Source organism: Coptis chinensis, chromosome 8 (genome assembly GCF_015680905.1).
Source record: "Coptis chinensis isolate HL-2020 chromosome 8, ASM1568090v1, whole genome shotgun sequence".
In the NCBI taxonomy this organism is placed as follows: Eukaryota; Viridiplantae; Streptophyta; class Magnoliopsida; order Ranunculales; family Ranunculaceae; genus Coptis; species Coptis chinensis.
The window spans coordinates 92,748,526-92,819,805 of NC_141463.1; the positions used below are offsets into that span (position 1 = coordinate 92,748,526).

The window sequence follows — 71,280 nt, forward strand, 5'->3', positions numbered from 1 at the left end:
TTCGAAATGAAATGAAAATGAAAACTTACCAAACATGATCAAATTCGTTGAACTTGTTCAATTATAGAAATCAGAAAATAGAAAACCCACCAAGTGAATTGGAAATGTATAATTGTATCGTTAATAAAAAGAAAAAGAAAATGAAAAACTCTGCAAGTACCAAATTGAATTTTGAAATTGGAATCAAGATTCACCCAATGAACAATGACTAAAAAAAGTTAGTTCCAAGAAATTGACGAAGACAGGAAGACGAAGACAATGATATTGGAAATTGCAATTGTGTTATACTTTATAGAACCCTTCTAGAGTTCTGGGGGATGGTTACATCAAGTGAGTTTGAGCAAGTTCGGAAACCACCGATCTTAGGAGAGAGAGAGAGAGAGTGGGGAGTTGGGGTTTTATATGTGAGTTGTGGTTCTATATATTGAATAATTGAATTGAATGGGAGAGGAAAACGAAGAAACAAAAGAGCTGAGGCTACTAGGGAGTAACGGCTATACTAATGACAGTCTTGAATAATCCAATTAATTTTCTGGTGAAGAAAAAGGAAACTTTGGATTTAGTAATGGGAGAGAGGAAGTCAAAGAGGGAGCTGAGTAACGACTGCCACTAATGGGAGTCTTGAAAAATCAAATAAATTTTCTAGTGAAGAAAAAGGAAACTTCAATGATTCCATTTGGAATACAAACCGCCACACATTTGCTAGGCTTTCTAAAGAATTGAGTGCATGGTCTTTTTAAAGTACTCTACCGTTTCAAATTTCATTATTGTAAAATTAGTGGATAGATGCTAAATAGTTTTTATATATATTTAGATTTTGGTAACTCCTCTTCACGTGATGTAATTTTAACTTTCAATATATTACCCTTTCATGCTAAATTGTATTTTTGTGTTACATATTTTTTTACCAACAACTTCAAGACACTCTTCTCATCAGCAACATAAGATCAAGTATTAAGAAAAGGGACCTTGAAGATGAGGTCATTGCGAGGCAACTTTTCAAGAAAAAAAACACAGACTCTCAACACAAACGATAAATATATAACCAAGCTAGTTGAATGTTCCTAGCCTTCTAATGGATCGTATCATTGTATCATGCTCTTGAAATTTAACAATTGTGTGGGGTATTAAAAGTCACAAAGTAATGCAATCAACATAAACGTTAAATTTTTTGTACGTTTTGGCCTGAAAATTTATATATATATATTAACTGATTATCCACGAACTTGATTACCTATATAACTATAATATCAAACGTTTTGGGTAGAACAAATTAGACACAATAGTAGGTGCGGGGAATTATTGTTAATAAACTAATAAGCAAATTAATTTCTGATAAAATATCAATAAGTTAACATAGGAATAACATAGAAAATCAAAATTTAAGAAATGGAGTTGAAAAAAATGCATAAATCTACTCAAGTACCCAACAATCTCACTTGATACAAAAGAAACTCAGCTCGCTACTGATATGGTCAAGAAATAATAATATTATTACCAATAGAGATTGCAGCAAGGTTTCGCGAAAAGAATGAATGAACGTCACAACGGTGCTCAATAGGAAAAGTCATATATTTTTAACAACGACAAAAACAAAATTTTCAAACTGAAATGAAAGCAAATTGAACTCAAAACCAGTATTGTACTCATTGCCTCATTGGAGAACATTAATCATTCTTCTTCCGTGGATAACATTGTGTTAGACTTATGGGCTATGGCTAGCTTCTACCATCATACAAACTACCTCGAGCTGTTTATCGGAAAAAAAAAATGACCGTACCTCGTCAAGCTATATTGTCCTGCACCTAGACACCTTCATCATCAACAAATTGAAACTACAAAATAAATCAATTCAAACAAGCTAAAAAGTTTAAAACCCAAATAAAGAAATCGTTGAAGTTTAATTGCTACTATTAATTTTAAAATTGCACGACAAAAAAGCATACACAAATATTTGTGGGCAGTCGCAAGAGAAATGAACAAATATAGTTTTACCATGCATGGTTAGCAACTTTGAGAACATCATGAAACCATAGTTTCGTGAATCTCGAAATAGATTAAAATTGACGAAGAAACATGTACGTATTGCTCTTAAAGAAACAACAACACGGATAATTAGTGTTATATATAATTCGTATCAAGACAAATATGTCTTAAACGCTGGTAATACCATATATGCAACATGGAGTGAACAGAGTAACAACGTACATAACAATGGAACTTACATCATATTGTTGAACCCCATTGTCTTCGTTTTTTAAAAACACATTAATAAACTTGCCAATAATATTCATTAGCTTCACAGGAATATGTAAAGGTACCAAAATCAAAGTTACACACCATATAAATTAAAAAATGGCTAACATGACTAAAACAAATTAGTTAGAATTAAACAGAAATAATCTAAAACTTAATCAGAAGCAATGAACGAAGAAAACACATAAAATGTTGATGAGAAAATAAAATTAAAAATGAAAAATAGAGAAGAAGAGCAATGGAAAAAACAAATAAAATTAAGAGTCTAAGAGAAATTGTCAGTTTTATTGACCGTTGAGTAGTGGTTAAATTTTAGAGGTGCATTTTAATGGTGCTAATTAATGTGAAAATACTAATTAACCTCATATCATAACTTGCTTACCGTTTTAGTTAAGAAGAACAACAATTGTGGAAAAATTAAGGTAATTCCAAAGACTAAAATGTAACGTAGGTACATTGATGGGTAAATTGATGATTCATAATTATGAGAATGTTACAAATTGATTATGAGTATAATATTGTGTAAATGGTCATTCCAAAAGATTACGGGCGTTTCAAAATTTCAAAAATGGTGTAGAAAATTTCTTGGATGGTGTATTAATCCTTACTATTAATACAACAGTTTATTTTGTAATTGATTAACTTTTTTAATACAATCCTTAAAAGCACTTAATAAGTTTAATATAGGTGAGGAATCGACTTAAATGTCATTGAGAATCAGCATCAAAGGGGTTTCAAAATGCTCTAGACCGTAAATCTACCCCCATCTAACTCAGATCCCAAGATGATCTCCACCACTCTTTGTCTATTCATTTTATTTTGTTATAATAGACTAGGTATTACCCGTGCCGTAGACACGGTTTGTTATGAGATGCTTATTATTATGTTGTTTGTGCAGTGACATTAATTTTGGTACACAATTATTTTCTTATGTGTGTCCTATGTGGTAATTTGTAGACATTTTATTTTAAATTGGAACTACACGTTTAATGACATACTTCCCAGCTTTGTGGATGCTAGTATGTGGTAACCAATGCAAAAACCCAATTTGAAGTCATGAATTGAACGCCAATTTTATCTACTGTACTATTGTTAATGTATAGCTGTTCACATTTAATCTTTTTTTACGAACAATATAAAGACAATAAGATTAATGACAATAATTATTGTGTAACATTAAGTCATAAATTGTCAACAACACATTTTATTAATGTTTTACTAATTTTCTGAATTTCAAAGACCACTTAATCGATGCTCTCTATGCATTGTGAATTGTTAGAAGACTCAAATTGGTTTGATTTGCCAAAGCCACACTGGCATTTTGGTTATGTTGAGAAATGTTCTTCGTTGTTTTTTCCAATCGTGACCGTCGACTTTAGGTAAGCTTTGTAAATGTGGTCGTATATTGTTAAGACTGCTTGTTGGCCTGAGGTGTCGATGGTGCATATGGGCTTATAAATCGAAAAATTTGTCTTCACTGAAAGTAAGAACTTTATTGCCTGCCTCATTGAGTGTTTTGGAAAGGCTATCCATTTTGCCTACCTTATCGGGTGCTTTGGAAAGATTACTCATTATGCAAATAAACATTTATATGCTGATTAGAGAAAATAACGCATTTAAATGATATAAACAAACTATCACCAAAAAAAAAAAAAAAAAAAGTGAATGTGAATGAATTTATAGATATAACGTTTTTGATAACCAACTACTGTATATAATAATTGAATTGAGGATGGATGATTGTATGATTTTTTATTATTATTATTTTTTTTGACATTGTAATTCATTAGAAGTATTATGTCTCATGCATTACAATGTAAGAAATGAAAGATATTAAAATATGAGTACTATGTACCTTTCTAATAGACTAACCAAGGCAATTCGGAGGAATGTTCTTAAGTTATGAATTCATTAAAACTGAAATTGAAATGATGAAAAGAACATATTGCTACAATATCTTAGAAAATAAATATTGCAACTAATATCTTAGTTGAGTAACTGATGCAAAAGAAAAGTTACAGAGTCTGCCAACTTGTATTTACGCATTCCATATGAGTCAGTTGACCAAGTCTTGCACAGGCATATACATGACTCTTTAGAGTTCTGTCACGAAGAAAAGCCAAACGTGCTTACATATAATGAATTACATACAACACATGAAGAAAGCTAAAAATTGATGTTGTTATAAGTTTAATTTCCGTCACCACACATTTTTTTTTTTTTTTTTTTTTGATAATTGCCTAATTGTATTCTTTCAAAGATAAAAACATTACATTCAGGACAACAAGCTGAAAGCAAGAAAAACAAGGATGTAATCAGTACAACTGTAACAAACAAGAGCACTAAAAATCCTGTCTTCTCAACATAAACTCCACCAAATACAAGCACCCAACAGCTGCAACAAAACCACATTGGAAACCCCATCTTCTTCCCCGGACCAGCTTCAAACTTGCTTGTACATCCACCGTGTTGGATCTCCCAGAGTAAAGACTCGAAAGTCTTCAAATCGCACAATATAAAACTCCACGACAAAGGCAGCAGATTGGCAATTCCAAAAAAGAATGCCCCACCATAAGCCCAATAAATGAACGGTGGCCTGAGCAAGGTACCCAATCCAGCAATCTTGAGAGGGGGTAGATTTAGAGAGAGAGCCATGGCTTTGGACAAACAAAATTTAAAGCCAAACCAGAATTTCAGACTCAAGGGGTTGAACCCATGACATTGACGCCGATAGAGAGATGCTAGACCTCGAAGAACCAGCTTGAACCAAACACCACCAACAGAACACCAACAAAAACCTAGATCTGGCTTATTCATGGTCTTCATACAAGATAAGATCTGCAAAATTCTGAAAACCTAGATCTCATGAAACTGAATAGTAGGACCAGTGCCGATCTTCCAAAGGGTTAGAGAAACCCCTACATACAAACAAAGAAGACGAAAAAAGAGAAGGTTTTTTTCTTTTTCTTCTTCATCACTTCCAGTTGAGAGATCTAAAATAATCTACGAGGTTTGGGTTGTGGAGGAGGTGAGATTTGAGTGTGAGAGGCTAGGGTTTGAGAAAGAGATCTGGGTTGGTACGCTTTATTTCTTCTCGCGCGGAACAAGGAGGAGAACCACTGCTTTCGCCCGCAGGAGAAGCTGTAGATATTGAATCTAAACTATGTTAAATATGTCACCACACTGAGGAAGTACCATTTATAACAACTTCATACTGCATCCATTATAGTATGAACTTTAGACATTGAAAACAGGCTTATGGGGGAATGCGATGCCTAAGCTTTTGGCATGTGCCACTTTCACCCAACCAGATCAACTTGTACCATAAAGTTTTCTTGCAACTTGTGGTGTGTTAGGTGAATAAAGGTGTTTAGTATGAAAAAAATGTTCCACAACTCTGGATTTGAAATTTGATCCCCGGTTTTCATTGCAAGTGCAAATTGGCGTCGTCAATTGAATCAAGTACCTCCCTAAATTCCTTATTCCACTACTACCAGCCTGCAATCCTCAACATTAACCGAAAAAGAAGAGGAAAAGTTAAAAATACTATAATAAAACAATCTACCAAGCAAATTAAGATAATTCCATAATGAGGAGAAAGTTCATAGACGATATAACACAACCATTCACCATGAACACACATACACAATATGTTTAGTCAATGCAATATATTTGGGATAATTAAGAGTGACGCCTTGGGTATCCTACCTCAAGATCGCCCATTCAACAAAGCATATCAATCCCGCAGTGCAATACTCTTAGACACATTTATAAGGAAGTTATATGTCATTAGATATATAGTTATTTACAATAGTAGTGTTCCCATTGTCAGGTAAAAATGGAAACTTAATAACAACACAAAAAAAGTAGATATATAAAAGGTATACAATTCCAAATTCTTGTAAAAACTTGAGTACAAAATATAATCAAATGCTTAGTATTCCGCAGCTTTTACAGACAATGGGTAGACTTCCGCTCCACGTAAAAATCAATTTAAACCATCAACGTCGTTGGCTTCTTAAAATTTCCTTGACTATAAAGTCATTAGGCCCATGTCGCTTTGAACCTAAAAATATCAGGTAACCACAACTTTAGTTTCCACCTTTTTAAGTGTATCATCAACATAAAGAAAAACAAAAATATAGAAAGACTGGGACCTGTTACATACAAAGGAACATTACATGGAGAGAGAACATTTTTTTGGGAATAAGATAAATATGATACGAAAGGAAACACATGGAAAGAAAAGAAAACAATATAGACAAAGAAAATGAGTAGACAAAGAAAATGAGAGGGAAGAGGATCCGCAGGAGGAACTCTCATGTTAAGTAATGGAAACCCTTAATCTGAGGTAAAGTCACAGTGGCGGAGCCAGGAACCACTGATAGGGCTGTCCACAGTTCGGTTCGGTCCGGTTTAAGGTAAAAACTGGGCCCAAATCAAAGTAGTCGGTTTTGTAAAATAGCAACCGAAACCGAACCATCGACTGTCTAAAACCGATTGAAAACGAAACCGAAATTTCGGTTCAGTTCGGTTTTAAATTTCGGTTCCTGACATTTTTGCCAACAGCTTGAAATAATTTATTAGTCTCACCAACAGGCCCATATAATAAAGCCCTCAAGTGCAACTATGAAAGCCCATGTCCCAGCTAATGTATTTATAACTTCCTTTTAGTATTACTTTTGGTCTTTTAAGCAATATGGGACTAAAACTAGTAGTTGCTCACTTACCATCAGTACTGTCTCTTCTTCACCAAATTGCAACTCTACCAATTTCTCAACACCCCCACCCCCACCCCCATTTCTATTATAGCTTCTATTGCTTCTTTTTTCCAATATCTAATTTCAAGCGCATTATCTATTCTTATCACTTTGGTTGATAATGTTATGAGTTTATCAAGTTTATCAAGTTTATGAGTTTGGGTATTGCTCCATTTGATTTAATTTTAAGAACATGAAATGACTTTAAGATTAATTGATCGATCCATGCTCTAATCTATGTTTCAATTAAACTAGTAATTATTGAGAATGTTTTCTCCTTCATTTTGGATTTCTAACAAAATTTTAATTTGGTTTATGAGTTGGAATCATCGTTTTGTGAAGCGGGGTTGTGAGATGGTTGTTAGAATTTGAGAAGCTTGTTTTAAATGTTTCTATGACTTCTAGAACTTGTTCATTTTTCTTCATTTTGTGCTTATTGTATGATGAATATATCTGAAAGCTTTTGAACTAATATAGATGAGAGATGCAAGAGGTAGTAAGGTGGAAAAAAGGGTGTGTGAGAGCTGAGAGTTTCTTGAAGGTGGAACGACCTCTTACCAGTTTTGCTATAGTCCCATATTCAAAAGATATGCCTAATGAAAGATGTGATGTCCATATATATATATATATTAGTAATTTAGTTGCTGTAAGTTGTGTTTTCAAGTTGCTGACTAAGGGACTTGGTCAAATATTTATGGACAGTCAAATATTTAAAATTGAGTAATGCAAAATATGAACAAGTTCGGTTCGGTTTATAATGGTTAACCGATGTATGAAACCGAAAACCGAATCAAAGTGGTCGGTTTTATGTTTTGAGAATTGAAAACCGAAAAAATTGGCCGGTTCGGTTCGGTTTCTCGGTTTTCGGTTATTTGTGAACAGCCCTAACCACTGACATGTAAGGAACTGAGGAAAAAATCAGATTGAAAGAACAAAGAAAATTATAGTAATTAGGAAAACCTTGCAATATATGGTTCATTCAATGCAAAGAGAATTATGAGAGTTTAATCTCAAAAGCAACAGTCTTGTATCGGTATCAATCTCAAAAGAAAATAGAACTTGACTAAAAGCTCCATGCCAGAAGTAATGCATTACAACATTTGCATTTTTTTCTTATGTGTCTCTAAAGTCCGATATAAAGTGAGATGTTCGTAAGGAGTAAGGACCGTAGTAGGGTTCCAGCTACGACTGATCCTTGACTTCAAGGGAATTTGCAAGTAAGAGGCGGAATCAAGTAGTCATAACCCCCTGAATGTTTCTCGAAGCTGAGGCCAGTCGAACGAATTCAAAACTGCTTGCAATTTCCTTATAAATCCACTCAATGAAAGCCCTACTTCACCCCTCGTATATAGTATCCACCTTCATCTGACAGAATGTATTTTATTGACACAATGTTTCTTCAGATATTTATTTTATATTCTGTATGTTGCTTACGAATAATCATTTGAAAGACCAATAATTGTGACATTCATAAATCAATTAGGTTAGCAAGTGGTAACCAAGCAGGGGAAAGGTATTCCATGCTAGCTATAGTTTGAGGCTAATGATGAAGCAAAATGTGACCAAGCAATTTATAACCAAGATGAAACCAAGACCATAGCAACTACACATCAAGTACACGACAATAGATCAAATCTTCAATTATGATTTCAAAAAACCCATTTGTGAAAATTCAAAGAATTGGCATTCAGTTATGAGTTAAGATTATGAAGACTCCACTGTCCAAAGTTAGAATTTTCCTCTTAAGTTTCAACCAATAGGCAGTTGTTTGTAAGCCCAAACTACATCTTTCTCTCACAACTGAAGAACAATGAATCTTGTTAGCTATGGATAAAAGTCTATTTCCTATACCACCCCCTATATTACATTACATGAGGTTGTTGCTTATAGCATGACCATCATATAATCATGTCTATCATTTATCTATACCGTCACTTGACATTATCATACATACATTTAAATGAAGTAAGGAAACAATCATCATAAACGAAAAGTAACTACACAAAATACCAGAAACCAATGCAGCAATGCAAATTTAAGCAAGAATGAGAAGGCATCTCTTTTCGTCCCCAAGATCTTATAGCGAGTGTGAGAGCTTCTTTCAGCAAAGCAGGTGTTAACAAAATTGTTAGGTACAGCAGTACAATCACACACATCCTTGGTTTTCATAAGCCTACGCCACTACTTTAAACCTAGGCGCTCTAAAAAAATTAATTAACTAAACCCCATATGTTTTTCAGAATGTTCACATTATGGGGGAAGCCCTATTAGTGCACATTCATGAACTATAACTTTTTTTTAATGTCGATGTTCACATATTTGAGTTTTACAAATATTGAAAAAGATTGAAATAGTTTACCAGCTTGGAGTTAAATGGGCAGTAATGGCAAATGGTAAACCTGAAATAACAAAAAACATAAGAGAAAGGGCAAAGGTGAATTATTAAGTTGAACAAATATATAATTGAAATTGATCGATGCATGCTTTGTAGACCTTTCACACATTACCCAATGGATACCATTGTTATAGAAACAAACTTGTACGAATTTTGTCTATAAAGATGCTGACAAATATGTAAGAAAGCATAGCATTAAACCAAACAACCTACCCAAGGTCGCTGTACTTTGACTTTCTTCTTCAATGGCCTTTCTGTTACAAAGTCAATCGTTTGGGAGAGGAAAAATGGTTGATTTAGATAGAAGCTTACAGTTTTTATGATAAATGTTGAAGAGATAAAAGGAGATCGAGGACAAAATCCGATGGATAAATATAAATCAAATAGTAAGAGAGAAATAGAAAGTAAGGGGTGGTTTTCCCCTTTGAAGTGCCAAACTTTCAAGCATATAGTTAGAGAGTGGCTTTGTACTAACGGGAAGTGTCAGCTTGTCAGAAACCGTCCACTTTCTTATCAAAATTACATGCACCACGGGAAAGAATATAATGCTGAAAATCTTCAAAAGTACCTACTCCAAGGTGACCCGGCGCAAAGTTCTACTTACAAACACTGAAATCGAAACGAAAAATTAAGAAAAAGAAACGAAAAGTTTAGAAAAACAATTGCTGTTAAATTGGCTAGCAAGGGCCAGTGATAATGTAATAATTCTTATAAATCAAATAGTAAGAGAGAAATAGAAAGTAAGGGGTGGTTTTCCCCTTTGAAGTGCCAAACTTTCAAGCATATGGTTAGAGAGTGGCTTTGTACTAATGGGAAGTGTCAACGTGTCAGAAACCGTCCACTTTCTTATCAAAATTACATGCACCACGGGAAAGAATATAATGTTGAAAATCTTCAGAAGTACCTGCTCCAAGGTGACCCAGCGCAAAGTTCTGCTTACAAACACTGAAATCGAAACGAAAAATTAAGAAAAAGAAACGAAAAGTTTAGGAAAACAATTGCTGATAAATTGGCTAGCAAAGGGCCAGTGATAATGTAATAATTCTTATAAATCAAATACTAAGAGAGAAATAGAAAGTAAGGTATAAATCAAATACTAAGAGAGAAATAGAAAGTAAGGGGGTTTTCTCCTTTGAAGTGCCAAACTTTCAAGCATATAGTTAGAGAGTGGCTTTGTACTAATGGGAAGTGTCAACGTGTCAGAAACCGTCCACTTTCTTATCAAAATTACATGCACCACAGGAAAGAATATAATGCTGAAAATCTTCAAAAGTACCTGCCCCAAGGTGACCCGACGCAAAGTTCTGCTTACAAACACTGAAATCAAAACGAAAAATTAAGAAAGAGAAACGAAAAATTAAGAAAAAGAAACGAAAAGTTTAGCAAACCAATTGCTGATAAATTGGCTAGCAAAGGGCCAGTGATAATGTAATAATTCTTTAGCTATGCCATATTAGTAGACACTGTGGTCTTGGAGCCATTATTATTTTTCTCTTAACATTTAGTAAAAAAGATTAATAAGGATGATTGGGATTTATACAAATTGAACCCAGGAAACAATTGAAATTGTAAAGGCACAATTTGGATTGCAAACCTCAACAAAAAATATTCAGTTAAGTGAAATGAACTGTCTTCAAATACAAACAATGAGTTGAGAGTACCTTCATAGAGACCAAATTAATAGAATCTATTAACAATATGATCATGCGCCATAGTAAGCTCAAATTATAGAATTCAACTACACTTTATGGCAGCAAAAAGTTCAAGCACGCCAACATCATGATGAAGAGGTGATAAAAAGTTAGAGATGAGAACCAATAGAGAAGGAAGTAAACAACAACTTACCTGAGAACTGCTAATCAGAACAACAACTTTTTTAGCATTAGAGAGAAATTGGTTGCATTTTCTTCTATTTGCATGTTTTAACGTCCCAATAAATAGCCTGTTATTCTTGACTTCTTTTGACTTTGAGAGAGGGAGGTAACGGGTGCGAGAATTATGGAGTGAGAAACTGAAGTGTTGTCTTTGCCCAAGCCTAAGCCCAAATACGTTTTTTTCTTATCAGAAATTATAATAGTTATAAATGACAATTAAGATTAGGCGGAAAAAATAAATATATATGACAATTATAAGTGAAACCCCTCAAGTCATTCAAGAAATTTAATTCATTCAAAATGATCTCACCGCACATCTGCCCCGCATCTAACTTAGATCCCCACAAAATCCCCACCACTCTTTGTCTATTCATTTTGTTTTATTATAATAAACCCTAGCTAATGCCTGTGCCGGGGCATAGTTCGGGATTTCGGAATTCTCGAAATTCCGACAAATTCAAAAACCGAAATTCATCAAATTTCGACCCCTATTATATTCGGAATTTCGACTGATTTCGGAATCATTAATATTTTGACTTTATATTTGGAATTTCGGTTTTTTGAAAAACCGAAATATTAGGCGGAATTCCGACGTTTCGTTCGGAATCACGAACACTGGCCGGGGGATATCCATGAGATTTTTTTTAATGAATTTTTTGTTTTGTTATAATAGACTAGCTAATGCCCGTGCCGGGGGATATCCATGAGATTTTTTTTAATGAGTTTTTAATCCTCAATGGCATTAGAAAAATTAAAGTTGGCAGCTAAAATTTTTGTGTCCCACGTGATATGGAGTTTAAGGTCATGGGTTGATAAAAAATACACATTAGCTAGTTCTTCTTATTAATGCAGGGATGTAATTGATTTTAAATTATTACATCAGTGGGTTCATATAGTTGGCTCATGGGTTGATGACAAATGCACATTAGCACGAAGGCTTTAAAGGTCTTTGAATTTTCTTTAATTGTATTGATGACTAATTTATAAATAAGCTAATTAATACATGCGCCACCACTTCCAGTTCCATACCACATATTTAATTAGAGTACGTTATTAAATACATGCACTGATTACTGTACTTGAAATATCTTTGTTTGAAAAAGAGAGAGGAAAAGATAGTATTAGAATGGTTTTGAAGTGTTAGGGCATCTCCAATGGGGGGTGTAAACCGTATAGAGTGGAAATTTTACACCCCAAATATCAAAAAACTCTCTCCAATGGGGGTGCTATACCGTAGGTAATAGTATATTAGCTAATAGAGAGGGTGGGGAATTCCCCCTCTCGCTATTAGTTAATAAAAAGCCCGGACGTCACTTAAAATAACGTCTGTTTAACTTAAAAACTCGGACGTCACTTCAACACACGTTTGAAGCTTTATTTTTCTGTTTGCGACGGTCTAAGTCCGTTGCTCAGTGATTTATACCTGTTAAAAACATGGACGTTGCTTTGAATGACGTTTGAAAGTGGACCACTATTTGTTTTAAGCTTTTGCGACGGTCCAAATCCGTTATTTTACATTATTTTGAATGGGCTGTGACAGTTTAAGTCTGTTGCTATCTATTTTTACACATTTGCCTCCACCTACCATTGGAATAGCCACAAATAGTAAATATACACTTTATGTATTTGGGATTTCTCTAGAGTATATAATCCTAATGGCGCCTATGTGGAGCCTATGTGGAGGTGGATTTTTCCACTCTCCATTGGAGATGCCCTTAGATAAGTCAATCTAGCAAATTATGATATAGAGTAAGAGAAATAAGCAAGGCAATCCTTAGTTGTTTTTGCTTTATGTATGGGTACAGCTCTACATAGTATGTTAACTTTATGGAGAGAACCAAAATGGTATGTTTCCCAAGTTTATTCTGTAAATAAAAAAGTCAGATGAGATATTCTAAGGAATTGGGCCAGAACCTAAGGATCGCAATTACACTTCAGATTTCAGTAGACAAATAACCTAATATCCTTTTGTTGATGGGTAAACTATTTAATATCAAATGGGCGTACAAAATTGTTAGGGAGGGTGGTAACAACAGTCGACTCCTCTCCCTAAATTCAGTCTTTACAGTGCAAGAAGTCATTTTGGAGACCTGTTGTTGCATTTGCCGATACATTGGATTATCTGCATATTGAAGTCACCTTAACTTTTGCATAGTTCTTGTTGCTTTAAGCCATCTTGATTCCTGCAAGGGGCAAGGCAGATGTCCCTTGCACTATTTTCGTCGCTAAAATTGCCTTCACACTAATCTAGCACCCCTCCATCTCTACTAATTTAAGTTGTCCTTCCTTGAAAGTCATTTACATTCTCTATCTAAAGTCAATTTCCAATGATAACAACAAAAATGTGGGAAAATCAGTTTAAAAAAAAACATCATAACCAACACTCCAATCAGTTCTCAATTTTGAACCCACGATTCTATTCCAAAATAACATGGAGCAGGTGCAAGAATAAACTAAGAAGTGAAATCTATAAACACTAATTAAAAAGAGGACGCTACAATTGCAAGGAAGAATAGGGATTGTGTGTGCAACAACTATCCTCTGTCTAGCACTTGATTTCACAGTTTATTCCCTCTCAAGAGACAAACGGAATTTTCTGGAATATTATGAGATGCCTTTAAAGGTTGTCTTCCATGTCTTGCTTTTCACCATTGAATAGCCATTTTCGTTTTGCCTCTAAACCTTCTTGCTTTCCTTTTAGTTCAAAGTGCATACACAGTGATAAAGTAAAATAAAATATCCTCCAATATAAGCAACACAATAAAGAGGAAGTGAAAGTGAGGGTACCACACTATTCAATTATTAAGATCAATTACCTAACCCAGAATAGAGTGGAAATATAAACGTAAACCAATTCATAAAGTATTGCCCAGTACCAATTCCTTACCCAATAAATTCATAAAACATATCCACCAAACTCAAACTCACCTAGAGTAGACTTGTCATAACCAATTATTCCAACAATGCTTCCTCTTCTCCACTCCCACTAAACATACTTGTTCTACAAAATCTACAAATATATAAGTACAATTAAAAGGATCAATTCAATGAAGGCTGCCTGCAAACACCGGTAGGAGTTACTACATGAAAATAGTTCCTATAGAATTGAATTTTTTAACACCCATAAAAGATACTACAAAGACTTCATCATTTAAACAACCAACAAAAATGTAAATTTAAGATGTATTGTGCAAAACACCTAATCATTTCAATTTTTTGTGGAAGATCTAAATGATTTGAATAAAACCCATAAACTACTACTACATAGAATTCATTTGGCAGAGTGAAAATATTGGACATTGCTGACTAGTTTGAATAGAGCTAACTACACCATTTGGAAAGCCAAGATGAAAGACTTGCTATATTACAAGGACTTGGCACAACCCATTGAAAATGGGGGAGAAAAACCGGAAGCGATTCCTTTGGCAGAGTGGAGCAAGTTTGACAGAAAAGCCATTGGGTACATTCGACAGTGGGTTGACGACAATGTCTTCCACCATGTATCCTAAGAGACTACAGCTTTTGGCTTGTGGTAGAAACTCGAGACCTCTCTGAGAGGAAGTCGGTCGGAAACAAAGTGTTGCTCATTAAGAAGTTTGCCAACACGAAGTACAAAGAAGATTCTTCAATGTCGATCTGAGCATCTTAATGAAGTACAGAATACCATCAATCAGTTGTATTTGATGAAGATTGATATGGGAGACGAAGTTGGCCTGGGGCTTTGTTCCTATTAAACTCTCTACTCGACAATTGGGAGACATTAGCAGTTTCTCAACGGAGCCGCAAAGGATGGAATTATTTCCATGGAGATGGCTACCGGGGCATTGTTGAATGAGGAGACAAGAAAGGGTTCAAGAAGCAGCTCTTCTCACTCAAAGATACTTGTCACAGAGAAGCGGGGGAGAGGTAAAAGCAGAAAACCATCTCATTCTAGAGGTGATGACAGAAGCAAATCTAGGGGTGAAGCTAGAACTCCTAAGACAGAGATGCAATGTTACTATTGTGCCACCAAGGGTCACTTCAGGTATGAGTGCAAAACACTGAAGAGGGATGAGAAGAATAACTGTGTACATGAAGACATGATACAGAAGAACGGAAACACAGACAGAGATACTACTGTACACTAGTCGACGATGATCTAGTGGGAATTGTGTCAGATTGTGGTGTGTGATATCTTAGTACCTCATGCCAGGATACATAGTGGGTGATAGATACAAGAGCATCCTATCACGTCACACCGCATAGGGGATTCTTCACTACCTACAACTGTGGTGAATTTGGTGAGGTAAAGATGAGTAACACTGGAGTCTCAAAGATTGTAGGCATTGGTGATGTTTATGTAGAAACCAATGTCGGCTAAACCTTGACACTCAAGGATGTAAGACATGTCCCTGATATTCGGCTAAGCCTAATTTCCGCTGGGAAGTTAGATGATGATGACTTTCTAAACTCGTTTGGTAACGGGGTATGGAAACTGAGCAGAAGTTCCATTGTAGCAGCCAAAGGAAAGAAAACTTGCTCTCTTTACAAGACACATGCTAGTCCGTAAAAGCGTAGTAAATCTGCGCGTAAAGAAGAAGCTTCCTCCGAACTATGGCACAAGAGACTGTGTCATATGGGCGAAAAAGACATGGAAGTTCTTGCCAAGCAAAAGGCCTTGTCAGACATAAAATGTACACATTTAAATAGATGTACTCATTGTTTGGTAGGAAAGCAACACAAGGTGTATTTCCAAAGATTCCCGTCTCACAGAAGGACAATGTCCTTGAGCTAGTATACACTGACTTATGTCGTCCTATGAAAATAAAGTCCCACGGGGGAGCTTTGTACTTCTTGACTCTCATTAATGATGCGTCAAGAAAGATATGGGCATATAGTCTGAAGACCAAGGATGAAGTACTTGGCGTGTTCAATACTTTCCATAGCATGATGGAAAGAGAGACAGGGAAGCTTTTGAAGTGTATTCGCTCAGATAATGGGGGTGAGTACATAGGGCCGTTTGAAGAGTATTGCAAGAGTCATGGGATTCGTCATGAGCAGACCGTTCCCAAGACACCGCAACAGAATGTAATAGCCGAGAGAATGAACCAGACCATTGTAGAGAGGATGAGATGCATGTTGTCTCACTCTAAATTACCTAGAAGTTACTGGGTAGAAGCAATGCATACAACCGTGCATGTGATCAACCTATCGCCGTCAAAGCCTCTGAATAGTGATTATCCAGAGAGAGTATGGTCAGGTAGAGATGTTGATTATGGATACTTGAGGGTATTTGGGTGCAGGGCATTTGTTCATATTCCCAAGGATGAGATATCCAAGCTTGATCACAAAGCAAAGCAGTGCATTTTTCTGGGTTATAGGGATGAGAAGTTTGGCTACAAACTCTATGATCCGATTAACAAGAAGCTAATCTGAAGTTGAGATGTTGTGTTCTTAGAAGACCAAACCATAGCAGATTTCGAGGAGGGTGAGAAGCTACAAGCTTTCACTAATGATCTTGTTGATTTAGAACCAAAAGTTCCTACTGTGGAACGTGCAGAAGGCATTGAGAAAGCAGAGAACCATGGGTTTGAAGCTCATGATGATGATCCTATTGCTCATGATGGGATAAAACCTATTGATATAGAAGATGCAGATGAAGTGCATGAACTACCACCTGAGCAAGCAGAAGTGCATCCTCCTGAGGCACCAGAAGATGGGGCAAGGACGTCAGAAAGAGAGAGACAAGCTTCAACCAGGTATCCACCACATATGTATGTTTTACTATCTGATGGTGGAGAACCTATGTACTATCAAGAGGCTCTTGAAGGTATAAGGAAAGAGAAATGGTTGAAGGCCATGCATGATGAGATGGATTCTTTGCATAAGAATCACACTTATGAGTTAGTTGAGAAACTGAAAGGAAGAAAAATTCACAAGAATAAGTGGATCTACAAAGTCAAGCATGAGGAGAACAATCCACACCCAAGGCACAAAGCTCACCTTATTATGAAGGGATTCACTCAAAGGAAAGGTATTGACTTTGATGAAATTTTCTCTCCTGTAGTGAAGATGACTTCTATCCGGGTGGTATTGGGTCTAACCGCAAGTATGAACCTAGAGGTTGAGTAGCTAGATGTTAAGACAACTTTTCTTCATGGAGACCTTGAAAAAGATGTCTACATGGACTAGCCAGAGGGGTTTGAGGTCAAAGGCAAGGAGCACCTAGTATGCAAGCTGATAAAGAGCTTGTATGGGTTGAAGCAGGCACCAAGACAGTGGGTACATAAAGTTTGATTCCTTTATGTCGAAGCAAAGATACAAGAAGTCTGCTTCCGATCATTGTGTGCTTGTTCAGAAATTTCCAGATGGAGATTTCATAGTGCTCTTGTTGTATGTCTCGAACATCAACAAGATATCTAAGATGAGGAAAGACTTGAGTAAGTCCTTTGAAATGAAAGATTTGGGTCAAGCAAAGCAGATACTTGGGATGCGGATCACTCGTGACAGAAAAAGTAGGAAGTTGTGGCTTTCTCAAGAAAGTTACATTAAGAAGGTGTTGAAGAGATTCAATATGGATCAAGCGAAGCCAGTCAGTTATCCGTTTGGTGGCCAATTCCGCATGACCAAAGAGATGTGTCCAAAGGGTGAGCATGAGCAGAGTCAGATGGAAAAGATTCCTTATGCATCCGCAATGGGCAGCTTGATGTTTGCAATGGTGTGTACAAGACCGGATATTGCTTTCGTCGTTGGTGTTGTAAGCCGATTTCTGTTAAATCCGGGTAAGGAGCATTGGGAAGGTTTTATGTGAATATTGAGATATCTCAAGGGCACTTCCAAATCGTGTTTGTGTTTTGATGGAAATAAGCCCTTACTTGAAGGCTACACTGATGCAGACATGGTAGGTGATGTTGACTCAATGAAGTTCACCTCCGGTTATCTGTTTACTTTTGCAGGGGGAGCAGTTTCTTGGCAATCTAAGTTGCAAAAGTGTGTTGCCCTCTCCACTATAAAAGCCGAGTATATTGTAGCCACTGAGTGATGCAAAGAGATACTATGGATGAAGAGGTTTTTCGATGAACTAGGGCTAAAGCAGAAACAGTTTGTAGTTCTATGTGACAGTCAGAGCGTTATCCATTTGAGCAAGAATCCGAGTTTTCATTCTAGATCCAAGCACATACATGTGCGTTTTTATTGGATTAGAGAAGTTCTCGAAGACAATCATTTGTGTATTAAGAAGATCCATACCGACAAGAACGGGTCGGATATGATGACCAAAGTCTTACCGAAAGGAAAGTTTGATGTTTGTTGTGCTACCACCGGAATGGTAGCAGACTCTTCCTGTTGATTTGGAAATTGCATGGAGGTAACCTCCCTCACTGTTCGGGAGGGGGAGATTGTTGGAGTTATCCTTCACATGAGGAAGAGGAGAGAAATCATAAATGTTCGCGTGAAGAGGTCTGAGCGCGTGCGCGGTTAGATTGGTCTAGCCCGAGGTGCGTCCGTGCCCAAGTTGCTGGTGTATCGAACGGGTTGTTGAGGGCGCGCACGCTCGACTTTGGCCTTGCCGAGAGCGCGCCCGCGCCTATTTTCAGTAGAATTCTAATTTTGCGAAACCGCGAGTTTGCAATATATGTTGGGATTTTTGGCAAAACCTAACACACAAACCAAGGCAACACAAGAGAGAGAAAACCCAATTTTGAGAGCAATTAAGATTGAGAGAAAACTTTTGCAGAGAGAAAAGCCTGTAAAGAGAGAGGAGTGATCTAGTAAGGTGAGAGACTGAAAGGAGTCATTGTAATCGTCCTTCCCACTTTATAAAAGGATTAGCTCTTATGGAAGTAGGCACCATTAGCCGAACCACGGTATATCTTTGTGTTGTGGTATGCTTGTTCTTCTTTTTACATTATTATTTGTTGTTGATAGTTGTTTAGAGAGTTGGGCATGTTAGGTTGGTTGTAGCGGATATTTAGAATTTTTCTGGAGTTGTAGTGTTTCATATTACAAGTTATCTGTGTAGTGGGGATCGATTGGTATCAGTATTCCCCAATAATTCTCTTTATGGGGGAAGACTTGAATCAGGTCAGACGTAGTTCCTCATCCTCTTTATATAGGTAAGGGGCTTGCGCCTCCTGCTCTCGCGCATCGGGTCAGATCCAGGTCTTCAGGTCACTCGCGAGACGTGATGGCGAGTTAAGAACATTCATTGTGACGCGTGCCTGAAGCTACGGTCTTGATGGTAGCAATAAAGACATACGTTACTAACCATTGAGGCGAGCGAGAGTATGAGAGATCATTGCTAAGAGAGGTCGTTCGTGTGTAGCGAGTCACTATATAGTGAGCTCGTGTGACGAAGACTGCAGGTCGATCGACAATTGTGTAGCCAGTCCGATTGCCATAGTTGAGTCGCTATGAACCGAGCTATGAGGACGAGCTGAGGATCGTAGGTCAGTTGGTATTTGTGTTTATGCTGGATACATGCTTGATATTCATTGGATGTGAATATTACTCTCTCACACAGCCCCATCTCAGTAGGTCGTTTTGTTCGTAAAAATGATCTACTGAGATAGAACGATAGCATGTGTTTAGCACGCGTGAGTAGAAATATCAACCACCTCGTTCAACTTCTTCTAGTTTATTACTACACCACATATATTACTAATGGAGATCTTAACAAGCAATGCTCCTATATATTACTACACCATTTGAACTGAAGCCAAATTAAACCATTTCACTTTCACAAATCTATTGGCTGCTTGTAGTCACTCGGGATTGATTGATGAGGGATGGAAGTATTTTGAGATGGTGAAATCAGAATATGCAATGGGACCTGCAATAGAACAGTATGCTTGGATGGTGGATCTACTGGCACGGGCTAGTCAATTTGATGAAAGCCTGGAATTCTTTAAGGAAATGCCCTTTGAACCGAATCTTTCGCCGTATGGGGTCTTTGTTAGGTGCTTGTAGGATCCATCGCAACCCCGAAGCTTGCGAGTATGCCGCAGGGATATCTTTTTTGAACCACATATTAAGGAACTACATACTCTTAGCAAACATTTATTCAAAGCAGCGCCAGGAAGATGGGGAGATGCAACAAGGATAAGAATATTGATGAAGGACGAGGGGTGACAAAGCCTCCGGGTTGTAGTTGGATAGAGGTGAAACGTAGTGTTCACAAACTTCATTGTTGGAGACACTTCACACTCATTGGTAGATGAGATATCTGCTAAGATGAACGGCTTGTATTCAGAAATAATGGAGATTGGTTATGTCCCGCATAACAAAGCACGTGTTGCAGAATTTGGAAGAAGACGAGAAGGAGGACCCTCTGTGGACACAACGAAAAAGTTGGCCATAGCTTTTGGTCTAATCAAGACACCAAATGGAACCCCTTTGAAAATCATCAAGAACCCGAGAGTGTGGGGACTGCCATGAGGCAACCAAGTTCATATCCAAACTTACAGATAGAGAAATCATAATGAGGGACTGTTATCGCTTTCACCACTTTGTTGAAGGAGTGTGCTCCTGTGGCGATTACTGGTAAATGGTTTGACTAATAAATATAGGCGTACAATTCATATAGTCATATAGTGCGTGCATTTGGTTTTCAACCTGAATTTACACAAAACTCCTTTGTGAGTGTGTTATAACTTAAGGGTATAAATGGAAATAAAAGTTGAAATGACGGAATAGTCCTTTTTAAAGGCATTGAATATATTTTTTTAATATCTAATCAAGGGTATTTACTGGTAGATAAAAGGTTGGTCTAATTTAAAAGGTCAGGTTAATTATAGTGTACTTTACTAATAGAGATTAGTCTACTTGGGAGAAATCATACCGATGGAATAGTTTTTTTGTCCATGGTGAAGGTGAAGATTGTTAAATGGTACCAAATTGAATTTGTATTTCGGGATATCAGTATAATGATCATCAAGAACCTTAAGTATGGTATCCCATTTAAAATATAACTTGAAACCATGATCAACAGGCTTGTAATTGCTTTTAGCGACACCGACGCTAAAATTTTGAAGTTCACATATGTTACCCTCCTGCAAGGCCTGCTTATGTTTTGATATATAATTTCCTGTGACCATTCCTTGTATTTGATCACCTTGTAGTATTCCAAGGAATAATAAGAAAGGATAGAATAAATCGATATATATAATTGGTACATCAAAGATTTCAATAAAAATACGTATGTTTAGTATATGACCTTAGCATCAATAAATATGATATCCATACTTGAATTCTTTTCATCTTCAAAGTTATACACCTTTGCAAACTCTCGACAATCGACAACCGGTTCCATGGTTTTCGAGTTCCATCAACTTCGGCGACGTAGTGATCATTTCTGGCTTCCATTTTTTGGCCAAAGAACCTGTTGTTTATATGTCAATTGATAATTAGTAATAGTATATGTACTAATAGCGAAAAAGAGAAAAAAAAAAATGGAATTTCGAATTCTTACTCATCAACTTGCATGTAAACGAGTATATGAGAAGTGAGAAACAACCCCAATTGCATGATATTCGATTGCAATAAATAAAAACCTTAATCTATACTTCCATCCCCTGGTGTGGGCAATGGAACTAATAACTAAAAACATAAAGAACTAACCTGATTGAAGAACACCATGAACCAAAAGAATCATTAAACCTTAAGCACCGGCTTCATCTCCTCCCTTGAAGGAGAAGATTAGCCTTCCATAAAGAAGGAAGAACACGAAGAACGAGAAGAAGAAGAGTTGAAGAACATAAGACTAGAAAGACTAATTTATTAAGACTCTCTGCCTCAAGTTCTGGAGACAAGAATATAAGTGAATTGGCTCAATACATGAGACACTTAGATCCTCTATTTATAGGGGTTACAATGAGCTCTAGAAGCATTCCAAACCGTCATTTGTTTCCTAATACAAATAGGTTTCTTTCAGAGTTCAACTTCGTCTCCAAAACCGGTAGGAATTGGCTACTGATTAATGATTCATGCGTCCCGGACTTAATCAATCGCCCGACGCCGATCTATCGTCCCAAACGCATGGGTCGCTGGCCCGACGACGACGACCAGCGGCCCCAAACGCTTAAAACCCTATTTTTCCACCTTTGGTCCATTTTTCTTTCCTCTTTATGGGCTTTGGTCCAAGCAAATAATCTTTTGCCTTGGGCTTTCCAAATAGGCTTTAAAATAAGTCCAAGTCGCATCTTTAAAAGCTTCAATTCCTCGCTTTCTCCATGATTGTCCACGGGCTTCCCATGTGATCCTTAATGTCCGAATCGCCTCTGCTTTTACCCATTTTTCTCTAATATTCCACAAAACTCACTTTTTCATCTGTAGAATCTTAAAACATAACTTACAAACACTATTAGTCTACTAAGATGGCTAAACAAGAGGCATAATCGAGGGTTGAATTGCACTTTTTAAGCACTTATCAGTACTATGGGTTTTGCATGGAAGTCCAAAACAATTATGACCTTTCACATCCAATTGAAATCATTCAACTCAATTCGGTTCGAGTTGTTTTTTTTTAGTGCTGTTCAAAGTTTATTACACTTCCATGAACATTGTTACAGAGTTACAGTAGTAGTAGAGCCGTTGATAGGCTTATTAGTCCTAACATTATTTCCTGTAAATTCCTTTTTTAATTACTTGTTAACAAAAGTACATGTTTCACGCATCGTATTGTCGTGATTATGATAGGTCTCTTGTCTGGATTAAATATTGTAAACAAAGTTTCCTGTAAAAATTGTTAGCGGAAGTACTGCCTGTTTGATATGATCCATAATGGGATGCCATATTTTAAACTCTTAACTTACGGGTTATTTGTACCATAACTGTAGAGTGGGCATGCAAAGAATCTACTAATAATGCAGAATAATTTGATAATCAGATACGGTGTTCATACAAATAATAGAAAGAAGTATATAACAAAGCTACATTCACAATAATCTATTGTACGTGGAAAAAAACTGTTGCGAATCACTTTCACAATAATACTACTTCTGGAACGTTTTTACTTTCAGTGAAGCTACATAGGTAATAACAAATGACAACATGTCTCTTGGATCAGTGTATAGTTAGAAAGATGCGTGCATGCGGCAACCCTCTACTTTGAAATTCAACTTCGTACATTGCTGTTAGGAAAGTAACAGAAATGAGCATATGTTAGTCGAACTAATATTACCAATTAAATTGTTTTTTTTTAAATAATAATAATTAAGGCATTCTTTATCAGTACCTGTAACTCTTCTATGATGTAGTGGTCGTTGGTACAAACTTTGCATGAATTGATTTAATTTAATTCTGAAAACCCGATGAACAATATCCAACCTATCATCTGCTTGTTGTCTCATGTTTTGGTTCAGAAAGAATTTGATCTCATACCAATTTGGGTTGAAGGCAAAAGTCAGAGAAAGAGTAAGGGGCTTTGACTACCACCTATAATAATTCAACCTTGCATCTTCAATATGTGTGTTGGCATCCATTACATATTGTTGATGCAGACGATCAGCTCTGATCAAATTGTACACTTCGTTTGGGACTAGTTGACTTGCATAGACTTCACTAAGTGTTCTTCTGTAATGTGGTGCCTGTCCATGCATTCCTCTAAAAAAACGATCAACCCATAAGTGATTTGCAATTCTTCTACATAGAATTAAATTGTGGTTGAAAATGATATCTGGATGCAATTCACGTGTATACTGTAAAGTTGTAACAACCCTCAGTACGTGATCATTCCGAGTACGCTCTACAAAGTGCAAAGTAGCTGGTTGAATACAAATGATAGTATAGTATAACATAACAAACGACGGTATATGAATTAAGATAGCATTCCTAATTTGCTAAATGTTTATACATTGAAAGTTCCTCTCTGACAAAATACAATAGTACGTTAAACTAAAACTATACTGCTATGATTTAAAATCAAATAATTAATGCACTAAATTCTGAAATAAATATGAAAATATTGCTAAGAATTAAAGGCAAAATAATAATTCAGCTACATTTATGGACCGATATAATATAAGTGTGTGACAATAAAAGAACAGTGTTGATATTGGTTGCAGTCATGGAGACATAAATCGTCAAATAAAGTTCATATTGTGGATTTTTTTTTTTTTTACTCTCTATCAAATTACTTTAGGGAAAAGCATGAAGTTTGGAAAAACATCTAAATTTAACTGTGTCAATGCAAGTTACCTCTTAGTCGTATCAACCTTGCAAGAAATGCAAACAACAGTAGTATGAAGGCGTCCATTGACCTGTTATGTAGGCATGGTATTTATTTATGTCAAATAATTTGAATAAAAAAAAAGAAACATGAAAATACCTGTGCTTAAGCAAAGAGGGCCAATTAATCTGGATAGTGGTCATTGAATTAGGTATTATATATAAACAATCACGGGTATGAGAGAATTATATCTTAAAGCGAATAATGGAAAAAAAGGAAAATGGATTCGACAATCAAACAGCGAATGTTTTAAATTGATAGCAGAATTCTCTTACAAAAACTTTGATAAAAGTCTGAAGGAAAAATTACCTATTCATTTTTTAGTTTATCCCGCATAAAATGCTGTTGTGTTCTTTTACGAAGAAATGGTGAAGGCGGAATAAAATTTTTATAGTGCCGTTGAAGTTTGGAACCGGCGCGAACACATGGAAATTACATTTTTAATCGACGCACCCCTTCGGAAGGTTGATTTGTTTAATTAGTAACAAGTATGCGAACCGTGCTACGGTGTTTTTTGAAGGCTTTAAACTCGTCGGTCTAATATTTCTCGGATAGTATGATTTTTGCCGCTCTAACTTATGTCTCCGATAGTATGATTGTTTGAATTTTAGTTTTAATCTAAAAAATAATATAAAAATATTATGAGGGATTGAATATAATTTCAGTAATGTGAAGGAGGGTTTTTTAATTATTTTAAATAATATGAAACTAATTCTAATTTTAGTAAAGTGGGGGAGTGTTTTACAAATTGTTTAAAAAGAAAAGAACTGATTATAAATTTAGAATAATTAAGGGAGGTGGTTCTAAAATCTTAAAATAAAGAAATTGGAAATACACTGTTCGGTTGAGAAGTGGGACTCCTAAAGATCCGGCTATCAAAAAATAATATAAAAATATTATGAGGGATTGAATATAATTTCAGTAATGTGAAGGAGGTTTTTTTAATTATTTTAAATAATATGAAACTAATTCTAATTTTAGTAAAGTGGGGGAGTGTTTTACAAATTGTTTAAAAAGAAAAGAACTGATTATAAATTTAGAATAATTAAGGGAGGTGGTTCTAAAATCTTAAAATAAAGAAATTGGAAATACACTGTTCGGTTGAGAAGTGGGACTCCTAAAGATCCGGCTATCAAAAAATAATATAAAAATATTATGAGGGATTGAATATAATTTCAGTAATGTGAAGGAGGTTTTTTTAATTATTTTAAATAATATGAAACTAATTCTAATTTTAGTAAAGTGGGAGAGTGTTTTACAAATTGTTTAAAAAGAAAAGAACTGATTATAAATTTAGAATAATTAAGGGAGGTGGTTCTAAAATCTTAAAATAAAGAAATTGGAAATACACTGTTCGGTTGAGAAGTGGGACTCCTAAAAATCCGGCTATCATATAGTGTAGAGAAGTATCGAGTCCACTATCCAAGGCTCACGTGCAGTTCGAATCAAAGACCATTAATCTTTGAGTAGTTGAGATCGCTCCCAAAGGACCCACGCCACTTTTTTCTCTCACAATCGACACATCGATTTTATCTAAAAAATGAATTCTACGCTCTTTTTTGGCAATTTCAATTGTTCGTAACTCAAAATACATAAAAATCCAAAATAGATAAGTAGATAAAAATCTCTTTTTTAAATCTTATCTCCTCTCTTCAAACTTCTCTCATTCTTCTTTTCTTCCAAAATTAAACTGAAAATGATAGAGTGATGTCAAAATTTAAAAACTTTTTCCTCTCTCCCCACTTTCACTCACTTCTCTTCTCATCAAGGTATCCTTCATTATTTTTTTTCTTTTCTTGATTTTATGTATTTGTTAATTAGGCTAATAATAATCAACTAAATCCGTGTTTTTTTTGTTTAATTTTTAATTTTAATTACACAGAATTCAGAATGAGTCTTCTAAGGTTATGAAAAAAGTTAGGTTTTGTGTGGAAGAAGAAAATGTTGTTGACACACCGGTTCGAATGACGAGGTCTAGAAAGGGTATTGACTTAGTTGTGTTTTCGCCGTTGCCGAATGCCAAGAAGAAAACAAAAAGAGGACGGAAAAAGGATGGGAATGATGATTCTACTGCTGTAGTTTTGTCAGAGAGTATTAGTGAGGCACCAGTTCGAATGACGAGGTCTAGAAGGGGTACTGACTTAGTTGATCTGTCGCCTTCTCCTGTTGCGAGGAAGAAAACAAAAGGAGGACGGAAATTGATTTCAAGAAGTTGAAGTTAAGAAAATGGGACTTGCTTGAATCACTTTTGAGAATAAGTGCCTTGCAATTGTTCTTCTGTGCCGGTGTTCCAAACAGTGATGCTATTGTTGCCTTAGTACCAGAGAGAGTGTTTGTGTTCGAACTGTCTTTCTTCAGTAGTTGTGAAAGTGTGTAGGAGCTGCTCTTTTTCGTCCTCACTGATGTCATTTTTGCACTGATACAAATTTTTTGTTCTTCATGTACAAGGATAGAAAGCTATGTGTAGTTATTTTGTTGCTGGCCTTGAGGTAGTTATTGTTTCATCCAACCAAACTTCCAAAAACAACCTTCTTCATCTGTTGAAATTCTGTATTGGGGCGTTGTAACAGATTAATACTCATCGGCATGATAGACATTTGATGTTTTGGAGATTCAGAAATTGTAGGAAAGTGATGCACGTTCGGAGACAAGTTTCCCCACTATCTAAAGCAGTTAAAACAAGAAAGATTCTTCCTATTTTTTCTCTCTTATCTCTTTTGAAGATAACCTCTGTTTCATTTATATTTTCTGTCTCACGTGAGGTTGTTTCTGGATATCTCTGCGATATAGTTTTGTCAGAGAGTGTTAGTGAGGGACCAGTTCGAATGACGAGGTCTAGAAGGGGGACTGACTTAGTTGATCTTTCACCTTCTCCTGTTCTGAAGAAACTTTGGTTGCTTCAGAGCAATTTGGATTAAATTTGAGTGACTGCAGAACTCTTCTTTTGATACATTCCTTTACACATCAATAAACAGAAAGACAAAAGTTAGTAAATCTGTAACAACTCCTTTTACAGAGTGAAATTCTTATTACACCTGTTCAAACTTGAACACAACTGATTGGTCAGACAAGCTCGCCTATGATGCGTTCGGCTAACGGTAATTCACTTCTTTTCATTTCAGCAAGATAAGTCTCACTTTTCTATTAAAACTGACTAGCAATGGATGACACAAATATAGTTTCAATGTTTGTGGTAAATGGTGGTTAATGCATTAGATTGTAATGGCTACTACTGGACTGGATACAACGTGGTTATGTTGATCCACCCACTTGAGGTTAGGAGTTTTTTTTAAAGTTGCTAACAGAATTTATTTTTTAGAGAAATCAATAGTTGACATGGATACTATATCGTGCATTCAAGCACCGCCTGTTAGAAAAGGGAAGAAAAAGCAAGCGAAGGATGAGGTAGATCATCTCAAACAAGCTGAGAAGAAGAAGAGACGCTTGGAGGAAGCACTTGCTACTTCTGTTGCTATTCGATCGGAGCTGGAAAAGAAAAAGCAGAAGAAGTAGCCATGCATTTCCTCTTTGGAGAAGACTCTTGACCGCAATAGGATGAAGGTTTCAATCCTTGGAACCGCGCCAGTAATATAGGCTTTTTTATGGGAGGGCGAAAAGCAGTCCCTGGTAATCAGGGCTATACAAGGTATTCACTTGAAGGACTCGGGCGGGTGTCAGATTTCTTTCTGCCACAGAGATACTATCTGCATCAATTATTAGAGATTGCATCCCTTCTGGCATATTCTTGGCAGTTGTATTTTATATTGTTGGCAAAGGGTAATAGGTGAAGTCTTACTACGGAGTGAAAATTAGCAAGTTGTTTTGAGATCTTTGGGTCTTTCAAGTCACAACAGCTCTGCTTTGGCGCCCGAAAACGGTTCTGTTCTTTGATACCGGTTAGACATGCTGACTGATGCTGAGGTCAATTAGATGGGGTTTAGGGAACATATGCTCCACATTCTTTAGTACAGCTATTAATGTAGTAAGCCCGGCGAATGCCGGGCAAATTATCTAGCCATATATTGGACTCAGATCTTTTTGGTTTATCTCTACACTCACGATGAACCCTTGCTTTTGGCCGTTGAACAGGGAAGAGATATCTCCACCACCTTCATCTTCAAGTCCAGAAACACTAGAAACATTAATTGAAGCTGATAAACAACGTTCCATCATCGTATCTCGAGGAAACGAAGAATTAGATCGAACGGTTTGCTCATCCTATTAAGGTACTTTCCTCAAAGTCCAGATCTCTATTGTAGATATTTTTGGATTTGTGTGCTTTACAATAACTAATGATTGCATACAAGAAGTAAGTATAGACTTTCCAACGGGTCTTTGAGAATTTTTTTGATACAATAATGACAAGGGGAAGAGCTGATGGAGTTCAAAAGAAGCGCTTAATCTCTGCTTTGTGTGTTGTGGCAATATTTCTTTTCTTCACTTCCCCTTTAGGATAAGCAGTAATCTGAATTTCAAACGATGTTAAGGTGACCATGATATGCCGATGGGAATGTTTCCAGAGTATTGCCAGTGAGAATTCTCAGCGAGTCGTCCTCTTCTTTGGGCCTTTCTTTTTGTGTCTTTTCTTCTGCAGCCTCGACACTGATCTGTGTTCTGTAATCGCATTCGGCAGGGCACTCCTCATGAATAGAGCTTCTTCTAGGCCAATATCTTCCTATATCTTGACCGTTCACTGATGTTTTTGTGTATTAAAACTATTAATTTAAAAATGGAATCAGAACTTAGAAGCAACTAAGTAAAGTTACAGGTAAAAGATGTCCAATTCACAACCTATAGCACAAACCCATTCTGGTAAGATTGCAGTGGAGCAGGAATGTTAACAAATAACATGTCCAAAACACATGTTCTGCTGCTCACAGGCACTAACACAAAGAGCTTTATACAGGAAGAGTACGAGACTAACCGTGTCCTGCTGCTCTAATAAGTTACTTTTACGTATAAATGACATGTTGTATAGTTATACAGACATACTGAGTTACAGCAAAAGGTTAAACATGTCTACAGGCTCCACTTTGCCAAATGACCAACAGGTCATAACCCCCCAACAACATTCAAACACCTAAATGAGCAGGTATGTGGAACCATTATCCTTTTCCTATCAGGCACACACACGAACTGCAATACTATGTAAAATGATATGACATTTTATAGTCGTGCAGACAAAGCAAATAGAAGTGTGCAAAGAGAAAGTACAAAAACTCACTTTCACAACACATATAACTACATGTGAATGGTCAAATATCGACCACAAGTTTACAAACTGGCTGATTGAAGATCACAATATCAAGATATTTATTTATTTAGTCATAATATAACTGGGAGTCAAGATGTCAAATCATTCAAGGCCATCTGATAAGGTGAGGGACACAGGTCTCCGGAGCCATGGAACAAGGTATCCAGCATATCACAGCTGACACTGCCGACCAGCACCTCACCACATAATGATCATTTGGGCACATGAGAAACAAGCAAAGCCACTTGGCTACACCCCCACATGCTGCTTGACCCAGTCAGTAACTGGAACAAAACAGGCTTATCCTACACACAGTTTGGTAAATTGAACAAAATTAGGCTTATCCTACACGTAGTTCAGTAAATGGTCTATGTTCTAAACTGCATTTATAGATATCTAATTTGGATAGACATTCTCGATAGATCCAACAAAGCAAGTGTGAGTAGGGACGTTTCCTGTTGGTGTTTAATATGACCTAACAGAACACTTCTGAAAATAGGAACATCGCATTGATTTCAAAGAGCCCAAAACTTAAATGCCGAGACACATGAGGTCATTGTTCATACTTACCAGTGTTTGTGTAGAGACACATGAGGTCATTGTAGCAGAGAGGAGTTGAAGCAAAACCATTTTCTTTCATTTTCTGCAGATGGGACACGGATTTATCAGTTAGGCCTGCTCTGACATAACAATTCAAGAGCGCCATAAAGTTTTATCAATTTTGTCTTCGTCGCTCAAACTATTGAAGTAGCTCTCAGCAGAATCCAAACCTCGGACTCTTCCAATCAGATCTAACTGCACAGCACGTTCCCCTGATGAAAATGTGCACTCAACTTTCTTTTCCATCCATTCAGAAACCTGAGGAACAATGTAACCATGCGAAAAGGTCATGTTAAAAGTAACTTAAAATATATCAAATGAATAATTAAACAAGAAAACAATAGTATAGCTACTAACATGAATACGCGTTCTAACTTATCTCACACTCTCATATGGATGACTCTCTTTTTCTGACCATAGACTAACAGTCTTGAGCACTTTTATCAATTTTGTTTGTCAGCACCTTACGTAGGACCACTTAAAACAATACTGTGAAAGACTCTGAGACTTCTGTTTTTACCCATTAACACACATATAACATTGCGCATCTGAAGACTTGGAATGTCTTTCCCTTACCCGACTTGCCTCATATTGATGCTAGACCTATTGGTAGTTGGAGAGGGTGTTTTGGCAATTGAATTTGACCAGAGCAGAAGAAGCATGTATGTGGCCATACTCTCCCTCCATGTTGCAGGACATGAATGAATACTTAAGCATAGACCTATGCTGAGTAAGTACTTTATTTTGATTATTACCAGGGGAGGAGATTTTTGTCATGCTTTCTAACAATGAGCTCCTTTTATTTTGCAGTGTCCTTTGTGAAGATGAAAAACAAGCGGTTGCTGTGAAGAGTCAATTGCAACTCATTTTGATTATTATGTACAAAGAACCCTTGTCCATGGTGCTCTTTTATTGTGTCAACCATCCTTAGTAGTCCGGACTTAAAGAGCCTGTGGCTGCAGTCAAGTCAAGGTAACCCCTAAGTTCTAAGCGGTTCACAATATTATCTTAAATTCTTAATTGTTAACTATAATATTTTTTTTCTCAAGTTAAGGAGGAGATTTTTGTCATGCTTTCTAACAATGAGCTCCTTTTATTTTTTTTGGTGTCCTTTGTGAAGATGAAAAACAAAATACGGTTCTTGTGAATAGTCAATTGCAAGAGCTTTTTTCTCACCTATGAACATAACCAGCCCTTTCCATGGTGCTCTTATTGTGTCAACCATCCTTAGTAGTCCGGACTTAAAGAGCCACGTGGGTGAAGGAAGTCAAGGTAACCCCTAAGTTCTAAGCGGGTTCACAATATTATCTTAAATTCTTAATTGTTAACTATGATATTTTTTTTCTCAAGTGCAGTGAACATAAGTCGCTCTATTCACCTTTTAAGGATTTAATTTGGAATTTGGTCTAACGTATCAAGGAAGTCAAGGTAACCCCTAAGTTCTAAAAGCGGTTCACAATATTATCTTAAATTCTTAATTGTTAACTATGATATTTTTTTTCTCAAGTGCAGTGAACATAAGTCGTTCTATTCACCTTTTAAGGATTTAATTTGGAATTTGGTCTAACGTGTCTCTTGACAATGAGCTCATAGATGTTTTTATATTTGGAAATATAAATTGCTTTTGTCATGTTATTACCTACTTGATATCAAATTGCAAGTGGGGTTAAGTTCTTAATTCGACATTCAAAATAAAACAACCTTTTCTCAAAGAAAAATGTGGCATTAAAGGATTTAAATCCACGTTTGAAATTCACTATAGTAACCCATCCACTGCATCAATTCTTGCTTTTGATCCTTTTCAAACTCTTTGGCTATTGGGACACTTGTAAGTTTTTTTTTTTTTTTTTTTTAAAAATTGTGTGTATGAAATGTTTTACTTATTAGGCTATTACTAACTATTATTAAGTTAAGTATGCATATCCATAAAATATATGACATATCCGTCATCTTCTTCTTATTGCATTGAGTCGGCTCTCTTGCATCCATGACCCCGCCGACCGTTCATTTTTATTACTGTTTAAATTTTAAACTTGGATATTACATGTTTATTCATTTGATGCTTTTGCTTCTTTACATTTCTTAGTTTCAATATGTTACAAGATTTCATGGCTTTATGTAATGATAGATGATGCAAAAGGATCGATATCATGTTGGAAGCTATTAGAAGCGGGAGGTAGCACAAAATGCGAAAACAGGTTTCTTCTTGAGTCTTCTTAATTAGTTCTTATTTTCCCCGCATATCTTTAAGCCTCTTCGTTGTTGAATTGGTCGTAGTCTCATTGAAAATGTGGATCCAAATCACCGTAATCGCAGTATAAGGATTTGTTCCCCGATCGATAAACATTGGATTTGTATTATAATTTATGTATTCTCCGAACACCGATTGCCATAATCGGGTAAACATTCTAAAGGTAGAATCATGGACCGTAAAGAAACCCGGTTCAATTATTTATGTTTGTCCACTTTAAACTATATTATTTTCAACTGTCTGGCCTGGACATAGACATGGCCGACTCATATTGTTTGCAAAATAAGGAACAAATTCTTTTGATACCTTAACCTTAGGTTCATCAAAGCTGTTGCTCCCTTAGAGAGGGTGTTTTACAAGGTTTTGTGTAGTGCTCTAACAAGAAAATTATCTATAAAAGAAAATTGAAAGTAAGGATGGTATATGTCATAGATTGTTCTAAGGCATTTGTTATCTCGCTTCATATTACGTGTACGACATCATTTTTTGCCTTTGATTTTAGGTGGACTGCTGCTTTGTATTTTTGACCCTCGCATACTTATGTCGCAGTGACTACGCTGCTGGAGGGTATGGATTCTTTTCAAATTAAACTAACTGCATGCAGTAGACAGATTTGGGATTTGATTCCCTTTTTAGTTAGGAAATGCTTTTGCGCACAGGATGGTGTGCATGTTTACACAGGATGGTGTGCATGTTTATTTGTTTGTGGGTCGTGGGTGGTTGCAGTTAATTTGTCTACCCTTTAAAAAAATTATATAGTTCCATGGCCACTTTACACTCCAACACAGGCAAACAAGAAACAACACCCCCAATTTCCCATTTCCATAGTCATAAACAAATTCAATAGAGGCAGGGTGTGTTCTTTATAAAATTTTAAATTTTATTTTTATATCAACAAAATTAAAAATAAAAAAAATGTTCTGCCAAAACAGAAGTAGGGTCTTTCCTACTCTATCAACCTTTTAAAGTCCACCCTTCAATTCAAAGCCCATAGACAACTTTTTGAAATACTTTTAGCCCAAATTACAAAGCCTAGATCAAGCCCATACTTTAATCATTTTACAATAATTCTACAAAAAAAATCTCCCCTCTTTCTCTTTGGAAGCTCTGATCAACCGTTATGCAGGTATTAAACCTCTTTCTCCTTTCAAGTCATCGTCTCTTTCTTGCATTTATATTTATATTTAAGGAAAAAAGTACAAATATTTGATAGTCGTAGTAATTGTTTGTTTATACCATGCATAGGTTGAAACCCCATTATAATACATCTATTGTTATACTCATGATTGACCATGAATACTGAGTAGTTGAGAATGCTCTCAGTGAAACACGTCAGCCCCCTTTTTATTCAAATCCATGCCATTTTCAATTGTTCGTAAAAAAACCAAAAAAACAGAAAGTACAAAAGAAAAATCTCTCTCTTCCTCTTATCTCCATTTTTAAACAAAAAGAAACCTGAAAAGTGAGAGCTCTCCAAAGTAGTAACTCAGGAACCCTAACTTACTGCAAGGATAGCAAGGTTTGAGAGCTTGCAATCTCTTTAAAAAAAATAGAAAAACATAAACTCTTCAAACAAAGTATGCAATTAATCATTAGCTATCAATATACATATATTATTTATTCAAGTGGACTTTAGGCTTTTGAGTCATTAGCTATTTATGTAGCAAGTCCGGCCATAGGCCGGGCCAAATGGCTAGTTAATATAGTAACAATCGAGTTAATATAGTTTTTTTTTTTTGTGAATTAGTCAGGTGCCCTAGTTAATATAGTTTTTTTTTGTGAATTAGTCAGGTGCTCACGTGCAGTCCTGTCAATGCATCTCTATTCTCGAAGGAGTGAAAATAATGTGTGGCCATAGTCCATATTTATATGTATTTCGGAGTAGTTAATAATGGTATTTGTACTGATTAATGTAAAGAATCATGAGTCTTTAGTTTAGTTAGTATGTACGTTGTTGCTTAGAAATGGGTATTGAATAGTTTTATTTATTTTGTTAATAGTTCGCATAAATGCCACTTGATTTTTTATCAAGTTCTGTTTGAACTTGAGGCTATCATCAGATAAAAAATCATCATGTAAGGTACTAAAGCTATTAATTAATATCAGTATTAACTAAAGAAAAGGCAATCGTTCTGTTTGAAATTAAGGCTATCATCAGATCAGCAACTATGGCTTGAAACAAAAGTGTTCAACATACTGTTTACTCTATAAAAAAATCATCATGTCAGGTACTAAAGCTATGAATTAATATCAGTATTAACTAAAGAAAAGGCGATCGTTTGCAGTTTGGACAGAAAATTGTATTGATATCCTCTTCGGCAACCTATAAAGAAGCGTGAACAAATGATAAACAAAAACATGTTAAACACACTTAAAAAAATATACCCAAACATTTACCTTTGCATACCAACATATAATTTCTTATTTTTTTTCATTGTTATTATGTTCTTGCCTATGCTTTGCACCATGGAGCATAGTAAGTTTCGATCGAGACCTGAAAATTTTAATATAGTTAGCATAACTCATAATAGTAATTATAATATTAATAATATTTTTATGAAATTGTCGTTAGGCATATGATTTATACCTGCTAAAAATTAGCAAAGGTTGTACCTCTGGAATGCCTAAATTTGAATAGATTTTTGAAGACCTTGTAGTGGATACATCGTAAACGCCTGCTTGTCCTAAGAAATGCATACAGATGAGGAACTTGAGACATACTGACATATATAGTGTCCTAAGAAAGTCATATATACTATCATCGAAGATTTTTTTTAAAAAAAAAAGAAAGAGAAAGAAAGGTTAAAAATAATGGAAATGACGAATGGAGCAGCTGAGTTAATGAGAGTCACAAAGTCTGGACTATATTCAAATATCCACGTTATGCATTCCAGAACACACATATTTAAAAAGGCATTGGTCTCCTAACAGTGTAAGTAACAACACTGCAATTGGTTGAATGAGGAATTTAGTCAAGTGGAGGCAAAAATGAATTTGAACATAATAAGACAATATTATTTATATGCACCTATAAGTCATTATAAGTAGATAATTCTACAGAAATGACAATTTTCCATTAAATTTTGTATATAACTAATCAATAACTCGACAACAATTTAATAGCTTTGAATTATAACCACTTGAGAAGTTGTGGTTTAAGGTTTACCTTTGAAAAAATTAACACTTGCAGATGTAACAATCAAGACAGGTGGTTGTGTTTTTAAAGAATTGGTCTTGTTGTCAATTTCAGATGCTATTTTCGTCCACAATGTAACTCTCAATTTATTTCCCCTGCATATAAATGAAAAAGTTCATAACAAAGTTGTTGGAATAGATTCAATTTGGTTTGTGTGTAATACGACAAAATTTTATACCTTTCATCTTGTAGAAAAATATTCCTTTTTTTGGCAATGACTCCTTGTTCCATTTCAGACACTGAGCACAATATGCCAACAACATCTGTTTACCATAAACAAATTTATACATATATAATTAAAACAAGGTATGAACATGTGCATTCATATGGAATATGCATATTTAATGAACTTGTAAATTTATTGACAACAGGGCATACCCACAGAATGTTCGATTTGTTTAGAATGTAGTCTGAGATCGGTGAAAGGAACGAAAGAGAAGTTATAGTTCGGAATGGTAGCGTGTTGTCCATCAAGAACCTTTAAAGTGGTATCCCATTTGAAAAAGATAACAAAATCATGATCCACAGGCTTGTAAGCGCTTTTGTAGGCAGCGACGTTGAAATTGTTAATTTCACACACTTTACCCTCTTGCAGAGCATGCTTATGTCTTGAAATATAATGTTCATAAGCAATTGCTTTTATTTGATCACCCTGGGAAAAAAATGCAAAAGCAAAGTAAGAAATGCACAGTAATACTGAAAAAATAAATGTAACAATGGTTTTTTTTTATTTTACTCACATGTTTATCAATCAAAATCATATCTATACTTTGGAGCTTTTCTTCTTCTATGGAGTCAAAAACTTTCCAAACTCTTGACAATCGGACGAGTAATTTCCATTGCTGTCGAGTAGCATCAATTTCAGATATGTTGTGGTGATCCCTGATGGCCATTCTTGTATTGAAGGCATGCTTACGATAAGGCCGTAGTAAGTGTTAATGTCAACCCTGGAAACAAAGGGAAACCATTGCATGTATATATTAGAAGTGGGTCTCTTATGGGGGTGTTTTTATCAAACTATTTGAATGCAATGGTTAGAAGGGTAAACTATTTAAACATCAAAACAGAGAGTGGATTTTAAGTTTATTGGGGAGGAAAAAAAAATGAAAATTTAAATATGATTGAGATCAATTATATTTACCAAGTAGCAACAATATGTTCATATGAAAAGTATGAAAGTACTCCAAAGACGCTTTGGTTCGTTTTAGAGTTGTAAGACATATTTGTAGTTGAGGAATACTCACAACGTTGAAACGTCGTGAAACGCTGTGAAACAGATTCGAACATTGTTTCTATTTTCTTCGTCGAATAGATTAGAACAGATGTCGGTTTTTGGTTTGTTAAGAAAAAACTGTATTCAGTAACTACTTTTTTTTTTTTTTTGTTTCTTTGTTTTTGGTAATCGGTAACTACTTTGTTGGCTTGCTGTAGCGGTGCCTCTGTAAAAGAGGTATGAAGAGATACCAGTTAAGAACGTAGATATAAGGCAATCGTGTGAAATAACAATGAGTGATCTGGGAAAAAGTTAAAAAGAGGCTCAACATTCACAAACGTTAAACTTGTTTCTAGCGGAATTCCACATATACATTGAAAAGAAATGTTCTCTAAGTTTTGTAAGTCTAAAACGAAAAAGATCAATTCAGGCGTGGGCTGGCGTATTAAGATTTTAGAAAATATCCATATAAACCATTCTTATAAACTTCTTGACCATTTAATCCATCATAACACTGGCCTGACTTCTCTTTGACAAGTTCAAGCAGCATTTCACAACCCTGGTTGCCCTGAGAAAACAACGATAGCCCTCGATTCTGTAAGCAGTCAACTCGGGAAAGCAATTCCTGGTCAAGTTGGAAGCATGATGACACTCCTACTTCTCCGCTGCATCTAAGCCGATCTAATAGAGTAATGTTCTCATGCCGAAGGGACTCAGTTTCAAGCCTAGAAGATTCAATTTCTCTTCCCAAGTTCTGCTCCACACCTGTCAATCTCACTTGCTCCATTTGCAGTTTACCTACATAACTATTAAATTTCCCAGAGGATACCTTCTTATCAACTTCGTCACTAAGTCCCTGGTGAAGCCCACTGATTGTCTTCTGTTGCTCACTGCAGGTCCTCTGTAATCTTGCGATTGCTCTATGCAATTTTTTGTTTTCCCTCTCCTTGTCTTTATAGCTTCTTTGTATGGATTCCTTATCTGATTGTGTGCTTGTGAACTGTTCTTGTAAATCCAACAGGTTCTGTTGAAGATCATTGTTCTGCTTTCTCACTTCTTCCAAATTTGTCTTCATGTCCTTCAAGTGCAGCTCCGAATTTGTTATCCTGTCTATGTTCTCCGTGGTTTAGTATCCGTAATTTTTAAGATTGTAATCGATATAAAATATTTTATAAATATAAAAGTAAATCTATAAAGTGCAAGAATGCATATAATTTATTGCTTTGTTATTGTTCATCAAAACCTTCAAGCGCAGCCCAAGGACTGATGTTAGGATCAAACTTAAAACGAATGTATGGGGGATGACAGAAGAATAATACTTATTTAAGTAATTGCAGCAAACCTGACAAACAAAACAGGAAAAAATCCATATATCGTAATTATTATCACTTGAGAACATGAGTTTGGAACAGTTGTTCAGAGGTCAGACCAATTCTTATTCACAGCAAGGATAGACCCGTCAGAAAATGCCCAACAGAGAGAGATTATCTCTTTATCCTCTTGTTCATGGTCAGAGATGTCATCTAGAATTTAACTACTTGATGCTTTTGAAGAACCATCTACTTTCCCATCCCGCAATTGGAGATCCTTATAGCCTCTGACACAAACAACCTAGGCTTCAGAAACATCCCACAGAATAATCAACCCTTTCTCATACGCAATGAGCACTCTGCAGAAGAAAAATATGTGAACCTTAATTTGAGGTTTTATTGAGCAATCATGCGTCTTTATGTCCAACCTATAACAAAATAGCTACATTCACTCGGAGAAACGAAAGTTTTGATTTGATGAAACCAAAAAAAATTCAGGACATAAAGTTACTGGAGCTAGTTTCTTTGATAACGGCATAGTTAGTTAGTAAATTTAACGCAAATGTTACATAAGAATAAACAAAAAATCATACATTAGAAGCACATGAGAGTAATATGTAGTGTAATACCTATGGTCGCTGTAAGGATGTGTCACACTGAGACAGGACCTCTTTGTAAACAACATTTCTGGTGTGTTCCAGGGAATCTTGGTAACCTTCCATTCTTCACCATAATTTTTGTACATTCTCTAGAAACACCTCTCGACAAAGCAACATACATCTGCCCATGACTGAAGACAGGTTCCGGGAGATAAATACCTACATGTTTGATTGTCTGGCCTTGTGCTTTGTTTATAGTCAAAGCAAAGCTCAGCCGTACTGGAAATTGCTTCCTTATCTTCTGAGGTTTTCAAAGGAATGCGAGGTATAAATTCCTTTCTGCCAGCAGCATGTCCGGTTACTATTTCTGCATGAATATGGTTTGTGTCGAATCCCAGACAGACTAACCTGGTCCCATTGCACATTCCATACCCAGGATTTATATTTCTAAGCAACATAATTGGTGCACCAATCTTAAGCCGCAACTCATGAGCTGGCAGACCTCCTGGAGAGATATTATTTAACAACTCTTGTTGGTACAAATTGCGAAAATCATCCTCGACCGAATCAAATGAATAGAATACGACTTCCTGGCCGGGTAAGAATTTGAGAACACGATCATTCAATCTATTAACATGGCTGTTCAAAGGTGTCAATATAGCTCTATCCACAATGTAATTCAAGTCTCTTGCATTGTCGCATAGATTTGGGAAGACAGCGTCAATCAATCTGTCAATGGAATCTTCATTTTCCCAAGGGATAACCATATCATCCGGAACTCTGATCATATCATTTTCTACGTAGGGTTCTTCAGCATTTCCAAGCTTCAGTAGATAAGCAGAATAAGAAGGATCAGATTTTGCACGCATGTTTTCTTTCAAGCGAAAGATCCTCACCTGTTTCCATAAGTCCGACTTAACAATACATGCATTAATTGTTTGTGTCCTTGTACCACGAGGTATTATTGGTAGTGTCTGCCTGAAATCTCCTCCAATAACCATAACTTTTCCGCCGAAAGGGAGTGTTTCATCGAAGAGGTCTCTAAAAGTTTTGTCTAAAGCCTCAAAAGTGTAGCGATGAGTCATCGTGATTTCATCCCAAATAATAACACTGGCTTTTTTGATGAGGTTAGCTAAATCTGTTTCTTTACTAACTAAACACATGGAGTTAGGTTTTGGAGAAAGCGGAAGTTTGAATCTAGAATGAGCTGTTCTTCCTCCGGGTACTATGGTGGCTGCGATTCCTGATGTTGCTGTGGCAAGAGCAATTCCCCCGTCTTTCCTAATAGAAGCCAGTATTGCACGATACAGGTATGTCTTTCCAGTACCCCAGGGCCATCCACAAAGAAAATTCAATTTTTTTTTTCTTCTACCACTTGTAAAATAGCTCTGTAAGCAATTAACTGTTCTTTATTCAAGCGATCAATAGACAATAAATCTTCATGCGGCACTACAACAGACAGCTCATTCTGTAGGAGTTCAGAAAAGGAAGACTCTAGAAGTAATTCCTTATTTACAGGAGGAAGATCATAATCAGATATTACCCAGTTTTGTAGTACTAAGAGTTTACTTATATCACTGAGAACCTGATTGTGCAATACTTCAACACGTGTAGTGTTAGAACTCGCATAATCCTCAGCCATCGCCATGACAAACTCATCCCATAATCTGCGCACACCTGTTGGTTGGCAGTAGACTAAAAGCATAACAAATAAACTTCTCAAAGCAGATGGCATTTTGACTCTAGGAGCTTCTACAAGGCATGCTCGATAACTATCATCATTTTCTAAGAGTTCAAGTCTTTCAGCAGCTTCTTTGAAAGTTTTGCATCTCTCACCATTAACATAAAGCATATCATGGAAAGATGTGGGACCCCTAACATGATTCAGCAGAACCCTGAGGAAAAATACATCACCTTCTGAAGGATGAATGGTATATATTCTTCCAATAACTTTCAATGTCGATAATCGACGAACCCAAGTCCTTTCTTTTGCAAGCCACCGGTAATATTCAGGTATTTCTCTGTATAATAATTGCCTTGCTTCATGATCATCTCTGTTTAACTTAAAAAATTCTGTTAGCATAGTTCTAGAATTTAGCTCATCTGCAAGTACATTGGAGACAGACTGATGACTATAGTACCGAACATGTTGCGTGTTCGGCAAGTGAATGTGTAGTCTTTCAACAGATGGATAAATCTTACTCAAGGCAAATTTATAAATTCTCCACAAAGCCTCAGGTGCACAAATCCATCTGCCATCAACGAAGTGTTGAATCTCATCAAAATCAGGTCCACGTCGCACTTCGAGAGATACACAGTCAGGTCCTTTGTAAACATACTTGTAGAGATACTTAACAGATGAAATGCTACTGCAGACTTCAACATTAATATGACAATTATATTTCCTCAGCAACCAAGGGTTATATGGAACGACCCAACTATTGTTGGCAAATTTTTTAGATCTCCCACCAAGAGGGACAGAACGGCCGTCATAACGCCTTTGATATATCGGGTAGGTATCATTCCCCTGAGTTGTAACAGGTGCAAAAGGCTTGGGATAGTTTCTTTTGCATTTTCCAGTTTTCATACATGGAGTGCGTCTGTATTCAACTCCACATGGACCATGTATCATATGTTCAAGAACAATACGATATAATTCTGGTTCTTCATCTTCATAAGGTATTTCTGCCCTAACTATCTTGTCATAGTCATCAGGCCCCTTCAGCTTGTCCTCTTCACTGAAAATAAGCAGCATGTGAACATGTGGCAACCCTCTTTTCTGGAACTCAATAACATGCTCATGAGCTACGACTTTACCCAGTACACCAACTTCATAGATATCCTTCTTTAATTCCTCTAACTTTTCACGAAATAAACGCGTGGTCAAATCTGGTCTATCCTGTGAAGTTTGGCCAGGTTTTAGTCTGGAAACAATCTCGTCCCATCCTGGGTTGCACGTCATAGTGAGAAATATGTCAGGCTTTCCGTATTTGTGGACCAACGCCATTGCGTCCTGGTATCGCTGATACATATCACGCGGACTACCATTGTAAGAAGAGGGCAAAACAGTTTTTCGACCAACATTGGCTGCAATTGTAAGAAGATGTAAATGTCATGATTGCAGATAAGTGAAGTATGTAAAAAAATGTTTATAACTTAATCAATATTACCTGCATTGTTTTCACCAGCAAGCAGCGCATCTTGAAGTCCTTGATAGATTTCAGCTCGAAGGGTGTCTTGGTTTTTTCTAATCCAATGCAATCTACTACTATCAATTTTTATGTAGTTGTCAACTATGTATTGCTGAAGCAAACGACCACCTCTAAGGAAAAGAGAGGTATCATGCTGCCTAATCTACAAATTATATAGATAAACGATTATAACCATATCAGATACAAAATGAAACTTTAAAGGCATCAACAAATTAAGGGCATGCATAAGTGGAGTAAAGCATGGAAAAAATAGCAACTCTACTATCGTATAACAAAGCATATTCTATGCAACCGTATACATTAAGATCAAGTATGCTTAAGCAATCTAAAAAAAAAATGGGTTAAAGTAAACAAATTGTGATTGTGAAAAATAAAATTAAGTATGGCAAAGTCAGCAAGAGTTAGTCCCTTAAAATACACCAAAGTGCATGTGATTTCGTATGGACAAAGTAAAAAAATTTAGGAGAGGAGGTCCACAGAAGGTTTGTAAAATGTGTACACTTTTTAAGAAGCTGTTAAAAAAGAGTTTCTGACCTGAAGCACATAAGAATAAAATGCACGGCATGTCACACTATTTCCATTATTGCTCCTGGTATTAAGATCCCACCCATAGCTCCCATAAGGTAAAAGTAAAGGGTATTGCAAAGGATCATAGTAGCCAGCTGTTTCTGGCACTGGGATCAATTGTCCATGCATGCCTTGAATAATGATCTCCCTCCCACTATTAATTTCTTCATCAGCTGCGCCAACTACTACCGCAGCAACTTGGGACGCACTTGGAAGAGAGTGCTGCCGTTGATGAGGGGATTGTTCCTTGATAATCAATCTACACTGTGTTATGTCATCGCGCTGTCCAATCTGTCTCAGCACTCCAACGAAACAGTTAGCATCCAATGCACTCTTGATTTTCTGAACAATTTCCAAATTTAGTCCATCGTTCTCGGACATACGATGCTGTAATTCGTGATCAGTATCGTATATATACATCTGCAAGAATCTAGGCTTGGTTCCTTCAGCAGGAGTAAGGCTTCCAATTCTATGGTACACACCACCTTGAGCACGAAATGTATAAACTCCTTGTTCTTCATTAGCCAAATCCCTATCGAATTGCACACCCATCGACGTGAACGAAAAGACATGATTGTAAGAGCGGATTTGACCTCGAAAATCACGACCGATAGGTGTTTGGTCCTCAAAAAGTGCTAAGATTTCTGGTGGGGATGCGATCTGAGTAAGCAAAATCTTTCCAGATTTACAACAAAAATCAGATGTCTCTCGACTGAACAAAGCGGCCATGCAAAATCTGCAGGTCCTTGTATCTGCCAGATGAAACGCAACAAACGCGTTTGAGTCTCTGAAATTCCTCGCACAGTTTCGATGTCTACGCATAAAAGTGGTGACTGGAGTCTGTTGAACCCCACTATAAGTATCTGAAATCTGAGAAGTAATGTTCTGATCCCTCGCAACTGCACCGACTGCATTTGTCTGTCTTTGTTCGTCTCTCAGAAGTCTTCTTCTTGCACGCCTTCTAACATTTTGTGTATTTATTCTCTCAGCATCCATAAGTAGCCTTCGAACTCTGTATCTTTCACGGGCTTGTTCTCTCATTTGTTCAATAGAGCAATCCATTCTGTCACATTCAATTCAATTTTAATCTAATTCATGCGTAAGTCCAAATAGGAAAAAATGTAATAATGAATTAATGTAAAATGTAAAAATGTAGAAAATGAATCGATGAATTAATGTAAATCAAAAATATAATCCTAACCATAACAATTTATCTATGCACTGATGAAGCGACTGAATTGACAGACGCACCAAATTTCTCTATGAGAAGCACTGATGAAGCGACTTAATAGCATGAGATGAAGCAGTTTTTTTTTTGGTAAGCGATTAATTTCGGGTGAGTTATAAACCGTTTTGTTTTAAGAGTTGAAGCAGATTATCGAAGTGAAAGGGTGCGACGTCGGTTCGGAGAAGAAGTGCGGTTTACCTTTTTTTTTTTTTTTTTTTTGGGTAATATAGATGAGATAAGCGAATTTGGGAGTAAATTTGGAAAATATAACGTGATAAGCGAATTTGGGAGTAAATTTGGAAAATATAACGCCTTAATTATTGTATGCCCCCCCATAACTAGAAGACCTTAAAGAGCTAAGAGTTAAGGAAGGTTGCTAGCTTCTCGTTTCTTTTTCCTATTCCCTTCATCCACTATTGAAGGTACCGTTCGTGCTCCTCACCCGGGAGCACTCACTCTCTTTCAGTTGTTTCTTCAAGCAATGATGCTTTAAGCAAGCGCGAAAGCCGTTGCTTGTTGGGTCAGATGCTGATGGAAAAGGGAATGGCTAGCGAGAGCACAGAGGCTTTGAAGCCTACGTTTTCAAGGCCGGGAGAAGTAGAGACGGGCGACCCGGGGATTGCTTCTTCTTTGAGCCTCAGTTAGCGTAGTTCCGTTACGAATGGGCCTATGCCTAGGTTTCTTCCACCCTTTGCATGGGCTAGTACGGCAGCATCTTCCGTTTTTCTTTCTTCATATAGATTGGCTTGGTCTTCCGGCGGTGGAGGTGGGCCAGGTGTTGAATGGAGTGTTCCTTCACCGTTCCTGGAAAGCTCTGGAAGAAAGCAGCAGGTAGTCTCTCAGGTGAACCAAAACCCCTTTCCGCACCTTGTCTGAGCCGGGTTCAATTGAAAAGGAAGGCTGGGACATAGGGACATCGTAAGCTCTAGCCAGCCGTCGACTAGGCGTACACTTCTAATTAGGGAAGCTACGAGGCATCAGCAGTTCCAACAGTTGCTTATTCGTAGTCGCCTGTATCAGCTCGAAGGCGTGCTCTGGCCGACTCGCTCTACCCTGATCCCAATTCCTTTTCAAAGTAAAGGCCTGGCCCAGGACAATCACGGAAGACTGACCAAATATCGATGTGTTACGCTTGACACACACGAACCCAATCTCTTTTCGACAAGCCAAGCTCACTAAGGCCCCGTCTCTCCATAAGCTGTTCCAACCGTAGGTGCCAGTTCAAGAGACCTATTCGCTCCTAGCTTCAGGCATCCTACTTGCCTCATTGTATGCCCCCATTACGGAAGGTCAGGGCTGACCACTAAAGGAGCCGAGTGAAGGCACCCTACAGGAAGCACCGCTCCTGCAAGCACCGAGAAGACTGAGTTCAAAGCAAGCCATTCAAGACCTGAAGGAAGAGAGGCTGAAGCAAGTGGTACTGACGGAACGGATGCCACTTTCGACAAGCCAGCAAACCGGGCTGGAGAAGGAGGGAAGGGAACGGTAAGAACAGAGGAGCTAACTCCGTAGCATGATTTGAGGTGTGAGTCAAGCAATCAAACGGATGCAAGCCAGGGACCAGGAAGCAAAGCTCCCTATCCATAAGCCCGCCATGAAGGAAGGAATGGAGAAAGACTTCAGCTCGAACTACCACTACGCTAACTACGGAGCAAGCGAGCTAACCGCCTGGACTGGAGAAGTAGGGCACGCACCTTCAATCAAGATTTTGAGAGGTCTTCGGTCATAGGCAAAATGGCCTATCAGCTCCTTAAGACAAGACGACTAAGCTGCGGCTGCCTTCCAGAGAGTGTTCTGCACGGTTCTTAGCCACCGGTTGTTACCCCTTAAAACGGGTATCCAATCCTGGGTCAACTAGGCTAAAGGAAAGGGAGGCGGAACCTATACTGGTCTTACCGCAACCAGAAGGCAAGAAGACTATCTTCACGATCTGACCATAAGACAGCGTCTGCGTCCGGTTCAGCTTCTATCGTTGCTAGATACCAAGGAGCTCAGTCAATGATTTGGCCCACCGACAAGAAGGGGTGCTCTCCGAGGGTGGTGTCCCATAAGGAAAGCCTACTACAAGTGGCTGACATACTAGAAGGCGAGGACGGGTCATCTCATCTGGTTTTTCGATCCTCAAATCGTGTCTCAGTTCCCTTGTGGCCATTCATCCTCTCAGACTGGCTACGCATCATCGTCTTGGTAGGGTAATATCCTACTAAGGCGATTGGGCATATGCTTTATAAGAGCTTCAAGTACGTACTAGTGTTGCTTGTGAAGTGCCATCAGCTTTCCCAAAAGCAGCTAGGACTGAGCAATCTAGGCAACAGGGGTCGAATGCGGGAATCGAACCCAGGGTATGGCATTATCTGTCTTGAGACCATCAAGTCAATTCCTCCTATCCGATCGATAGCCCACCGAAGAGCAGTAACTTCCAGTCGACTTCTCTCATCTTAAAGCTGGAAGGTGGGAGTTGTGATCTTGTGAGGCTGAGGGGTCTTGAGAAATGAGCTGCCATCAAAGCTGCTGATCGACGTCGAGTCTAATACGGGTGGTGGAACCGGGGATCTTTTAATGCTCCAGATCACTCTATCAATCCATTCCAGTCCCACCTTCATTCGTGTGCTGCAACTCATCAGCTATAGCCTGTGGCTAGGAGTTCTCCCTTCAAGCGGATATTCGAGAAATACAGCTGGCGCAGCACCTCTCGTAGTTGGAGAAGGAGATAGGTGTCCACCTATTCGATCATATGTTTTACCTTTTTTGGAGAGATCCCCTCCTTTCGTTGGACAGACATAATTTACTGGTAATTTGCCCTCCTTTGCAGATATATTGAATTATGGACACTCCCAATCATGCTCTATGAATTGAATACCTCCTTGGCAAGCAGCACCAGAACGAAGGTTATCTGCCTTGCCTCGAGGGGCGGCTCATCCACACAAATAAAAAATGACCTTCCCCGGATCGAGAACGAATGGAAGTGCCCGGTCCGATCCCAATCTAACGATGGAAGCGCCTGTCTCCAGATCCATTTGAAAGTTCTCCCTCTCACTGATGGAAGTAATGACTTCTCTCATATGGCTGGCTGCCACCCAAGCTTCAATAGGCGAAGCGAAGGAGGTGCTTGATTCTGTCACTGAACTGACGAAGGCCCCCTCTCCGCCATCATTTCTCTTAGCGGCGGAAGGACATGGGGAAGCAAGCATCTGAAAGTTCCTATCTATCTCTCTCGAGTCACTGGCCTTGGAGGAACGAATGGAATCAACTCAACCGATGTCTCTCCGTCTTCATCTCTCAAGGACCCACCTGGAGAAGCAGCAAAGGCGAGTAAGCCAGCCAATCCGAGTCCATTGCCATGCGCATTCTATTCGTCTCTTCCCTGGCGGGGACCAACTCACGAGATAAGGTGAGCCCCTAAGCCATCTCATTCATCTGAACCAAGGGCGAGCCACCTGCATTTTCATCTTCATCCAGTGCGGGACCGAACCAAGCTCTATTCTACCTCTATCGAACCAAGGCAATGCTCTGCATCTCTTTATCCTGTTCCACTTCCAGCAGAGCGGCTAAGAAGCAGCAAAGTCCGATCTGGAAGAAAACCCCCAGCTATATCTTCTTGTCTCTTTGTCCCCGAACTAATGATTTGATTCAATGCCCCGCTAATGAGCCAGCAACTTTCGATGGCTCGGGCGATAGCTATCCGATTCCTACTATCGAGGCGAGTAAGAACCGGATACAAAGCAATCTTTTCCAATGTCATATATTTATCCTGATCCCGATTCCACTGGCCTCTTCCCTCGGAACTACTCCAAGGCGTTCCATTCCTCTCCCAGCTAACGAGCACCAATCCGCATCTTTATCTCTTTCGCTATGAAGCAAAATAAAACCTCGTGGGCCCAGGTACTGCTATCTATGCAACTAATGGATGGATCCCTTCTGACTCCCCGTCTTCATTTCCATTTCTTTCGTCCGATCGAAGGCAGGCTTTTTCTCCAACTCAACCTCTAGTGCCTCTACTGGCCAAGCAACTAATCTCCATCTACAAGGGGCGAAGTGGGACCCTGCCTATTCAAGTCATCTCGTTCTCCCTAGCGAGCTAAGCCCGGACAAACAAGCAATGGAAGCGGGTACAAGCAATCCAATGAGTGAAATCCCCAGCCATCTCTCTCAACCGGATATGAAAGCCCATTCGCACCTGCCCCACTAGTGGTCCAAGTCCATATCTTCGAGCCTCCCTTCCTCCTGAGGCGGCCGATATGGGAATGGAAGGGATATTAATACGTTTATAAGGCAGGATCTCCTCTCCTTTTCTCATATCCTTTCCCTTTCCTTTTGTCTGTCCGTCTCAAGAGCATTGGAACGATTCGTCCCGGCGGAGATCCCCCACTCTAAGGGTGGTTTACGACTCGCGCTGTGGTACTCAAGGGGCCCGGAGACAGTTTATAGTATGCGTGCTTCCGGCGGGTTCGAACAAAAGGAAGGGAGAGGGGAAGAAATCAATCCATCCAACTCACTTTACCCAATCCTGTTTGTAGGTTGCGGGGAAAGGTAAGAAAACCCTTTCAACAGGGCCCTCCGAAGGTTAGGTAGGTATGAAGCCCTTCCAATCTTTTGTTTATTGGAATTGGGTTGGCTGGATCGTTTACATACCCCAGTGGATTTGTGTTTTTTAAAGAAGTAAGTAACAACATGATTATGAATGAATGGGAAAAGGCCTCGAGATATCTTTGGAAAGCCAGCCCAACAAAACAGCTTGACGCCTGAAGCCTACTATAGATAGATAGGGCTAACGCCGCTTTTTAGTTTTCTTTGCTGGGTAGAGTTCATCTTTAGCTGTTCTTTTAGGTGTAGTTCCGTCAAGGGAGTAAACTCCTCTCTAGCGAGTTCGGTTTGTCACCGGTGTGTTAGTATAGCTGTTACCGGTGCTGTTGCTGCTAGCGGTGAGTTAGTAGCCGTTAGCGGTGTGAGTAGCTGTTAGTCGCTGTATCAGTCTTATCGCGTAGGAAGTCTTTGTGCAAGAAGCTGCTGTAAAAGCTCTCTCCTTGCTAGCTAGTGGTTGAATTCCTGCCGGGTAGCTCTGCCTACGCCTAGTCGGTATTCCTCTATCCGGTTGTGTAGTTAGCTCCTAGGTGCGCCTTTGAGTTGTCAGAGAGTTGGCTGCTAAGCGTTGAATCTGATGGAGTGTAGCGAAGGAGCTCTCCCCAAAGAGAGGCCCGGAACGTAACGGCTTAAGTGATTGTGCATGGCTGCTTCGTTCTGAAGGAGTTGCTGCAAGTGTTTTCTTCTTGCCAGCTGCTAGCGATTGAGTTCCTCAACGGCTAGCTCCGCTATGCCTACTCTCAGCTGACGAAGACATTGGAGACTAATCAGACTTTAGATGATCTAGAGGCATGCTCTCAAAGTCTGTATACTCGTATTTAGGACTTTGAGGCCTCGAAAGATCGACTTTCTACAGTGATCCAGTCCCAGGAGGAGGAGGTGGCGAAGGCCGAACAACGACTATTCCAGCGAATTATGGTTTTTTAGCGGAGGCTAGCCAGAAGGTTTCCGAGGCCAGGGCTTCACTAGAAGCGAGCAGGGCTTCTCGTCAGACGGCGATTGATGATCTTCACGTCGCTAGAGCTGAACGGATGAGTCTGAATACGGGCCTTATGTTTCGCAAAACGAGTCCCTACTTGTACTCTATGTACTGACTGCCTGCTTGAAAGGGGCGTTAACTCAGTCCCTTTCTTTTTAGGCTTACTCCTTACTGCCCCCCGATCTCCTGAAATTTCCCCAGAGAACCACTGAGGGTCCGAGTCAATCCCACTGCTAATTTGATTGCTCGTCAGAAATCCCACTCCCGAAATAGGTGGGTTTGCTATGGGGAGGCAGGCCCGCTCAATCTTCTATAACCCATATTAGACATCCAATGCCTCTCACCGACCAGTGAAGATCCGCAGAGGAATGAAACTTATTGACCCAGGTATTGAGTATTAAGGGAGGAAGAGGAATCAAATGCTTGAGAAGGCAGGCTTTGAGCACCCATATTTCGACTTTCTACCCGATTCTAGGGATTCCAGACTTTAAAGGAGAGGATATCTAGCCACTTGAAAGGACATATCGGATTGGAGGGCAAGGTAGGAAGATAAATGCCAGATGAGGAATCTATGAAAGGGATTGAAATACCCGGTGAAGATTCCCCCGATTAACCCAGAGATGGGCGCCTAGAATCTACTTCTCTCATCTGCTTGAAGCCTCTCACTCGGTACCGACCTTAAGATGGAACTCTTGGGAGAGCTACTGCCTTCCATACTTTCATCGAATCCCAGATATCGATCGGTGCCTAGAGAGGACCCGGTTCAACTCCGCTGGATGCGAGGAGGGGTGAAAGGCATGGAAATATGGGAATTCAAGTCAATGATCAGCTGCTTTCCCCGAGGTTATCCCACCCAGGCGGTAGCATTGAACTACCATCCAAGGACCCCTCGAAATAAGGCTTAATCGAAGCATAACCCGCTCACGATTTGGCATAAGGCCAGCCCCGGATGAAAATAAGGCAGCTTGAAATGCCCGTCCGCCCCAGGTGATGGCAGATACCCATCTTCAGTCGAATCAAGGGACAGATAATATATTATGAGAGATAGGTCGCCAAGGGAGACACAAAATGAAATATCTATCCGGATGGATTATCGCTGAGGAAGGGAATGAAAGGAAGCGTGGAAATGCTGCCCGAGGATGAAAGCCCAGGAAGGGAGGTTCCGGTAGCTGTTCTAAGTGGTAATCGACTGATCCTGCTTTTGATCCGTTTGGTCGAAATGAGCATCTAAAGATTAGCAAAGCCCGATGTTTATTATCAATACAATAATTTATTGGCCGACCCCCTATCGTTTCCCCTGGCATTGATTTCCTCCAATGGATAACAGACAGATCTCCTATGGATAGGCTTTCCTTCTGTTTAGGCTCCCTCGCCATCCGTGATTGGAAGATGAGTTAGGAGAAGCCCTTTAATCACCTTTATAAATAAGTACGAACGAGTTGGCCTATTATTTCCTGCTGTTTAAGAACCTTTATTATATTAAAGGGCTCATGATCGGCCGGATACGAGACATCCAATGCCAGATAGCTTTCATCGGCGTTTATTTGACCATCAATTCCCTCTAGTTAACCCTATCTGCCTTTCCTCCTGATGCCATCCACCTCTGTCTGGGAGATCTTCACTGGTCGAGCTACTTATCCTAGTTTATAGGTGCATCTTGAAGCAAGATGAGCCGTAACTCATACCTCTCTTCTTCCCCCAATCTGCTATGCTTGAACTCGGCGGATAATTGGGAGGTGGTACCGGGGGCATCAGTAATGAACTTCCCTCCTTGAATCAAATATCTTCCTCTTCTCATTTCGACTGGAGGCAAGAATGTGGGTTGTTTATGGGCCCTATCTCCCGGGTGAGCTTGACTTCCTGTCCTTGTTTGATCCGAGAGGCAACAAGCAAGGGATGAGCGCCAACGCCAAAAAGCCGTTGCTTCTTTCTTGGGTTGCTTGCATTGGTTCTGGAACTGGACAACCTCATTCTCGCTCGATGCTTTGAATAGCGTAGCTTCGTACCCGAACAATAATAGGATCCGGGCCTAATACCTTGCTATTGTTCGCCTGAAACAACTGTATGTAGTAGAGATAGAGGTACTTTTTTTCGAAAGGCTATCAACGATACGTATATACATATAGTGAGTGTGCGTGCAGGGTGTAGGTGTACCACTTACGAGAAAGAACCCCAAGTCTTTCAAGTAGTTAACCAAACACAAGTAAGTAGTTCGTCAGTCCTTCCTCCGACGCCTCCCGTTCATTCTTCTGTATTTCATCATGTTTGTTGTGTTGTTCGGTTCATAGGTCCTAAGTCTTTCTCCTCCCTCTCCTTAAGTTAAGAAAAAGAAGAGCTGGATTGAACGAACATTGTAAGAACCACCAACCACGTCTATTTTTATCTTTTTTTGACAAAGAGGCAAACGCCTGAATAATCCTAATTTTTATTCTTTTTTTTTTTTTTCATAATCACTGGCAGGTTTCAAAAAGGAGGCCCGCCATCTGCTAGCATTGTGGTTTGGAATCGATTCTTTATCAATGGCCCACCCTTTCTTTGAACCTTGTCAATGATCGAACTTAAAGATATGAACTGAGTGCCATTTGATGAGTCACTGAGAACAAGGGAGAGGGATATGGAAAGGATGAAGTAATGAAAGAGGAAGTCATTGCTAGTAGTAACGACTTGTCACGATCCATTGGTTCATATAGAATCCATGTCCTAGGTGTATCAAAAAACATTCTTTTCGCTAAGCGTATATAATAAAATAGAGTGAAAGGGTCCACCCCGAAACCAAGGGGGTACTAACTAACAGCTGAGTCCTCTCCGAACCGCAGGAGATAGTTGCCCATCATACGGCTCACCAACTTCACTTGCCTCTATGGGGGGCTCGCTCCGGGCAGGTTCGGATCACTTACAATACACGGCTCTACGAAGGGTTAGGAGCATTTTCAATAGGATTCTTTTCCTCTTTGTCGAGACGAAAAAAGGAACCCTGACTACACTACATGAGAAGAAGCATACTTCAAGTTAGCAACCGTCAGGTTGTTCTTGCCCAGGGCGCAGGTTCTAAAAGATCTCGACCGTAAGGGGGCCTCGACCGACCCATCGAAGGGCGAAGCCCGGAGTAGAAGAATGTGTAGCGTTTAGAATCGTTTTCTACGCTGGGAAATGTGAGTCTGTTTTGTCCACTTTTTCCACCCCCCTCTATAAAAATGATAAAAAAGGAAGGCGAGCTTGCTTCTTATTCCCGTGTTCGATCTCTTCCATCTCTGCCCCGCTTCCATGTGGGCAGAGACCCCTGTAGAGAATGAAGAGGGGCCGAGTCCTCTCAACAGTGCTTCTCGAGGCTCCACTCTCCCCCCTGAATAAGTAAGGCCCCATTAGCCTGGGCGGAGATGGGGACAAGGAGTAAGGATTGAAGCCCCCCTTTGCTCTGCCAGGCACTGGACAGGGGTTAGCTCTGTAAATGTGTAGAGCCAAGTGTAGTGTGGTGTAGTAGTAGGCACTTCTAGGCCCCTTCCCGGCTACTGGATCACTCCAGTGCTTCGGGGGGGGGGGGGCTAAGCGCAGTTCTTTGATTTGAATTGAATCAAACGTTGAATGAAATCGATTTTTTTTTAGATATAAAAAAGAAAAATAGGATAGATGGATGGATCTATCTTTCTATTCATATAGATTACTAAAAAAGAAAAAGAATTTCTATATATGTAGCGTAGCAAGAAGCCCCCAATCCTTGAGTTGGCCAGGAAACACTGCACTGCTTTGGGCCCAGGAAGCGAAGGGAATGAGCTCGGCTGCTTCTCCTCCAAACTTCTTTTTTCTCCGTGCCCGTTCAAGATAGCCAAGCGCCATTGGCGCTTTGCTCTCCTCTTATTCTTCATTGGGCGTTCGGATGGACTTCGCCGTTCTTTCCCAACTAAAATAGAAAGGGCTGTATCACATCGAGATGTCGATTCGTTTTCCGCCCCCAATGAGATGGGGAATTTGTAACCTCTGTCCCTTCATCTTTCTGAATCGAGGCCCGCTCGCGCTCGTTCCAACAACCGGGCGGGGAGCACCTCAGTATAATGATTGCGCCAAAGTAACTGGGAGTCCTATTACACCTAAGGCCAACTTCAATTCACCAAACCAAGGTTCATCTCGTGTAGTGATTGTGGACTCGCATTACAAGGATATTGAGTAGACGGTTGATGTATCAGACTCGACCTTTTTTTCTTTCGTAGCATGCATTCCCATCCGTGTCGCAACTGATTCGGTAAGCTACGTGTCCGGTGCACGGAGAACTGCCTTCGGTCCCCAAACTAACTTACTCATGGCAACCTTCCGGCCCTAACGACCTATAACGCTAGTCACTACTCCCACTGGGGCTAGGAAGTAAGCCCCACAACTTAAAGCGGCGAAGAACAAATAGAATTTGCTACGAAAAGCCAGCTAACGGGGTATTCCTGCATATGAGAACATAGTAATGGAGAAGGTAATAGCGAAATATAGGATTCGTTTTGGCTAGAGCCCAAATCCGCAATATATTTGACACGGGTTTGCCGTAATGCTTGGAACTATGGCGAATGCATCTAGCGTCATTGATGCATAAATAAAGATACCAATTAGTAGTGATTGAATTCCTTCTATGGTTCCACATGAGAAACCAAGATGAATATAACCTACATGTCCAATCGAACTATGAGCTAGAGGTCTTTTTACTTTCGTTTGGGCCATGGCGGCCATGCTCTAAGATCATAGAAGCAATGCTGCAGAAAAGAAGATTTGTTGCAATGTAGCTCCATAGGAACCATAAATAGAAACACGTGACATATTTGCAGAAATAGATATTTTAGGCTAATAGAAAGGAATGTTGTAACGGGGTGGGTGAACCCTCATAGATATCAGGTGCCCACATATATAGAGTCAAAAGAGATATGGAGTCCGAAGGGGAGGGTTTTCTTCGGGCTCGAGATGGAATAGATAGGGCCCACAAGTTGTTAATTCACCGGGGAATTCACACGAAAGGGAACGAGGAATTCTCAACGAAAAAGTGCTCTCTCGAACCTAACGTGAAAGTTGTTTTCCATCGACGGCTGTTCCCGTAACTCCACTCTCGACTTGGATTATATATCCAAAAGGTCCGCTCGGCCATTCCACACGCTGCCCGGCAGAGGCGTGGTTATCCGGTGGTATGATTAATCTGAAATGGAGGAACGGAAAATGCAATGAATTTCTTCGATCTATAGAAAGAACCTTTATCTCCTTAGACTTTTCCAACGTTTGAGGACTCGGACGATATCTCCCGGTCTTCCAAAGCATTCTTATTCTCTTGGATCCGGCGATGGCCAACCAAACAAGCATTTGAATCCCATCGAGTAGGGGAAAGGGAGGATGCGCGCATCAGATTTCACTCTTTGCCACCATTTAGTCTAGTTCCGTTCCGCCGTCCCATCACGAGATTACGGTCTTTCCGGAGCAACTAGTCGACACCAAAGAAGGTTATTCGCTATCGATCAAACCATGGATCCGATTCCGTTGATGCCCACCCAACCCCTCGCCCCGGAACCAAAGGCGGGATTTAAGCCCATTCCCGGCCAAATATCTACCCATTCCAAACCCGATCTTTGTTCCCTCCGCTCCTCACTCTCTTTACTCCGGCCAAGTGGCTATGAACTCCCAACCACATCCTCTCTAGCGGGTCATGAAAGCCCAAGCAAGGGTTCGAATAAGCCATTTCGGTGCAAAGGGAAGCTAAGCGCCAGTCCTCCTTGGTCGACACCAATGAATGAATCTTTTCCAATCCCTCCCCAATCGAAGTCCGAATCTCCATCATTTGAGGGGTTGTTAATACTTACTTGAAGCAATGCTCTCTATCGGACCGGGAAATCGAGAGAAAGCGAAACTAGGTGTCCCTTCACTTCTCATAGGTTAGGTGAACCTCGATGGCAATGATCCAACGCCCGGTGCCGATCCATCTCACTCTTTTGCCATCCTCATATCCAATGCTTGGGACCCGTGGCATAAACAAAGATAAGAACTCCCGTAACCCAAGTCCTTGTTTCCGTCACCCGATGAGGGCTCGGGCGGAGAAAGTACGAGTTGGTGGGCGCTCTTCTCTTTTTTTCATCCGCTCGGGGGGCTTAATGAACACCGTCCGGTGGGGACGAACCATCAAAAGATTCCTCTCAGTGTTCCCGTTGGAGGGAAGATAAGAGAACCGAAAGCTCAAAAGCGGAAGAAACTCCCCATCTCCGGAACCTCTCGACCTCGGTAAAGCATCCGTCTATTCACCATCTCCGGACCCGGTCTTCGGTAAAGCGGGACCAAACTATCAATCCGTTGCTCCAAAGGTTCCCTCCCCTCCCCCGAGATAGGAAGGCGTAAGTCCTCTCTTGCCTCACTCGACCGTCTTTCAGTGAACAAGGGAGGAAGGGAGGCCTTCTCACAATCGATAGGTTGCGACATATATGGAAAAGTGGGGAAGGGGAGTGATGATAAACCGAGGGAAGAATGAACAAGAAAACCGATAGATCAATGAATCGAGTGGGCGGGAGAGGTCCTCAAGCTTCACTCCTTCGCTCCCCCGAGAGGCGGTTCGAGGGAGAGTGAGCCTCTCTTTCTTTATGGGGGTACTTTATTGGGTGTTTCTTTCTCGATTGCACTCTTATGTTAGGAGAGGAGAGGATGAATTAAGGAAGGAAAGGGGTTACTCTTCGGACTCTTATAGCATTTAATCCCCTAGGCGACGCCCATAGCAATGAGAGGCGTGCACACTTCTCATGAAAATTCCTCGTCACCATTCCCTATCGGACGGAAGTATCGGTGACCGAAGGAATTAGCAGCACCGGGCCTCCTTATGCTCCCGATAGGCAAGACTCTCTCTCTTCGACCGAAAGGGATAGGACCGATAAGATACTTGTTCTCCGTGGTCGCCCGACTTACGTCTATCGGACATAGCTATAATTTCTAGTCATTTTTATTTATCTTGTACATGTATTAACAACTTTAGATATTACCCATTACCGCTATTGAAATCGGATACCATCCTACCGCCACTAAAGAGTTTCCTACCGTGGTCCACTAGGCATTCACTTTTTATCTGCCTATACGAACGAGCCATATCATTTGCTGCTTCTCTAGTGGGTGCCTCTTCTTCCTCTCCCACTGCTACCCGATCAGATGCACCTCTTATGCTTTTACTGGAGATGGAACTGTTGGATCATTCACTAGCACTGGGTCGGGAATTGGACGAAGGGGGGAAGCTGCCTTACAACATAGGGAGGCATATTCTCTATTGTGATTTATGGTATTTCTATTCCTTTATTAGTAGGCCCTCCGCTGATGAAGCGAGTGCTCTTGGTTACGAGGCTTAGGCTGAGGCCCTTGATGCCAATGAAACAGGTATTTGAGCAGTCTTTCGGCCAACAAGTTAAATCATTTTTTACATCAAATTCAAACCGACAGGGGGCACTAAACCGAACTAGGCTAAGAAAATATTGATTGGACTGTCCCGTTCGTACGCCTACCTATTCGTCAAAGAATAGAAAGTGAAAGGGCAAGATAGCAATCCCCACCGCCCAACTCCTGTGGGCAGATGGAAACCACGTATTCTGAACTGACCGCCTTTAAGATTGCTACAATAGACTTAATCTCTCCCCCTTCGACCAGCCAAGGATCGAAAGCCTCACGTTCTGAGAACGGGAATTGTTATGTTCAGTTTGTCATTAATCATAGGTACATATAGGTACCCCATACAACAGTATGACCGCCGCTTCGACCAGGAGTGGTCTGATCCCTTATAAGAAATCTCTCTCCCAGCTTGAATCTCGTTCAACCCATAAACACGTGCAAGACCTTCCCCAACCGAGAGACCAAAACCCCTCTACTCCCCTATGGCCAATCGCCAACCAAAAAGGAGGATCAGCGCCCCGCTGCAAAAGAAGATCGTAGCTTTGGATGGCTCGCATAATGCGATATAGGGAATACTTTGGCGCGTGCCATGCTCTCTAATTTGAGTGAGATACAGGTGCTCACTCAAAAGAAGAAGACACATAAGCACACTCAAAGAAAGAGGAAAGGTTACTTAAAACTACTCCTATGCGTCCTAGCGCATTGAACCTTGATATTTGACTATGGTGGAGGCATTCTTTCTTTGATTCGCTAGCAAACAAAAGAATGAATTGCTTTCAGCATTCACTTGCTTATCTATTCAAACTTTAATGGAAGGGCGAAGACAGGACGCACTCTTGACGTAGATAGAAGGCCTTTCTATATATCAGTCTATCTTCCCTGTCATGATTGCAGCATAGTTTCTGTGACTATATACGATATTTTCTCTTAATTCTCAATAAAGTAATATTTGATATGAGCTCTCGTACCTCCCGGTGCTGGAGAGACTCTTCCCGGGTGAACTCTTCCTGGGTCGATGCCCGAGCGGTTAATGGGGACGGACTGTAAATTCGTTGGCTCATATGTCTTTGTCAGACAAAGCAAAGTTAACCCTCGTATGCAACCAACAAGGAAAAACCAATTAGAATGAATAATTCCTTTTCGTCTTTGATACCAACCCCATCTTCTTCTTAAACAAGCACTCGCTCCTCGATCTTCTGATACAGCAAGGGGCGCCGCCCTCCCCCTTACCACACTTATCCACCCTCTGACCAACAACTCGAATACGAATTACAAGACGGACATTCGAACTATCTTACGTAAGACCAACATTCCTCCTCCCTTTTTAGTAACCAAATAAACCAAAAGTATGACCAAACTGAGAGTGAGTAGCATAAACAAAGATGGATTTGTGAATGACAAATAAAAGTTGCCCAACATTTCGAGGGGGCACGGGGCTACCACTTAGGCTTCTTCTTTCTATTCTTTGCGCCCTCAACTACGCCGAAAAAGAAGTTAGACCGAAACGAAATAAACAACCGAAAATCTTAAAAAAACAACCAGGCAAACAAAGCAATAGCTTCGGTTAGAGCAAAGCCCAAAATAGCATAACAAAATCGTTTATAAGTTTTTGTCGTTGTAAAAGAGCCGCGCTCCCCCCCAGGAGGGGAAGAGTATCCTATTTAGTGCCCCGGGGAGGGAGAGTATGCCTTGAAGTATGCTGGGGCTCTGCCAGATACAGACTGAAATAGTCATATAGACTGCACTATTCTAATCGAGAAAGAATCTCTTCCGAACGACCAAGTCATAATGAGATTAAAAAACGATGCTTCCTTGGCCGTGTGGAACATGGATTAGCATTATGTCATTCCTACAAGTGATCCCCCATCCAGGATTGGAAGAAGTGCTATATGAGGACTTCGAGATAAAATAGAATATGTTTCTTTCCATTCCTCGTGAGCCACTTATTTCTCCGAAACAAGAGATCAAAGTGCTTTTCCTTCTTTTTCCCAATAAGTCGACGGCGTTACACCATTGGGATACTTCGAATAAACTTGAGTACATATAGGATACACCGGTACTAAAACCTTTTCTCGAGATATCTTCCAAACTGTTGGGGTCGTTGCGGGGCCTCAAATAGTTGTTCCCCCGGTGTGAAACCAGTTGGTTCCGTAGTTTAAGAATTCTGCTGATCCCAAGTACTCCATCTCCATCATTGCATATGGGAATATAAAAAGTAAAGAGGAGAAGGCATGACCAGAAGAATTGTGTGAAATAAGTGAATTTATCCAGTTGAGGCATGATGGATTGAGAAAAAAAAGAATCATTTTTCCCTCCAGACAGAAAGAGACTCCTTCCTGTACGAGTAGTGAAGAACGAACTATGGGAGGTTGGTTGTTGACCAACAGAAAGATACAAAAACAAAGAAGGGCGCATGTGTTAAGCATATAGCTAGCCTTCGTTCTGAGACAGGATCATACGAGAAAAAAGAGTTTTCTTAGGACCTAAAGTGGTAGAACCGTATCCTTTCTTGAATTTCTTCTTCTATTAGAAAAAGGTCTTCGGGAAAAGGGCTGAATCCGCTGCAGATGTTCAGGTAACATAAACGCCTTACTTTCACTCAATAAAGTCTATTTATTCATTTGATTCTTGTTCTGTGTGAAATCAGAGGTGTGAAATGCGGAAGTTGGGATGCTTCTAATTCTGCTTCTTAGTGGCTAAAACCGGTACCGGGAGGGAAATCCAGCTAAAGAAGCCGTTGCACCCAGGGCTCAAAGAAAATGAAAGAGACGAGACCTCATCCGGAGAGCAGGATTGCTTCTAGCTAGCACAACACAAATAGTTATGGTACTATATAAAAGCGCCCCTCCTCTCCTTTTAGCCTCACACTTCTTCCTTCCATTGGAAAACCAAGTCGTTGTGTAGCCAAGCTAAAAGTTCATTCCTCCGCGGCCTGAGACTGGAGTTTAGTTCGAGGAATTCCCGGCTTTAGAGCAGTTGGGGGCAAGCAAGCTATTTATTCGATGCAATAAAAGGGATGGAAGCAAAGAGGCTGACTCTCTAAATCGAAAGTGAAGTGAACCGAGGTACAGCCAAAACTAGTTGGCAACTGCCATTCAAGCGCCAGCGTAATAAGCTATTTAAGAAGAAGAGGAGCTCTCGTGTCCAGTTCTATCACCCCAAGAGCGTAAGAGATGCGAGTTGGTTTACGTAAGGTCGAAGGGAAAGCCTGCCTCGGCCCGCAATTGCTATGACGAGAATCATTCACCGGCGACCTATACGAAAAGAACACTATTTTATTCTATTTCCACCACTTCTATCTAGTTGTGGGGGTTTAGAACTGGTATCTTGCTCATCCGACATGGCATGAATATTTGACATAACGGCATTCAATTCCTTTGGATTCGCGGAACCATGTGAAGAGATAGGGTGAGTGAAAGGACAGCGGTATAAAACACGATGATGCCAGACGCTTGCAGCTCCAGAGAAGGGGCATAGGTCATAATTTCCTTTCTATTATAAAAGGAAGACCTACAGGTTGAATCCCACAAGCTACGGGTGGTTAGTGAAGTGGAAAACTTCCTCTTGTCCAAAGATTTCCATATCCTACACCGGGCGTCCCAAACAAGCAAGGGTGGGCTACGATCGAGAAAGACATAACTCTTTTTTTTTCATTTAATAAATACGAGCTCATAGTGGAAGCAGAACAGGATGTTCTACTCAAATCAATAGCAGCCCGAACTCCTCTTAGTGACCGACGCCCGCTCCGCTGTTCATTCTATTCTTCCTCTTACGTTCGCCTTTACGCTTGTATGCTATAAATTCCTTAGAAGCCATATCCTTCACGAGGAGAGTTCTCAAGAAATGATTCTTCCGATTAACCAGAATTGAACTTATTCCACCGGGCTGGCTTGTCTTTATTATTTAAAATAAGAATCATTCATTCTATTTCCAGTTTTCGCTTATCACCTCTCTCATGATCTCATGGATCTCGGACCGTATACCCTTCCTAGTTGTATGATAGGAGTTGGTTGGCTTGGTTCCGATGAAACCAATGAAATGAAATACATCCAGCGAATAACGGAACATAGTACAGCTTACTTCTTAGCAACGAAGACAAATGCGGCCAGAGTCCCAGCCAACATTCTTATACCTGCTTGCTGTCCTTTACAAGGCAAGGCCCTTGGCAGATTAGATTGATGTCAGTCCCGCAAAGCCGCAATCACTCTGTCTTTTGGTTAAAACCTTTCTTTACCATACTTCATATCCAAACGTCCGGGCCACCTAGCATTTTGAGGAGATGGTTAAGAACCCAAGAGATTGTGCCAAACGAGAACATAAATCATATCTGGAAAGCTCTCTACCAAAGGGGGAGGCCCTGGGATGGGATATTTTCCGGCTACTTCTTTCATACGTGGAGCCTTCGCTTTATCCCTCGCCACAGGACAAATAAATAGAATGACGGGGATGCTAATAAATGGGTTGTCTCCTCTCTGGGGACATAAGCAATCAACGGTACGCAGGGGAAGAGAGACCTCTTAAGCGGATGTACTCGAGGTCTATCGAGCCTGAAGTGCCCTTAACTCATGCTTTTTTCCTTTCAATTATCCCTCTTCCCCTATTCAGCAGTCAAGAGAGAAAGAAAAAGAGCATTAGAAGAATGTCCCTGCAATACTTCATCAGCGGAAACATCCTCTACAAGAAGACAGCAGAAGGCCTACTGCGGTGTGTGAATGCCAACAGATCATGTCGGAAGTCTGCGAATAAGATAAGACTTTTCTTATGGGAACAAGTAAGTAGCCAATCTCTAGGTGCTTGAGGTGAAGGTACCATTTCAGGGGGGAATCTTTTCTTGTATAGTTCTTTTTGTCATTTCCCTTCTCATTTAGCTAGAAGCTCGCTTCTTTAATTGAAATGCAAGTGAAGAAGGGTTCTTAAAACCTCTACTGGAATTTCTGAAGGCTTTTTAGTTTTTCGATACGCAATTCCTGTCTGGATGGAAGGTTTTAAGATTCTATGTCTATGCCAGGCTGGGAATGAAACGGATCGTTATGCTTCGGCATCAAAAACAAGGGCAGCTTCGTTGGCTGTCTGAGATGTTGGTGATGTTGTGGCCGAATTCACCACAAAGAAAGGGGTCAACTGAGTTCCGCTTGCCACGATCAGATCTAGTGACCAGAGGACACTTCTTACTAATTGAGCAAAAGGGCTGCATAGTCCATTAATTAGGGAGGAATACGGGGAACTAAAGGTACGGATCCCCGAGGTATCTGGACAAAGTGATGCAACAAGGGGTAGACAAAATAAATATTAGACAGTCTACTAAGGTAAAGCTTTTCTTATGAGTATAACTCCATTAAACAACCTTCGATACCTGCCCAATGAATGGAACTAGATGATAAGCGCGCTAGCCGATTCACTAGAGTTGCCACTATCTTAAGTTCCAGTGAAGATAGGTACGAAGTGCTCGACTGTAAAGGAGAGGATTGAAAGCTTACCGGTGACCGGCTCAGAGCAAGCCTTAGCTCTTCGCGCTCTGAGCTCTTCTGGGCGGAGGTTTCTTGAAACTATCTGACTTGAAAGAAGAAAGAGAGAACTCTTCTTTATCTACGAGATTAGTGGAAGCCGGATGTTATACTCAAACCGATAGCAGCCGAAACTAGCAACCCGAACAAGAACCGAGGAACTTATCCGCTGTACAGATTCCATCTTCTGGGAATACCCCTTCCTTCTATTGCTATTGCTCAGACCTATTCCTACTCATTCCCTTTCAGAGGTGGTCACTTCAGTAATAGAGGTTGCAGATGTCCCTTTGGGGTGAATGTCGGAATAGTAGCCCCCAGCACCGAGAGAGGTCTGAGTTTTGAGGGTGGAAGTCTGCCTTCTTTCCTTAATGGCTTGTGATAGGAAGGGGAATCAATTCAATTACAGAGTTAGATTTTGAGACATTTGTACATTTTGCAGCAGCTTTTTTAGTTGCATTTTTTGCATCTATCTGTAGGAAGCCGACCCCTGGTATGGATCCAATAGGGGATTCTCGGATTCCTTCTCTAAATACTGGTATCTGGACTGTCTGCTGACCGGTCCAATGGCTAAAGCTCTGCAGCTTTTGAGGGAAGGATAAGAATAATAATAAAAAGATCCTCCAGATTGATATTGAGTTCCAGATCCCAAGTTGACTACCCCTCTCCTTGCTCCCTTGCCCTTCCACTAGAGAAGCCCCGTTTGCTCCGTAGTTTGCTGTCAAGAGAGTACTGGCTCCCTCTTTGAGTGCTATCGACGATGGCTTTGCCAAACAAAAGAGTCTCAATTGAGCACGAACAGTACGCTTTCGCGCCTATCTATCATGAACTGGTTTCACTTTTTCCTTTAGCGCTTCACACAAACAAAGAAATGGGTTCTGTCAGGCTAGCTATCCATTGATTCAGGCTAGAGCATCTGGCCTGTGGCAAAGCGAGTCTCGGATCCAGGAACGGATGGCCCCAACCAATGAACAAGAGCACCCCAAGACCGAGTTTACGAGGTCAAGGGAAGGGCTGTGATCCAATGGCTCCGGTTCAGGATCTAAGTAAGCGTCTGATCGAGTTTCCTCTGTGGATTCTTCTCCTGCGTCCCCTTAGTCACTCTCTTTAGCTGATCTCTCGTAACAAAGTGCCTCTCTTGCAGACCCAGCTACTGTTTAGGTCAGGTAAGGACAGTAAGGAACCACCGCGGGAAGGAATGCAAGAGTTGATGACGGAACGGAACCTATAAAATGAAGGAGCAGCTTCCCGTGGTTTGGCCTCTCCTAGAAACAATATCGCACTAATAGCACTCTCCCCTAGCTGCTTCTTGACTGGTGCTTAGCTGCCTTCTAGGCTAGGCCCGTCTCTCTAAAGGCTGTTCCCACTCGCCGCTTCTTGAGGACTGCTCAAACTCTAGCTTCCAGTGCTTGAAGTAGGAGTGGCATGTTTAAATGCATACTGTGCTTCAAACAAGAATACTAGGAAAAGCATAAATTCTCCCCTGCGATGTTTCCTCCCTAAAGGCTTTATCCGTTCCCACCAAATTCTTGCTGCTTTCTTCCGAAGCGATCAAGGAGCGTAGCCAACGGTTACCGACCCCATCAAGGCCGCAGCCTTATTAGTGTGGGGCAACTACTGGTCGAAGGTTTCTTGCTCATCAAGATAGCATTCCAGTGTTCTGAGAACAGATTATGGTAGACCTACGGTTACCTACTCTAGGAGTCCTGGTTCGTGATCGTTCAATCCGAATCGTTCCACCAGAAGGAAGACTCGCAGCATGAAGACTACTTACTGGAGCAGCAGGGACCCGCCAACGAGCCAAAACTCTACCCCGATTTAGCTGTAACAACAATAGGAATTGAGTGAGAAGCAAGCAATAGGCATTTTGCAGATTGATATTATATACGCTAATAGTGATTTCCCACCTATATTGGACTGAACTATCCAATCCGCACCGGAAACATTCACAGCTGAACTCGCCCGGAAGAAGGCCCTCTCACTAAACTACATTCGCTACGGTACATTTAACACCAAATATAGATTCCAGAAGGAAACTAAACTACACTAAGCAAAGAACGGTTACAGCAGCTCAGCACACCAGCAAGCAATCTACGGTGACAGAACTAGCCCTATCAAACGGAGCTGACAGTTCCAGTCGTAGTAGTCCAGTAGCTGAAAGTGCAAGTAGGACTGGCCTTGATGTAGCTTATCGTGAAAGAGAGAGAATCGCTAGAATAAGGACAGTTAAAACAGTAGGTCTATTGAAACTAGCCCATAAAGGGGCAGCCCAAACGGATGAGCAAGCAACTAGGCAAACATAGGCCCTAGATGAGTGTCGCTTATCCGAGCACGCACTGGAATAAGGGGGCTTTTCGCCTGAAGTATGAGTGGTAGTCTAGTGAAGCCAGTGAGTGGTCAAACCCGGTTACCGCCTATTCGTAGTCTAGCTTCAAGTCGTAGTTTTCTTCGTGTACTTTCGTGTCCTTAATAGAAGTATAGTAATATATAGATTACTAATTACATGCATCCGTATATCAAGGAGAGGCGAGCTAATATACGTACGCTCGCTCATTCATCCCTGGCTTCTTGGTCCCTATCTGATCGTAGACCCGTAGACCTACCGAGAACTGAGCCTTGAGCAAACTGCCTGCTTGCCGTGGTATCTAATTGACTGAGCAAACGTAGGGCCTAAAGGGGCCCTGACTGAAGGAACCTAGCCAAACTACACGCAAGCCAGAGGAACTACAAGCACAAGAAGGGCTGAAAGGAACAGACTACACGGAATTCAATCTCTGGCCAACCCTTACAGGACGGTAGACTGAAAAGAAGCAAGCCTTAATGGGGCTAGATTCACTAAGCAAACAACTATGCAAACGAATCGGCCTTAGGTTCACTGGTTTTGAGATTGGTGAGTGGGCCCTTGCCTCCCTTCCTGGGTCAGTAATTCCGGGCTGGGAACTGGCACCCTGACTTCTTAACGGACTGAAAGCAGGAACTTTAAGGTGCGGAACTAGCGCACACCTACCTGGCTTTGAAGCAGGAGTGCCCCACTAAGCAAACTAAACTACAGAGCAAACATAGGAGGCCGAGGCCAAGCAAACAACGGGGCATAAGCAAGGATACGAAGTCACTTAGTGTGCCGAAAGGGACTCAGGATGTGTAACAGAGAGAAAGCTTCTATATAGAGGTCTTTATAGGGCACGGATCTGCAGCAAGAGAGCTCGACCAGACCGGATAGTAAGCTTAAAGCAGTTGATCTAGTTTCCTAAGAGGCAAGGATGGCATCCGGGCAGATGAAGCAGCATCCTCCATTTGCGTAGTTTTTGAAACCGTACGCTTGCTAACTCGATGGCGACTCAACTCCACTATTGGTTGGCGTAGGAATATGATTGGTGGAACGACAGAAGCAAGAGTCTTTCTTCGGCGCTTGAGGTCAGATCTCCTCCGAGGGTCTGCAGGATTGCAACTTTAACGAAAGTTCAAGCTAAGCCACTTGATTTAGCCTAATGCTCAGGAGATAGATAAGCTACTTTAGAGCTTCTTGAATCAGTAACCGGGAAATGCACATTGATATAGTTGAATAATCGGTCGATCGAGTTTAATCATAAGCTAGGATTGCAGTAGCTGTAAAGTCTTTAATTTCCTTCTTAGTCCCTAACGGCACAAAAAGCTTCTTCTGTTTCAGATCCTGCACCTGCATGTCATAAACAACCGAACGAGGGAGAAACATTCCCCAACCCTTACTCGATAGTGGAGGCGACTAACAACTGGCCACTCTGGTTTCACCCGGATGCTGCTTGCTCCTGCATCAATGCCCATGCTTCAGCCATGTCTTGGTAGTACCTCCACCCGAATGATCTACCTACCTTACCCGAGCCCAGTTGAGAGTTATTACTCGTTAGATTCAGAATCAAACAAATAATCAAACTCGTAAACACAATCAACCGAATCCAAAGCTTATGATTCCACTCGATCTACTGCTGCAGAAGAAACTGCTTCAACTGAATCGACAGAAGCGGATTCAACTCGATCCACTGATTGGTCGTGACCTGCAAGTAAGCCAGGTGCTAGCTAGGTGTGGTCTCCTGCCTGGTCTAATAAAAAAGAAAGATTCTATTCCATTAGCCGAGTGAAAGAAGCAATCAGAATGCCTCGTCACGTTCCGAACTTAAAGAAAGTAGTTTCTAAGCTAAGCTAAGGAAATGAAAGATAAGAGAGAGAGGATCAAAAGAGAGATGAAAGAGAAGCAACTTTAGCCGTATATCAGCCGTAGTGCGCTAGGTTGGCTGCTGCAGGCTTTCCTTGATGTTGACTAGTGGGTGTGAAACGGAATCCGTTTAAGTAGGCGCAACAAAGCAGATCTTGTTGCTTGTTCAATTGATGATCTTTAACTCTTTACCAGCAGATTGCCTGGAAGAATGGTACGATGCATTAGCATTAGCTTCATATGGTGAAGGAGAGAAAGTAGGCTTTGAAGCAGTAGTAGCGCACCAGCGAGTTGACGTTACGGAGTTGAATCTATCAGGTTCCGTTCGGGGTTTGGCACAGCCTTGTACTAGAGGCTGTTGGGGAAGCAAACTAGTGTTTTGACAGGATCTGAAAGAGAGTAGCCAAGTGATTTAGAACGCAGGATGTCCAACAGAGGAGAACTTGACTATACACTACACTATCAAGGAGTGGGCTAAACAAACGGAGTAAAGATCAGCTAAAGAGAAGAAGCTAAAGCGACTCAGAATCAACAACTGAAGAAACTGCTGCTGATGCTGAAACTTGCTCTACTGACGGAAACGACTTGCATTAACCAAACAAGGGATGATAGCCTTCCTCTAAAACTACCTATAGGTGATTACGTTATTACCAATGTGAATCATACCACAAATAGACAATAGCAATTTACGTAAACAACTCATAATAATAGTATGCAGATTTATTCGACATTCACCTAGTTTTTCTCTTTATTGTTTTTCTTATCTTTCATTTTCATTTGTTAGCGTAAGAATTCACTTGTTTTTTTTGCCAGTACGAGAATCCATTGGCATTTGATATTAATGTTCTCTTAATATCTTACCTGAACTTTGATATTGGTATGTCTGAATGTGTTTTGAAATACTTGCAAAAATGGAGCTTCTAGCTTTACCTAATGGTGTGAAGGCAATGGTGGGGCCGACAGACCAAGTTTTTTGCATCGAGTAGAGAATCAGTTCTTGACTTATTTTAGATTTATTTCTTAATGATGTAAGGGAGGAATCGGAGGATCCTAGATCAAGGTCCTAAAAGAAACTAACTGTAAAAAAATTCACTTTTTGCTATTAATACCAATTACCCTTTAGCAAAACAAAAAAGTTGTATATGATTTTTCTCTCACAATAGTCTTATATGTTTCTCGAAGACTGACTGAATTTGACGCCAAGAGGGCGTGCACTTTTGCTGGTAACTGTCATACGTTTGCTAGTAACATTAATGCAACAAGCGTTCAATACAAATCATACAGTATGATGTGGGGGTAAAAGCAGTTGTGACAAGCTGAATTACAAATTTTGACAGTGCAGCGTTTTTCATATTGTCAATTTTACGAATAGGAACCTCTAAGAGTCTAAGGACTTGCGAACACACAATGTTTTCATATATATTTTTTGAAATAACTCACATAACTTACAAAGACGTTCTGACAACAATTTTCCTTCAGAAACTACAAAGCCCGTGTATTACCAACTTTAGTGAAGATTTTTTTTTTCGCCTCACCAAATTTCTAGGAACAAAGTACACTGCCTGATAACATCCTGGATTTGGCTCATAGCCCCTTGAATTTCATTTTATCAAAAAATTCCACTCTTGCCACTTTCCAATGTTTACAAAGACTTGCAATCAACGTAGGTATCTTGATCAACACCTGCTAGCTCCAACATCAACCACTTTTTCTACACTTCTGTGTCTGCATAGACAAATCTACCTCAGTTGTAAATAGTTATCAAAATAATATTTGAAAGTAGTTAAATAAAAAAAGAGAGCTAAAATATGCTACCTGTGGACCAAAACCTTTGAAGAAAATTGGAACTTCCAAGTTCGAGACATAACATATCAAAAGCAAAAGGGAAAGTCTGGTGGAGATCATATTCTATCTGTTGGATAGTTAGGAAATTCTGTAAAACAAACAAACAAACAAAAGAAAGAAATAAAAAACCTTAGTTGTTTTGCCGAGAAAATTAATGCCGAAAAAGATAAGAAAAAATAATGATTAAGTTACCATATGATTTTGTCCGTGATGAAAAGTATTACGGATGAAATGAAACAAGTTCAGAAAAGATGAATCATCGGGATCTGCTTGGTAATAAGTATATCTTTCATGAATTACTGAATCTTCAGCAATGTAATACTGAAAATCGAAATACGGGTGTTCATCCTCAAGTCCTTCCAACGCTGTATTAATTTCACGCCGAAATTCTGGATGATGAATCAAAGCATCTAACATATACACGAAGTCTCTTCTTCTGGTAGAACTCCATAGGCAATAGTGGTTCAAAATATGATCTGTATACCTTGAATAGTAAAAAATTAAATAAATAAGAAAAACAAAAACCACCTCCATATATCATAAAACAAAATAAAGCAGACTATATTGAAACAGTAAATTAATGTGCTCTAAATAAAAACATCTCATACTCTAAAATAACACATTTTAGGTCATCTCCAATGGGGGTGTAGAATTGCACCTCCACGTAGGTGCCATACGAAAAACTCCCACTATGTATTAATCTTTACATATTTGGATTGTAAAACGTGGGCGTCATTTATGTCACTCCAGGTGACACCAATGCTCACATTTACATATAGCCAAAATTAGAATTAGAGAGGGGCGTCACTTGGAATGACGTCCAAACGTATATTTAAACTGCACACCATAAAAGCATTTAGTAGTTTTTAATTTTCAAAATTGTAGATGTCACTTCAACAGCATGAGCAACCATTGCTGGAGTTTGAAAGGAATAAAATATATTTTTCTTAAGCACTAGGATATGCAAACCAAACAAAAGTTTGCAATCAGAATACACAAAATTTTGAAACGGCATCTTGTCGATGACACAAAATTTAAACACAAGTTTGCTTACCCTTGAGGATGATCTAATAGACTTTTAAGGCTCAATATCTCATTAGGTATTTCATCAGGTACGATATTGAAGTAGTCTTCAAAGAGTTGAATAAGAGTTTTTACTGCGGTGTAATCATGTTCCAGCGCCGGCATTTCATCTGCACAATTGGGCTCGTCGTGATTAGAATCTCATAATTGATAAAGAGAGTAAAAACTTTAATGTTTGTTATACTTACTGGCGGTATAATCTTCTGGAGATAAGTATGCTTTTGTGTAAACCCCACATTCAAAAGAGATTGCATCCGTATTGGCCACAGTGCCAACTGCGGTGTTGTTCTTGATGTGGTGAAGGCGAATAGCCCTGAATATTGCTCTTTGATTTTATATATTTGAAAAAAATAAAATACAGAAAAAACGTTGTCAGTAACTAGTCAAAGATAAGTGTGTGTGTGCGTGTATAAGAATGATGGGGTACGTCAACAAGTTGTTAGTCAAGCCTAAGGGTGGAATTTGAGCTCGGGCTCGGCTTGGTTCGAGCTCGCTCCTTTAACTATATGAGGTTATGAGTCGAGCTCGAGCTCAAATTAAAGCTCGTGTAACAAATGAGCTTTATGAAACTCGGCTCGTTTAGCTCAAATAGCATTTTTGTAGTGTAAAATAACCAAGCTACTAGGGCTCGGCTCGAGCTCGCGCGTTTAACTATATGAGCCGAGCTCAAGCTCAATTTAAGGCTTGTGTAATAAACAAGCCGAGCTTGATCATAGTAAAACTCAGCTTGTTTAGCTCGAATTCCACCCTTAGTCAAGCCTGTTAGATATTACATTGAAGTCTGTACCAGGGGCATAAATATAATTACAGAGTATATAATAGAAACAAAAAATTACATAACAACATTGTTATCTTCTTAATTGGCCACTGTTTCGTGCATCCACACCAAAACTCAAGGGCATATCAACTGTTTTTTAGCTTTATTACTGAAGTAATCTCCCTTTGTTCCAAAGCAAAGTCAAAACTAATGACCTCATATCCCGACTCCCGTTAAAAACAATAGAGGTAGTAATTCACGAATTACGACTCTTTCTTAAGCTTACGAACCATGGTCAAATATGAAAAGAAAAAATCCCATGTTCCAACAAAATTATGACTTGCAGGTTGATAATAGGATAAGTATATTGTACAATCCATTGAGTAGTTGCCTTGAACAATATGCAATTTTTCATAACAAGCTCAAACCTAATCTGTTTACGTTGAAATCCACAATCTCAAGACTCAATGCTGAACCTGCTAAATGGATATCAACATTATGTGCAAAAACAATGCAAAATTGGATACCACTAACAGAACATACTTCAAGCATAACGAAGATGCAAGTTTTATAAACGTCAATCTTTATAAATGGTCAATTTAACAATTTTCTTTAACAAATGCTTTCTTCTTTTAAATAAGTGGCCAGTTAAGAAAAATAAATAAAATAATATATATACAAGGAGTAAGAGATTACTTGATGATCGCTTGTCCAACGCTTCCAAAGCGCACCGTATTGTGTGGCGAAACTAAACAAGCCTCATTAAAAAGAGAGATATACTCCTTCTCAGCATATGTATTAACATTCCACTTGTACGTGGGTTCACAACTAGGGTAGGAAAGCCAGAATGAGTCTCTATCTGTTTGAGAAAAAGCACGCAGAACGGCAGTCAAAGTAACACGTGTGTTTTCCATCAAGTTGTTGCACAAGATGTCTGTTTTGAGAGTAATCAGTGTCTAATTAACGATAATTCAACAATTAATCACAATAAAAAGATCTCACACTACTCAACACTCACTTCATAAGTTCACATACACAACACATATGACCAT

At 39.5% G+C, this 71,280-nt stretch overlaps 4 protein-coding genes and 2 long non-coding RNA genes across 18 annotated transcripts in view; 1 reads left to right on the top strand and 5 right to left on the bottom strand.

The window, feature by feature from the left end:
* Positions 1-23,943: 23,943 nt before the first annotated feature.
* Positions 23,944-37,118, bottom strand: LOC147484456 (replication factor A protein 1-like). 4 transcript variants are annotated; one of them, XM_086575398.1, is made up of 9 exons: positions 37,035-37,118; positions 36,531-36,737; positions 36,169-36,442; positions 35,969-36,053; positions 35,761-35,885; positions 35,208-35,278; positions 34,992-35,088; positions 24,459-24,520; positions 23,944-24,006 (listed from the first exon to the last, which is right to left on the bottom strand). In XM_086575398.1, the coding sequence occupies exons 2-7, from the start codon at positions 36,681-36,683 to the stop codon at positions 35,047-35,049; spliced, it is 750 nt and encodes a 249-aa protein (XP_086431524.1). In that variant the 5' UTR covers positions 36,684-36,737; positions 37,035-37,118; the 3' UTR covers positions 23,944-24,006; positions 24,459-24,520; positions 34,992-35,046. The 4 variants fall into 4 exon arrangements, with proteins under 4 accessions (XP_086431524.1, XP_086431523.1, XP_086431522.1 ...); XM_086575397.1 differs by lacking the exons at positions 23,944-24,006; positions 24,459-24,520 and adding an exon at positions 34,703-34,917; XM_086575396.1 differs by lacking the exons at positions 23,944-24,006; positions 24,459-24,520 and adding an exon at positions 34,703-34,917 and having other exon boundaries at positions 35,182-35,278.
* LOC147484457 (uncharacterized) lies at positions 26,121-29,157 on the top strand. Of its 3 annotated transcripts, none has more exons than XR_015203496.1 (4): positions 26,121-26,258; positions 26,372-27,587; positions 28,579-28,715; positions 28,856-29,157. It is a non-coding gene; the product is annotated as an uncharacterized LOC147484457 (long non-coding RNA). The 3 variants fall into 3 exon arrangements; XR_015203497.1 differs by having other exon boundaries at positions 29,123-29,157; XR_015203495.1 differs by having other exon boundaries at positions 28,579-29,157.
* Positions 29,601-30,987, bottom strand: LOC147484458 (uncharacterized). The gene is made up of 3 exons (XR_015203498.1): positions 30,701-30,987; positions 30,314-30,601; positions 29,601-30,048 (listed from the first exon to the last, which is right to left on the bottom strand). It is a non-coding gene; the product is annotated as an uncharacterized LOC147484458 (long non-coding RNA).
* Positions 37,119-37,287: 169 nt separating the features above from the next.
* On the bottom strand, positions 37,288-44,212 carry LOC147484459 (uncharacterized). 7 transcript variants are annotated; one of them, XM_086575394.1, is made up of 6 exons: positions 43,893-44,212; positions 42,659-43,754; positions 42,083-42,266; positions 38,943-41,999; positions 38,346-38,672; positions 37,288-38,109 (listed from the first exon to the last, which is right to left on the bottom strand). In XM_086575394.1, the coding sequence occupies exons 2-4, from the start codon at positions 43,751-43,753 to the stop codon at positions 40,264-40,266; spliced, it is 3,015 nt and encodes a 1,004-aa protein (XP_086431520.1). In that variant the 5' UTR covers position 43,754; positions 43,893-44,212; the 3' UTR covers positions 37,288-38,109; positions 38,346-38,672; positions 38,943-40,263. The 7 variants fall into 7 exon arrangements, with proteins under 7 accessions (XP_086431520.1, XP_086431519.1, XP_086431518.1 ...); XM_086575393.1 differs by having other exon boundaries at positions 37,288-38,113; XM_086575392.1 differs by having other exon boundaries at positions 38,247-38,672.
* Positions 44,213-58,625: 14,413 nt separating this feature from the next.
* On the bottom strand, positions 58,626-59,475 carry LOC147484460 (Plant mitochondrial ATPase, F0 complex, subunit 8 protein). Its single transcript, XM_086578276.1, has one exon. The coding sequence runs from the start codon at positions 59,266-59,268 to the stop codon at positions 58,648-58,650; it is 621 nt and encodes a 206-aa protein (XP_086434402.1). The 5' UTR covers positions 59,269-59,475; the 3' UTR covers positions 58,626-58,647.
* An 8,462-nt stretch (positions 59,476-67,937) lies between these two features.
* Positions 67,938-71,280, bottom strand: part of LOC147484461 (uncharacterized) — a 6,097-nt gene continuing 2,754 nt past the window's right edge. The window contains exons 2-7 of one of the 2 annotated variants that reach the window (XM_086581029.1): positions 70,925-71,162; positions 69,660-69,796; positions 69,443-69,581; positions 68,581-68,872; positions 68,359-68,476; positions 67,938-68,268 (exon numbers count right to left, since the gene is read on the bottom strand). In XM_086581029.1, the coding sequence (XP_086437155.1) occupies positions 68,255-68,268; positions 68,359-68,476; positions 68,581-68,872; positions 69,443-69,581; positions 69,660-69,796; positions 70,925-71,142 (918 nt within the window). In that variant the 5' untranslated portion in view covers positions 71,143-71,162 and the 3' untranslated portion in view covers positions 67,938-68,254. Of the gene's footprint in view, positions 68,269-68,358; positions 68,477-68,580; positions 68,873-69,442; positions 69,582-69,659; positions 69,797-70,924; positions 71,185-71,280 lie in introns of both variants that reach the window. The other variant, XM_086581030.1, reaches the window with a different exon arrangement.

Coding starts and splice junctions, on each gene's coding strand:
- LOC147484459 (XM_086575395.1), bottom strand. CDS start 43,753: ATGGATTGCTCTATTGAACAAATGAGAGAACAAGCCCGTGAAAGATAC. Junction 42,267..42,658: donor TTTATTCTTATGTGCTTCAG/GTCAGAAACTCT, acceptor TATAATTTGTAG/ATTAGGCAGCATGATACCTC. Junction 42,000..42,082: donor TGCTGGTGAAAACAATGCAG/GTAATATTGATT, acceptor TTACAATTGCAG/CCAATGTTGGTCGAAAAACT.
- LOC147484460 (XM_086578276.1), bottom strand. CDS start 59,268: ATGCGCCCTTCTTTGTTTTTGTATCTTTCTGTTGGTCAACAACCAACC.
- LOC147484456 (XM_086575396.1), bottom strand. CDS start 36,683: ATGGCCATCAGGGATCACCACAACATATCTGAAATTGATGCTACTCGA. Junction 35,279..35,760: donor AAGTGTTAATTTTTTCAAAG/GTAAACCTTAAA, acceptor TGCATTTCTTAG/GACAAGCAGGCGTTTACGAT. Junction 35,089..35,181: donor CCTTTGCTAATTTTTAGCAG/GTATAAATCATA, acceptor TAAAATTTTCAG/GTCTCGATCGAAACTTACTA.